General features: G+C 36.6%; 6 protein-coding genes across 47 annotated transcripts in view; 5 read left to right on the plus strand and 1 right to left on the minus strand.

The window, feature by feature from the left end:
- The window catches only part of LOC125665493 (polypeptide N-acetylgalactosaminyltransferase 5-like), an 82,522-nt gene extending 81,387 nt beyond the window's left edge, over positions 1-1,135 (plus strand). For all 42 annotated transcript variants that reach the window (XM_056152220.1, XM_056152236.1, XM_056152227.1 and 39 more), the window contains one exon: positions 1-1,135. This exon is cut by the window's left edge and continues 1,870 nt beyond it. The gene's annotated coding sequence lies outside the window, so the exon portion shown is untranslated.
- Positions 1,136-9,306: 8,171 nt separating this feature from the next.
- On the minus strand, positions 9,307-12,640 carry LOC130050668 (uncharacterized). Its single transcript, XM_056150877.1, has 6 exons — positions 12,584-12,640; positions 11,667-11,774; positions 11,010-11,084; positions 10,649-10,918; positions 9,478-9,702; positions 9,307-9,387 (listed from the first exon to the last, which is right to left on the minus strand). Exons 1-6 carry the CDS (start codon positions 12,638-12,640, stop codon positions 9,307-9,309), a joined length of 816 nt encoding a protein of 271 aa, XP_056006852.1.
- Positions 12,641-27,590: 14,950 nt separating this feature from the next.
- LOC125665490 (probable transcriptional regulatory protein TC_0742) lies at positions 27,591-40,057 on the plus strand. Its single transcript, XM_048898141.2, has 6 exons — positions 27,591-27,629; positions 30,407-30,758; positions 32,432-32,541; positions 34,382-34,518; positions 37,390-37,561; positions 39,469-40,057. Exons 2-6 carry the CDS (start codon positions 30,422-30,424, stop codon positions 39,670-39,672), a joined length of 960 nt encoding a protein of 319 aa, XP_048754098.2. The 5' UTR covers positions 27,591-27,629; positions 30,407-30,421; the 3' UTR covers positions 39,673-40,057.
- A 5,831-nt stretch (positions 40,058-45,888) lies between these two features.
- LOC125665489 (uncharacterized) lies at positions 45,889-52,790 on the plus strand. Its single transcript, XM_048898139.2, has 3 exons — positions 45,889-46,416; positions 51,722-51,816; positions 52,204-52,790. The coding sequence occupies exons 1-3, from the start codon at positions 46,003-46,005 to the stop codon at positions 52,415-52,417; spliced, it is 723 nt and encodes a 240-aa protein (XP_048754096.2). The 5' UTR covers positions 45,889-46,002; the 3' UTR covers positions 52,418-52,790.
- A 16,191-nt stretch (positions 52,791-68,981) lies between these two features.
- On the plus strand, positions 68,982-70,291 carry LOC130050669 (uncharacterized). Its single transcript, XM_056150878.1, has 2 exons — positions 68,982-68,989; positions 69,265-70,291. Exons 1-2 carry the CDS (start codon positions 68,982-68,984, stop codon positions 70,289-70,291), a joined length of 1,035 nt encoding a protein of 344 aa, XP_056006853.1.
- A 403-nt stretch (positions 70,292-70,694) lies between these two features.
- On the plus strand, positions 70,695-71,276 carry LOC130050670 (germ cell nuclear acidic protein-like). Its single transcript, XM_056150879.1, has one exon. The coding sequence runs from the start codon at positions 70,695-70,697 to the stop codon at positions 71,274-71,276; it is 582 nt and encodes a 193-aa protein (XP_056006854.1).
- The last annotated feature ends 813 nt before the right edge of the window (positions 71,277-72,089 follow it).

Below are 72,089 nucleotides of genomic sequence, written 5' to 3' on the forward strand. Positions count from 1 at the left end.
ATCTTAACAGTGATATTACAATTCTATGTGGGTGTTTGTTTGGGGTTTTTTTTGTTGAGTGTTGATAGTTCAGTTTAACAGCACGCGATGACACAGTGATTTCAGCAGTTCAGTTTAACAGCATGCGATGACACATTCACTGATTTCAACCAATAAATCTTTCTCTGTAAGGTTAATATTCTCTGTTTCTAAGTTTTATATTTTCTTAAAAAGATTTCTAAATGCATTTATTCAAAAAACTTGAAAGAGATTGGGTACTACACGTGTATTTATAAATAGATTTGGGTTGATTAATTAACATCTTTCAGAAAATTTGGTTTTCCAAACGAATTGGTAGACTAAGTGCTTCTCTTGCCTTTTGAAGTCGCCGTTCAGTTTTAAAGTTTGTTCTTCATGTTCTTTCTGGATTTAAATTGGGGGAAGGAGATATGTGCCCTTGAATGCACAGTTGTTCAGTAATGACAATCAGTGGGAAGGGGGAGGGGGGGGGGTTCTATCTTAAATTGACTTCAAATATAACCCCAAAAAAATCGCATTTCTCTTTCAATCAACTTCTAAAGTACATTACTTTGATGTGCATTTCATGTATATTAATTATGTATATTAATTAGTTGTTGCTGTTGGTAAAGTAACTGTGATTCTCCGATTGGGCGAGTCGGTATTTTGAATCTATGTCTCTGGAATCTACAACTATGAGTTTGATTTCATCACAATATATATAGATTTAAGGTGAATTATGTATTTTTCAAGTTCTTCATTTACATTTTGCTCTATGGTTGACCAGCATAAATGGTAATTCAATGGTGTTCTCTCTAGCTTTAAGGTACTGCAACAAAATGATCGATTGTGTATCTTTCCAATGTTGTAATGTGACTATGTACAGATTTAATTATAATTGCAAAATAATAATTAATTTTGTGTGCAGTACAAAAGGTATAAAGCTATTGTTTGGTCTAGCATTCAATGCTTTGTAATTATAGTAAGCAATGTTTCCTATTTAAGTCTTAATTAATGTTTTCATAATATGGTACAGTGTACTTATATAATTATATTATATATACTGGTGGTGTATGACTGGGAAGTGAGGGCTGGTAACCAGCTTAGTGTGCCTTAATTAAAAAAAAATTCTAAACTTTGAAGTGTTTAGTGTTGTTGATTATTTTTGTGAGTGTCCTCAGCAGAATTTGACAAACAAAACTGACAGAGGCTTTTTAATATCTTATACACTCATGTAGATGTACATTCAAAACTGGAAGTAGATTTAGGATACATTTTAGATTCTATTAAATGGGGCAGTTGAAACACCAACGTGCACCTATCAAGCTATGCAGTCTGTATCTGAATGGAAACGGAAGAACTGTCGTAGACTAGAATGTTTCCATCTCGTTTCCTAGACTAGAATGTTTCCCATCTCGTTTCCTAGACTAGAATGTTTCTCATCTCGTTTCCTAGACTAGAATGTTTCCCATCTCGTTTCCTAGACTAGAATGTTTCCCATCTCGTTTCCTAGACTAGAATGTTTCTCATCTCGTTTCCTAGACTAGAATGTTTCGATCTCGTTTCCTAGACTAGAATGTTCCAATCTCGTTTCCTAGACTAGAATGTTTCTCATCTCGTTTCCAGAGTTTCATGATGCTTGTGTTACTGAACCAATTTTGGCTTGTCATGGAGTCGTTTCTGAATACATGTACTATCATGATTAAATAAACCACTGGATAGATCTCGGACACACTACATGTAGCATAGACTGACCGAAGGCGAAAACATCAAGAGTTTTCAATATCATAAAATCTTCTGAGGATGATTATAGGTTAAACCTTGGTTAACTCTGGATCATACAATTTAACAAAGTTCATTAATTTTCTCTATCAGAAGAAAAACATTTAGAAATGCATTGAACTGTTCTTGGCTCCCCTTCCAATACAATAAATGTTGGACACATTTTCTCAAACCATGAAATTGTTTAGTTTTCTTTTAAGCCTGGTCAGGTCCGTTGCATTTTCTCCCTTGCTGGTACACCACAATCAAATGGATGATTATTCTGCCATACAAAGTGCATGTAGAAAGTAAAAAATAAAAACTTCAAAATCTGTAAGTCCTCAGAATTTGTGTTGGGGCACCTGCTCCCTGAAGGTGTTTTTAGTGACACAATTCATAGTGGCAACACATTCCATTTCATGATGGTGCGAGGGAAGAATGAAGACAATAAATGCCATCTCACTCAGCCAAAATTCTTTTTATTGTGCGTGGAAAGAATGAAGTTTGCCTAATTTGAGTTCTACAAGATGGAATTTGGAATAAGAGTGTATGCATGTTGTATGAGAGTTTGAGAGAGGAGTGAGCCTGTCTGTTTTATGGAGGGTCACCTTTTCATGGACTATTTTATATAACATGGTAAGCTGTGTGTCTGTCTGTCTGCTAATTGTTTCAGTTGTAGGCGGTGTATCATGTCACTAACTCTAGAATTATTGCTGTGTTTTCATGTGACATATTGCCTAGCAGCCCGTCTTTGAACCATTTAATTTTGTTCATGTCCTCTGTAAAGTACGAGTTCTACACTGAGCAGAAATACTCTAAGGATGGCTTTACTTGAGCAGAAGTACTCTAAGGATGGCTTTACTTGAGCAGACATACTCTAAGGATGGCTTTACTTGAGCAGAAATACTCTAAGGATGGCTTTACTTGAGCAGACATGCTCTAAGCACGGCCTTACTAGAGTTTTGTAAACCTGCAGGGTACTACACTGAGCAGATATATTCTAAGGACGGCCTTACTAGACATAAGGGATTTGTAAGCCCGGGTCCCACACTGAATAGGCATACTTTAAGGACAGTCTTACTTAGGATTTGTAAGCCCGGACCCCACATAGAGTAGGCATACTCTACAATCTGATTTTTAATTGGCTTGGCATATTCTAAGGACAGTCTTGCTAGAGATTTGTAAGCCTGTTCCTTTTCTGATATATATACAATGTATTCACTGAGCAGCAGGCATACTCTATATTAAAGGACTGTCTTACTAGGGATATGCAAATATTATTTACATGAGCTTGTGTTCAAGATCTGATTGAATGGTAACTCCTAAGTATTTTGCATTGTCAACTTTTTTGAGTGTTTGGCCATGTGATTTATAATCATATTTTATTGCATTTTTATACGCCCGTCAAAGATGGGAGGTATTATGGTATGGCTGTCCGGACCTTGTGGGCAGGATTCAGACCGAACCATTAAAGCTCCAGGATTTTACAACTTGGTACATTTGGTCACCATGATGAGAGGAATATGCCTATTGTTTTTCAACATCACAGGTCAAGGTCGTAGTATCACTTAGTAGGAAAACCTAATAAATAGGAAACCCTTGTGGGCAAGATACAAACCGAACCGTAAGCTGCAGGATATTACAATTAAGTATATTTGATCACCAGTGTGGTTGGCTTTATGTAAAAGTAGGCTGGGACTTACTTTATCAAATGCTTTTGAAAAATCCATGATCAATATGCCTGTTTGAGTACAGTTTATATTATTTTGTTTTGTGTAACAATGTCCAAAAATTCAAGAAGTTGTCTCAGCTTTGCAAGACCTAGATTTACTGAAGCCATATTGTAAAAGATAAGATTGTGTGAATCTGCATGTGTTATGATTGTACATCTATATGTTCCAGGATTTTGCAACATGTGCAAGTTATGGGAAATAATATGGACTTGTTGTTTTCAGGGTTTGTGCTATTACCCCTTTATGTATATTGGGAAAACACGCGCAATGCTTGTCCACGTCTGACTGGAGTGCACCAGTGTCTGCGTCTAAAGTATAACTGTACAATAGACAATAGTGTCATCCGCAAATAGTCTTAACAGTTAGGGCGAGTCCTCCTGGCAATTCATTTATATATAAAGAAGGAAGAGGCAGGGCCCAAGAACTGTCCCCTGGGGCACTCCAGACTCGACACTGACATGACTAGATGTTTTCCCCGTTCACTACTACTGCTTGTGTTCTGTCCACGAAGAAGCTATAATGGATCCAGTCGTTAACTTTACCTTGATGTAGTGTTCTAATACATCCTCGTCTGCTGTCGTGCAATTTCTGGATCCACCACTGAGCATGCATGACATGAATTTAGTGTATCTCTGACACTTTCTTCATTAAAAACTTGGTGTTCAAAAATAACTAAATTTCAAAATATAAGTTGGTTTTTTTTTTATTAATGAAATAAGTTGACTACAAATATATACATGAGTGTACACATTCAGACACTTAACGAGCATAGTTGACAGTTACAATGAATTCTAATAATAAAGAAAGGAAACTTTGATTTGCACAAAAAAAACTGAAGTATATTCTTCCAGTTTTACATCAAATAATATGAGGCCCATGGGCCACAACACCCATATGAGTCACATTAGCCCTGCTTTTAAAAAATGTTATTTGTCTATATTCATGCATTATGTAAAAGAACACCTACAGTGTACCTTCTGGTCAATTTTTCAAAGTTATCATTTTTAAATGATTTTTATGTCAATTAATATAGATATTTACATGTATATGCATTCTCATAAACGTTGATTTATTTGACAGAACAGAGAGATAACTCTATAATTTGGGTTAAAATCACATATTTCACAATAGGAATCAATAGAAAACAGAAAATATTTTTAAAACATCTCCCCCTCAATGTGACTAATCAGTGTTCTGCTATTCTTGAGAAAATTTTAGATAAAACTATATTTCCTATATACATATACTGCCATGTAGATATTTGAATTTTATCATGCCTCCACCCTACCTTCCAGGATCATGGTTTGTACACAATGGAATCTGCATTACCTGAGGATGATTGCCTATCAAAATGACTAATTATAGCCTAGCTGATCATGAGAACAAGATTTTTGTCTGTTTGATGTCAAGCAGTAAAGAAGAAATTCTATTGTATTTTTAATACACAATGTATAATGATCAATCTAGCCTATTGGGTCATGAATTTCATAAACTTGGTAGATTTGGCTCATATTGCTCATTGTAAGGCCAAGTAAAATTAATTAGTAGATTATCATTCCCGTCCGCCCCTCGAAAATCGTCCCGCCCCGATTTTTTTTATTTTTCAAAATTACGATTTCCGGATATTTTTATGTCCAGTCCGGTATTGTAAACGTACTTTGTTTCACTTTGCCTTTTAGAAACCCAAATACACATGTAATTATGATTTATCAAGCCTTTTCTCAATGAGAGAAGGCATTTTCGAGGTCAAGAATACCATGGCGAAAAATAAAAAATAAAATCCTCCCACCCGCCCCATTTTTTTGTGAAGTTTGAATGATAATCTACTAATTAATTTTACTTGGCCTAATCAAGCCAATAGTATGTCTAGCTTGTATATCCCTATCCTGGGTCATGAATTTCACAGTTTTGGTATAGCTTGATTAAGGGCTCAATGCTCAATCATAAGAATGACAACAGTTTGACTTCTTGATGTTGAAGAAGATTTTTTGAGGATCACGACAATTTTGATGGTTTTAACTTCACCCCCAGGCCCCAGGATTAATGAAATTCACTATTTTTGTTTCTTGATTCATAGATGGTGTATTTGCCAAAATTGGCTCAGCCATTCCAGAGAAGAAGTTGAAAATGTTTAAAAGTTTACAACCGATGCACAAAGGATGACTAATAATTACCAGACAAAAAGCAGATAGCAATTATTTACCAGAGTGATGCAGGTGACCTAAAAACTTGAATCTGTACTTCTTGACAATGCTTGCATATTAACATGACTAATCATTATCCCCATGAAGTTTTTATCCCTATATATTCTCATAGAGAATTTTGTTCCCTTTTGTAACTACCCTTTACACATGACTGATTTGAACAAAATTGAATCTACATTATCCCCTATTATGGTCCCAACTTACTCCTGGGGTGGGGTGGGGTGGGGTGGGGGCATGATTTGGACAGACTTTAATCTTCATTATGTCAGAAATCATGATATTTATTTCTTCTTTTCTGGCCAAGTTGTTCTTAAGAAGAGGATTTTCAAATGACCCTTCCCCATTATTGACCTTTTCTTGATTTTCTCTCCTTTGAATTAAGGGGAGATAGCTATCCAATTGGTTGAAATTGGTTTTGGAAGAAGATAATGTGAAAAGCTAAATTTATGAGGATGCTGACGACGACAGCCAACAGATCAGAAATGCTCACTTGAGTCTTTGATGCGGATGAGCTAATCATGACAAACGAAAATGATTTGTAACACTCAAGTCTTTTTTTTTTTTTTAAAAACCCACTAAAGACTTGGATTTCGTGATGCAAAATATGATTCCTCATTACTGATTTAGCTTGTAAACGTCTGAATAATATGCTAGAGTTATTTCAGAAACAGTGTGAACTTCGGTTAACAAAGTGTACTAATAATTTATACTGTGATTGTATGGATTCTTTCAATGGCAGCGTACTGATGTATTGAACAGTATATTTTTTGTATACATAATTATATAAATCCACCTAATTACATTGAATTGCATAATACATAGAGATGAACACTTTGTTAACCAATGTGTCAGACAGAGGCCGATTCTGAAATAGCTAGCATTATACACTCTTATTCACTCGGCACATGGTGCCTACATATATAACATTGTCACAGACAATATACTGTAAAACTACATGATATAGAGTAAAAATGGGATCGTCACTGACGATAACAAAAATTGTATTTAAAAAAAACCAAATAAAATTGATTGTCAAAAGATAATGATTGAAAGACTGAGTATCAAAGTTTCCCCACCAGTGTCACAAGTTTACGAAACTAATTGGTCCGAAATGTAACAGTGGTGATCTGATTTAATGCTACGAACACCTTTGGTCCTCCGTCACGGACCGACGCCAGCAGCTATAGGGTGACACACCACCAAATAGGTCGTCTTTGTATGACACCTGAAAAACATACATGTATCAAAGCTGTATTTATCTCCAAATGTGTACATAAATCTATATACATGTTCATTTCAGAACTATGGGGTACATCACCCAGTGGATAAACTATAGATATATTAAACACCTGTTGGATAAAGGTATACTTCTGTATATATGGTGTGATAAAATTAAAATGTGGCGTAACTTTTTTGAGAACTCATAGACAAATGGAAAAATTCAAAACCTATGATGAACTACAATGGTACTTCATTCTCCAATCACCTTGCAATTAGGGGTGACTGCCAGATATGACCTTAAAAACATGGGCTCCATGTCACGATGAGTGTTGGCACGTTAAACACCATTCATAGCTCAAACTTTGTTACACTAAAGCTAAAGCAGGTAACCTTGATTTCAGTAGGTGGTATTTGAGGTACATGATTCTAAATATAGCCCTATGTGTGAACAATTGCACCCCAGATCATAAAACATTGGGAAGTTCTTTAGGCACATTTAACTTCCAAAATCTGTTTTGGATGCTAAAGAATCTTTTTTGTAGAGAAATGACTTAGAGGCTTAATTGTCATTATTGGAAGTCCATATTATATTATTATTAGTGGTAGTAGTAGGATATCACAGCTAGTCAGCTACCCTTTGCTCAAGAGTTCCTCCATAAAATCAAAATGTCTGTAAGATAATTAAATGACTTTGTGTCCTCAAGGTTGCATCATAGCCTTTTTGACATTAGTATCTCTCCCCCTTCCCAAATCCTTTAATGATTAAGGCAACTCAGTCCTAATTCAATGCAGACTGAATACTACATCAATTTGTGATGGCAGTTTTTTTGCATTAACAATTGCATATAGGAATAATGGGTGAAAAACTCATGACATAAAATCATTTAATTTTGAATAAAATTACTAGCAAGAGGATTTTCAAAAAATATGAAATAACAAAGGTTTTAATGAATATAAAACCTGAATTGAAATAAATACCCCAGTAACTTAAAATTTTATCACACAGTCTATACATATGCTCCATTTCTTTGGGGTTTTCAGTATATCTGAAATACTCCTGTAAAGTTCCATGTAAGTTATAGAAATTTAGTACTAATAACTTGTAGCAGGTTTAGTGTTTGCATAGTCTGTAGCAGGTCTAGTGTTTGTAGAGTCAGTGTAGCAGGTCTAGTGTTTGTATAGTCTGTGTAGCAGGTCTAGTGTTTGTATAGTCAGTGTAGCAGGTCTAATGTTTGTATAGTCTGTGTAACAGGTCTAGTGTTTGTGTAATCTGTGTAGCAGACCTAGTGTTTGTATAGTCAGTGTAACAGGTTTATTGTTTGCATAGTCTGCTTAGCAGGTCTAGTGTTTGTGTAGTCTGTGTAGCAGGTCTAGTGTTTGTATAGTCTGTGTAACAGGTCTAGTGTTTGTATAGTCAGTGTAACAGATCTAGTGTTGTGTAGTCTGTGTGACAGGTCTAGTGTTTGTATAGTCTGTGTGACAGCTCTAGTGTTTGTATAGTCTGTGTAACAGCTCTAGTGTTTGTATAGTCTGTGTGACAGCTCTAGTGTTTGTATAGTCTGTGTAACAGCTCTAGTGTTTGTATAGTCTGTGTGACAGCTCTAGTGTTTGTATAGTCAGTGTAACAGCTCTAGTGTTTGTATAGTCGGTGTAACAGGTGTAGTGTTTTTATAGTCTGTGTAGCAGATCTAGTGTTTGTATAGTCTATGTAGCAGATCTAGTGTTCTTACCCAATCACATGTCCCTTTTCTTGGTCTTTGGGCCAATGAAGAGCAAGGTTGTGTAGAGGTTTGACAAGATCGTGACGTCAGTGCTGAGGTACATGTAGTATTACCACCATCCATTGAGGCAACTGGACGTATTTCTCGATATGAGGGTATATCCACCTCTATTAGCGGGGCCCAGCCTTTTGGAGCAGTTCTTGGGACATAGACCTGTGTTTACAAATTTTTTGATAAATGCAGAGTCTACAAAACAAGATTTGCAATACTTATACAATGAAAGCGAAATGTCGTCGGACCGACGGACCTGTCCAGTAATTTGACTTTCAGTCCGGTAAACTTTGTTACATTTCCGTTCCGAATGTCCGGTGACTTTCCGGCAACGGTTTCGGAAACTACGTTTCGACTTCCAGTTCCGTTTATTAAAAAAAACATACGAAAACAGCAACATAATCCAATTAAAATGAAACAGTAATGCAGTCCCCAGTAAACCTTTAAAATGAAAATCCAATGACCAGGAGGCTCAAGGTCTTTCATGTTTTAATATAAAAATAATACTACTTTTTTTCGGTCTGGTAAAATGTGATTCGGTCCAGTAATGTTCCTGTGTTTACCAGACCAAATGTCCTGTAAAACATTTCAACATTTCGCGATCACTGCTTATAAGATTTAAACTTCTGTTGGTTTAATTTGTACCTTAAATCCCCATTCACTAAATGCCATGAGAGGTATACACCTAATATTGTAGATCTGGGGAATTTTGCATTGTAAAATTATTTTAAATCATTGTTACTTAGATTCTGTATCAGGTACAAATTTCCCACATATCTATATACTTACTGTTTCACAGACAGAGATGGCTTGAGGTCTCTCTGCCCTTCTTGTGATGATTGAAGCTGATGTAGACACATGACCTAGGTCTTGATCAGATGAGGTAGCTCTAGGAGAGGATGGAGGGCTGTCCAGATAGCTGGTCAAGCCCAGGTCCTCCAGAGTTGGTGTTGGGTGATACTGTAGTGTGATGTACTCTGGAGGAGCATACCTGTTAATGGGCTTGACCTGGGGCTGAAATAAATCATGGCGATATTGAAGTACAAGACTCAATATACAAATGCACAGCTATCAAAAGTAAATGCATCAAAAATAAAAATAAGTTCCTAACTAACAAGAAAATGTTTCAGAAACATGTGCTGGATAAAACCCTGCCTTATGATGTACCAGTGTACTATGTTTGATGTCAGTCAGAAAGGGTTCTAAAGATATACTAAACGAACAATATCTTCCTATTTCCAGAGTGGATTGACCCTTAACCTTTGACCCCCCAAATCTATAGAGGTCTTCTACTCCATAATGTACAACTATACCGAGTTTGATGTCTGTCAAGCAAACGGTTCTTAAGATACTGAATGGACAAGACTTGGTCTACAGACCGACTGACATGTACAAAACAATACCACCTCTCTTTTTCAAAGGTGGGAGGGGGGAATAAAAATAAAAAGAGGCCCATGAGCCTTAATGGTTACCCGGGTATGCACATTTACTCTTTAGAAATCATTATGTTACCTTGTGTTTTTAATACTTTTCAAATTTATTGATAATTTAGAATTCTTTTTTAGGCAAGGTTTTACATGTATCACGTCAAGGCAAAATGCAATTTTTTAAGTTTTGAAAGGGCAAATAAATTTTCATAGTTTTCAAAGAGGGCTCATTGTTCTGACTAATGACAAACAAAATCAGGCAGCAATAATTCACATGAGTGACTCAGGTGACCTAAATAGGGCTGGATGTCCTTTTACTTTCAAAGACCCAATATTTGTCTTCTTCATTTTTTTTTCTTGAATGTAAATTTATAAAAGACAATAATACCAGATTGTTTAGAAATTGTTTGAATTGATCATTTTTCTCTAATGAGTTTTAAGGAAGTAAAGAAGCAGTACATGTTGATATGTAACAAACATCATTTCACAGGGCTTGTTGTCACGTAATGTTCCATATTTCCTTCTGTCTTTACCTCTTTTTTCACCACTCTCTGCTGTGTGGGAGCTGGTTGAGCCCGCTGTCTGGTGTCCTCAGATCTTCCATACGTATGGTGCATGTACCCATGTGGATGATGTTGAGGCTGGTACTTGGGGCCACCATTTGCGACCTCTTTCTTTTGATCATGGTAATGTTGACGGTGATCAAAAGGATGGTCATGTTGTTTTTCATAGACAGCAGCTGTTGCCACTGACTCAGATATTCCACTGTTTCTAAATTGCCTGACTGTCTGCTGGGGCTGAGACTATAAAGAAGACAAAAGCATGTCATAAGAACAAATAACTACATTGATTAGCTTTCAAGAGAGTGAGGTAAACTACATTCTGTTTACATACCCACTTAGACACCACTCTGTCATGTCTGTAAGTGGGCCTAATATTCGGTACTGCACGTTTTCTTGGTTGCTCAGCCTGTAAAACAAGCAACATCTCAACAAATTGTTTCATAATATTTTCATTGATGAAAATACAGCATTTGATTTTGATATTTCATTGGTTGAGGAGGAATAACACACAAGGGAAAACTGATATACATGTAGATGGAAAGTAGGAGACATCCTCGGAAGTTGAACATATTAACATATAACTCACTGTGATATTTCAAAAGGCTGCTTGACTTTAAAAGGGCAAGTATTTCGAATACCGATATCTTGAATACCATAGATATGTTCAAGTGATTTAGAAGTCCCAACTACTTATTCTTTAAGTATTTTACCCTCAACATCTCGAACCCTGGGATATATCAAAGTTTTTTCTTGGTCCAATCGAGTCCAAGATACTGAGGTTTGACTGTACATATAATGTATAAATTTTCATTTCAAAAGGAAGTCTGCCATTACAACAATGTGTTGTTCCTTTTTAACTTATAACATATAGCAATAAAACAAAAAACTAAGGAAAAATTTATAGAGACAAAAGTGATGAAGGGGAAGTATGGACAATTTGACTTACTTTTCAGATATACACAGTTTAAAGTAAAACAAAAACTGAGACCTCCTCGGACTGTCTGGAAGTGGAGGACGTGGCCAGAATGTCCAGTCCCAGCCTCTTGTAAAAATCCGAGGCATCTTCCGAGGCAGGGCAGGCAACATCAATTCTCTTCTGCAAAATAAATAAATTTACGTTTATAGGTGTCTACAGTGTATTCAGATTAAGATGTACATGTATGTGCATGCTTTCAGGTTATGAATCCGATTCAGTACTTTTATGAGTATACATGTTCAATAATATTGAATTCTGCCAAGAATATTATATTCATCAATGAAATTAGTGGGATATACAATGTAGGTGGAACCCACAAGAAATTGAGTCCCCATAAAATCTGCATAGGTAATCAATTATTCATAATATTTAAAAAAAAAAAAAAATGCCAGTGGCAATAACTCCTAATGCCCCTATGCTGGTATCTCCTCTATGTATAAATCTATTATGTGTAATGATATCGCTACTATCCACAATTAATTCATACATGTATATCTATAAATTAGTAGTGTTTTTTTTTTAACTGTTGGCATATAAAATTTGTCATTTTAACAAGTTTTTATTTTTATCATTCTGTTTAACGAAAATGTGTGATTTTCTGATGTTGACAAATACTTCTGTATTTGTAGATGTCTGGTATCTTAAAAAAGGTTAAATGATTCATTTTTCAGAAAGATTATCTTACAGCGACCTTACAGTACAGTCGCAATTTAAATTTCGGCTGTCTGAAGAGGGCTTTGTTTTATATAGGGACCTTACTATGAGTTGACCACCCTTAAAAAACTCAATATCAATCTAGGCTTAATTCATTACCCTCTTATTCATGTGTTGCATCATTTTCTACATGTAACTGTGTCCGTCGCTTTCTTTTTCTATGATTGATAAGAAAGTGTTAGCCTAGTTCAGGCACGTCTTGTCTCTTCGGTTACCGTCGTAGATTTGAGCCGTAACCAAAACAGAACCATCCAAGCAACGGATGTCGTCATTGACAACAACGTTGGGGGGGGGGGGGGGGGGACAACAACAAAAACAATACCATAGTCATTGGGGCGTTACCAATACTTACTACATTTTAGGACAAGTAATTCAAATACCAAAATTGATATTAATAAGATTAAGAATATATATACTAATTCGGAAAAACGTTTAGGCATCGGATAAGTCGAACCCAGGCTTAACGAATATTAGGCCTAACATTATAGCCACAGCCTACCTAAGTAACTTTGTATGATAAACCGTCTCCGTACGTATAGGCCGCACCATATAATAATCCTCCGTTTATAAAATAAATGTCCATGCAGACTTTACAAGCTGCCAACGCCGCGTCTCCAACTCAAAATTTTTAGGACATCGTGACGTGGCGTTGCTAACATAAACAAATGACATTTCGCGGAATTTCACGAAGAAGGAATATAATCTAGGCCTAAGCCTTATCAGAACAATTGAATGTCAATGTTTGACTATCCCAATATTGTGCCGTTTTAATATGCTTTGATATACATCGGAGACACCCCCCCCCCCCTTCAATAAAAATCCCGAGCTAGGCCGGGCCTTGGGTGTTGGCCTACATTCTTCTCTAAGAGATCGGGCTTATAAGTTAATTCTGTACATAATGTATTAGTAAACTATCAAGATTAATTACCCTCTTATAGGCGACGCCGCTCATCTCTGTGATTTAGATCGCAGATACTTCGTAAAAAAATTTCAAGAGACTCTTGCCTCAAAACACGTCTTGTCTCTTCGACCTCACGGTAACCAAAACACAAAACATGCAACTACAATGCAACGTCATCATGTATGACGACATAATACTTCCTACGTCAGACAAGAAAGCATAGGGGCGGATCCAGGGGTACACAAGCTGACTATTTCTCATAATTTACTGTTTTGGTAAATTCATGTAATGTACACAGATAAAATACTCATGATTAAATGTACATATGTGGCGGTCAGACCGAATCCAACTCCAGAACTCGAATTTAATATAGGGGCCCCGTATTCGAGTCCCGGTCTCATCTGCCAAGGGGATTAGCAGCTCTCTGGAAAAATATTGAGACAGACCATGAAATATCGCTTGAGTCAAAATCTGAATATTACGATTGAGAAGTCAATCATTCCAAAATAAAATTGTTATTCAATATTGCTTTTTGAAAAAATGCAAAGTGACTGCAAATTTTAAAGTATTTAGTTCAAAAGTACTTCACATGTGAATGGAATGTGACAGAGTAGTTACAAGTATTTTGTTCGGTCTTAGACGTTGTAGTTTCTGGTGTAAGTCACGTGATTGAATGAGAGAGAGAGGGGGGGGGGGGAGTGGGAAAGAGTGGGGGAGAGAGTAAGTGAGTGAATGAGAGAGAGAGAATGAGAGAGGGAATGAGTGAATGAGAGAGATTGAATGAAAGAAAAAAAGAAAGAGAGTGAATGAGAGGAAGTGAGTGAAAGAGAGTGAATGGTTGAGGGAGAGAGTGAATAAATAGAGTGAGTGAATGAGAGAGAGAACAAATGAGAGAGGGAGGGGAGTGAGTGAGTGAGAGAGTGAATGAGAAATTGAGTGAGTGAATGAGAAAAAGTGAGTGAATGAGAGAGAGAAAAAGTAAATGAGAAAGAGTGAAACTGGGTGAATGAGAGAGAGCAAGTGAAAGAGAGTGAGTGAATGAGAGAGAGTGTGTGTATGAATGAGAGAGAGAGAGAGAGAATGGGAGAGAGTGAGTGAGTAACTGAGCAAGAGAGAGTGAATGACTGGGTGAGTGAATAAGAGAGAATATATGAATGGTAGAAAGAGTGAGTAACTGAGAGAGGGAGTGAGTGAATGAGAGAGAGATGAGTGTATGAATGAGAGAGGGGGTGAATGAATGAGAATGTGACTGACTGAATGAGGGAAAGAGAGTGAGTGAACAATAGAGAGAGTGAATGAGAGTGAGTGAGTGAATTAGAGTGGGGGTGAGTGACTGAGCGAGAAAGTGAGTGAATGAAAGAGAGAAATTGAGTGAATGAGAGAGAGAGACCGAGTGAGTGACTGAGAGATCTAGAGAGAGAGAGAGTGACTGACTGAGAGTGAGTGAGTGAGTGAGTGAATGAGAGTGAGCGAATGATATAGAGTGATTGAGAGAGAGAGAGAGAGAGAGAGGGAGAGAGAGAGAGAGAGTGAATGAGAGAGTCATTGAGAGAGTGAGTGAGTGAATGAGAGAGAAAGTGAATGAATGAGATAGTGAATGAGTGAGTGAATGATATAGAGTGAGTGAAAGAGAGAAAGTGAATGAATGAGATAGTGAATGAGTGAGTGAATGATATAGAGTAAGTGAATAAGAGAGAAAGTGAATGAGAGAGAGTGAGTGAATGAGATATACATATCATTAATGAATTTAATGGGATATACAATGTAGGGGTGATCCACAAAAATTGAACCCCAATGAAATCTGCCTAAATAATCAATTACAATAATAAAAAAAATACCAGAGGCAATAACTCCTATGCAGGTATTTCCTGTACAATGTATTTATTATGTGTAATGATATCCTTAATATCCATAATTAATTTATACACAATTATAAATTAGCAGGGTTTTTTTAAACTGTTGGCTTATGAAATTTGTCATTTTAACAAGTTTTTATTTTTATCATTCTGTTTGACAAAAATATGTGATTTTCTGATGTTGACAAATACTTCTTTTTTCTTTTTGGTATGTTTGGCATCTTAAAAAAAAGGTGACAATATGTACATTTTTTTTTTGTATTTATTTAATTAAATTCAACTATATTGAGTGGAAATTAATAGGGTTTTTTTAACTATTAACCATTATTATATTGATAAATCACACGAGGATAGAGTAACCTTAAATGATTCATTTTTGAGAAAGATTAAACAGTAGGCAAAATATTAGAGCGACCTTACAGTACAGTCGCAATTTCAGAATTTCGACTGTCTGAAACTGGCTTTGTTTCACATAGGTTCCCTATATGAAACAAAACCAGTGAATTGACCAACCTTTAAAAACCCAACATCAATCTAGGCTTAATTCATTACCCTCTTATTCATGTTTTGCATCATTTTCTACATGTAACTGTGTCGGTCGCTTTCTTTTTCTATGATTGATAAGAAAGTGTTAGCCTAGCTCAGGCATGTCTTGTCTCTTCGGTTACCGCCGTAGATTTAAACCGTAACCAAAACAGAACCATCCAAGCAACGGTTGTCGTCATTGACAACAACGTTGGGGAAAGAACAACAACAAAATCAATACCAGTCATTGGGGCATTACCAATACTTATTAGATTTTAGGACAAGTAATTAAAATACCAAAATTGATATTAATAAGATTTAGATTATAGGCCCCTATGTACTAATTTGGGAAAACGTTTAGGCATCGGATTAAGTCGAACCCAGGCTTAACGAGTACTAGGCCTAATATTTTAGCCACATCCTACCTAAGTAACTTTGTATGATAAATCGTCTCCGTACGTATGGACCGCACCATATAAGAATCTTCCATTTATAAAACAAATGTCCAGGCAAACTTTACACATTCAATCAAGCTGCCAACGCCGCGTCTCCAACTCAAATTTTTAGGACATCGTGACGTGGCGTTGCGAACAAATGACATTTCGCGGAATTTCACGAAGAAAAAATATAATCTAGGCCTAAGCCTTATCCGACTATCCTGCTTTGATATATATATATATATTGAAGACCCCCCCCCCCCCCTCCCCTCCTTCAATAAAAGCCCCGAGCTAGGCCTTGGGTGTTGCCGGCCTACATTCTTCTCTAAGAGATCGGGCTTATAAGTTAATTCTGTACATAATGTATCAGTAAACTATCAAGATTAATTACCCCCTTATAAGCGCCGCCGTTCATCTCTGTGATTTAAATCGCAGATACTTCGTAAAATTTTCTCAAGAAACTCTTGCCTCAAAACACGTTTTGTCTCTTCGACCTCACGGTAACCAAAACACAAGACATGCAACCACAATGCAACGTCATCATGTATGACGACATAATGCTTCTTACGTCAGACAAGAAAGGATAGGGGCGGATCCAGGGGTTCACAAGCTGACTATTTCTCATAATTTACTGTTTTGATAAATTCATGTAATGTACACAGATAAAATACTCATGATTAAATGTACATATGTGACGGTCAGACCGAATCTAATTCCAGAACTCGAATTTAATATAGGGGCCCTGTATTCGAGTCCCGGTCTCATCTGCCAAGGGGATTAGCAGCTCTCTGGAAAAATATTGGGACAGACCAGGCCCCTGGACCATGAAACATCGCTTGAGTCAAAATCTGAATATTACGATTGAGAAGTCAATCATTCCAAATTTTTAAAAATGCAAAGTGTCTGCAAATTTTAAAGTATTTAGTTCAAAAGTACTTCACATGTGAATGGAATGTGACAGAGTAGTTACAAGTATTTTGTTCAGTATTGGACATTGTAGTTTCTGGTGTAAGTCACGTGATTGAGAGAGAGGAAGTGAGAGAGAGGGGGGAGAGAGAGAGTGATTGAATGAAAGAAAAAAAGAAAGAGAGAGTGAGTGAGAGAGTGAATGAGAGGAAGTGAGTGAAAGAGAGAGAGTGAATGGTTGAGGGAGAGAGTGAGTAAAATAGAGTGAGTGAATGAGAGATAACAAATGAGAGAGGGAGTGTGTATGAATGAGATAGAGAGAGAGAGAGAGAAAATGAGAGAGAGAGTAGGAGAGAGAGAATGTGATTGAATGAAAGAAAAAAAGAAGAGAGAGCAAGTGAGTGGGAGAGAGAGTAAGTGAGTGAATGAGAGAGAATGAGAGAGAGAGTGAATGAGAGAGAGTGATTGAATGAAAGAAAAGAGAGAGAGAGAGAGTGAATTAGAGGAAGTGAGTGAAAGAGAGAGTGAATGGTTGAGGGAGAGAGTGAGCAAATAGAGAGAGAGAGAGAGAGTGAGAGAGAGAACAAATGAGAGAAGGAGTGAGTGAGTGAGTGAGTGAGTGAAAGAGAGAGTGAGTGAATGAGAAAGCGAGTGAATGAAAAAGTGAGTGAATGAGAGAGAGAAAAGTAAATGAGAAAGAGTGAGTGAATGGGAGAGAGCAAGGGAAAGAGAGGTAGTGAGTAAATGAGAGAGAGAATGTGTGTATGAATGAGAGAGGGAGAGGGAGTGAATCAGAGAGAAAGTGAGTGAAGAGAGAGAGAGAGAGAGAGAGAGAGAGAGAGAGAGAGAATGAGGGAGAGAGAATGAGTGAATGATAGAGAGAGTGAATGGGAGAGTGAGTAACTGAGCGAGAGAGAGAGAGAGAGTGAATGACTAAGTGAGTGAATAAGAGAGAATATATATGAATGGTAGAAAGAGTGTATAAATGAGAGAGGGAGTGAGTGAATGAGAAAGTGACTGACTGAATGAGGGAAAGAGAGTGAGTGAACAATAGAGAGAGAGAATGAGAGAGAGTGGGTGAATTAGAGTGGGGGTGAGTGTGTGAGAGAGAAAGTGAGTGAATGAGAGAGAGATTGAATGAGAGAGAGAGAGACCGAGTGAATGAGTGACTGAGAGAGTGACTGACTGAGAGAGAGAGAGAGAGAGAGAGAGAGAGAGAGAGAGAGAGAGAGAGAGAGACTCAGAGAGAGTAAGTGAGTGAATGAGAGTAAGCGAATGATATAGTGAGTGAAAGAGAGAGTGCATGTGTGTGTGAATGAGAGAGAGTCATTGAGAGAGGGAGTGAGTGAATGAGAGAGAAAGTGAATGAATGAGATAGTGAGTGAGTGAATGGGATAGAGAGTGAATGAATGAGAGAGAAAGTGAATGAATGAGATAGTGAGTGAGTGAATGAGATAGTGAGTGAGTGAATGAGAGAGAGATATTATTAATGAATTTAGTTTCACTTCCGAACTGGGTTTTCACTTGCCTCGGGCAATCGGACAACCGTTAATGTCGATCCCTGATGCTTTCTACGTCAGACAAGAAAGCATAGGGGTGGATCCAGGGGTACACAACCTAACTATTTCTCATATTTACTGTTTTGGTGTAATGTACACAGATAAAATACTCATGATTAAATGTATATATGTGACGGTCAGACCGAATCTAACTCAAGAACTCGAATTTAATATAGGGACCCCGTATTCGAGTCCCAGTCTCATTTGTCAAGGGGATTAGCAGCTCTCTGGAAAAATATTGAAACAGACCTGGCCCCTGGACCATGATTCATCGCTTGAGTCAAAATCTGAATATTACGATTGAGAAGTCAATCATTCCAAAATAAAATTGTTATTCAATATTGCTTTTTGAAAAAATGCAAAGTGTCTGCAAATTTTAAAGTATTTAGTTCAAAAGTACTTCACATGTGAATGGAAGGTGACAGAGTAGTTACAAGTATTTTGTTCGGTATTAGACATTGTAGTTTCTGGTGTAAGTCACGTCATTGAGAGAGAGAGAGAATGAGAGAGGGAGTGAGTGAGTGAATGAGAGAGTGAGTGAGAGAGAGTGGGTGAATGAGAGAGAGTGAATGAATGAGAGAAAGAGTGAGTGAATGAGAGAGTGAGTGAATGAGTGAAAGAGTGAGTGAATGAGAGAGAGTGAATGAGAGAGACTGAGTGAATGATATAGAGTGACTGAATGAGAGAGAGAGAGAGAGAATGAATGAATGGATGAATGAAAGTGAAAGAGAAAGAGTGAGTGAGAGAGTGAATGAGTGGAAGTGAGTGAAAGAGAGTGAATGGTTGAGGGAGAGAGTGAGTAAATAGAGTGAGGGAATGAGACAATACACCAGAGGTGGTATGCAGATTATTGAAAGAAGAAGAGAGAAAACAAATGAGTGAGTGAGGGAGTGAGTGAGTGAAAGAGAGAATGAGTGAGAGAAAGAGAGAGTGAGTGAATGAAAAAGTGAGTGAGTGAATGAGAGAGAAAAAGTGAGTGAATGAGAGAGAAAAAAAGTAAATGAGAAAGAGTGAGTGCGTGAGAGCAAGTGAAAGAGATGTAGTGAGTAAATGAGAGAGAGTATGTGTGTGTCTGTGTATGAATGAGAGAGAGAGGAAGAGAGAGTGAGTGAATGAGAGAGTGAGTGAATGAGAGAGAGTATGTGTGTGTTTGTGTATGAATGAGAGAGAGAGAGGAAGAGAGAGTGAGTGAATGAGAGAGAGTGTGTGTGAATGAGAGAGAGTGTGTGTGAATGAGAGAGAGTGAATCAGAGAGAAAGTGAGTAAAAAGAGAGAGAGAGAATGAGGGAGAGAGAGAGTGATTGGTTGATTGTATCTTGCTTAACATTTCACTCGAGAATTTTTCACCATATGGAGACGTCACCAAGACCGGTGAAGGGTTTCAAATTTAGACCTTTGTTCGGCGCTTATTTTGCGTGCCACACCTACTGTGACACGGGTCATCTGTTTTTAAGGTCATCTTCGAGGACCCGTGACATTCACACCTGATGCCGAGCGTTTGGCATGGAACTGTCACTACCTGTTTTAACGACTTAGGTCTGTCGCGGCCGGGATTCGAACCCCAGCCTACCGCATGCGGGGCGAATGCTCTAACCTCTCCACCGATAGAGAGAGTGAGTAACTGAGCGAGCGAGAGAGAGAGAGAGAGGGAGAGAGAGAGAGAGAGAGAATGAATGACTGAGAGAGAAAGTGAGTGAATAAGAGAATATATGAATGATAGAAAGAGTGAGAACTGAGATAGGGATTGAGTGAATGAGAGAGTGAGTGAGTGAATGAATGAGAGAGTGAATGACAAAGTTAGTGAGTGAATGAGAGAGTGAATGAGAATGTGACTGACTGAATGATGTGAACAATAGAGAGAGTGAATGAGAGAGAGTGAGTGAGTAAATTAGAGTGGGGGTGAGTGACTGAGTGAGAAAGTGAGTGAATGAGAGAGATTGACTGAATGAGAGAGAGAGAGAGCAAGTGATTGACGAGAGAGAGAGTGACTGACTGAGAGAGAGAGAGAGAATATAAGAGTGAGTGAACGAGAGTGAGCGAATGATATAGAGTGGGTGAATGAGAGAGAGAGAGAGATTGAGAGAGAGAGTGAATGAGGAGAAAGTGAATGAGAGAGAGTGTGAATGAGAGAGAGAGAGAGAGTGAGTGAGTGAATGATATAGAGTGATTGAATGAGAGAAAGAGAGAGAGAGAATGAATGAAAGAGAAAGAGAGAGAGTGAATGAGAGGAAGTGAGTGAAAGAGAGTGAATGGTTGAGGGAGAGAGTGAGTAAATAGAGTGAGGGAATGAGACAATACATTACACCACAGGTGGTATGCAGATTATTGGAAGAAGAAGAAGAACAACAACAACAACAAGAAGAGAGAAAACAAATGAATGAGAGAGGGAGTGAGTGAGTGAAAGAGATAGTGAGTGAGTGAGAGAGAGTGGGTGAATGAGAAAGTGAGTGAGTAAATGAGAGAGAGAGAAAAAGTAAATGAGAAAGAGTGAGTGAGTGATAGCAAGTGAAAGAGAGGTAGTGAGTAAATGAGAGAGAGAGAGAGTGCGTGAGTGAATGAGAGAGTGAATCAGAGAGAAAGTGAGTGAAAAGAGAGAGAGAGAGAGAATGAGGGAGAGAGAGTGAGTGAATGATAGAGAGAGTGAATGGGAGAGAGTGAGTAACTGAGCAAGAGAGAGAAAGAGTGAATGACTGAGAGAGAGAGTGAGTGAATAAGAGAGAATATGTGAATGATAGAAAGAGTGAGTAACTGAGAGAAGGAGTGAGTGAATGAGAGAGGGAGTGACTGAATGAGAAAGTGACTGACTGAATGAGGGAAAGAGAGTGAGTGAACAATAGAGAGAGAGAATGAGAGAGAGTGAGTGAATTAGAGTGGGGTTGAGTGACTGAGCAAGAAAGTGATGGAGTGAATGAGAGAAATTTACAGAATGAGAGAGAGAGAACAAGTGATTGACTGAGAGGGAGTGAGTGAGTGAATGAGAGAGAGTGAACAAGAGTGAGCAAATGATATAGAGTGAGTGAATGAGAGAGAGAGAGAGAGAGAGAGTGAGTGAATGAGAGAGAGTGAATGAGAGAGAGAGTGAGTGAATGAGAGAGAGAGTGAGAGAGAGAGAGAGAGAGAGTGAGTGAATGAGAGAGAGAGTGAATGAGAGAGAGTGAGTGAATGAGAGAGAGTGAGTGAATGAGAGAGAGAGAGAGAGTGAGTGAATGAGAGAGAGTGAATGAGAGAGAGAGTGAGTGAATGAGAGAGAGAGTGAGAGAGAGAGAGAGAGAGAGAGAGTGAGTGAATGAGAGAGAGAGTGAATGAGAGAGAGTGAGTGAATGAGAGAGAGAGTGAGTGAATGAGAGAGAGAGTGAGAGAGAGAGAGAGTGAATGAGAGAGAGAGTGAATGAGAGAGAGTGAGCAAATGATATAGAGTGAGTGAATGAGAGAGAGAGAGAGAGTGAGAGAGAGAGAGAGTGAGTGAATGAGAGAGAGTGAATGAGAGAGAGTGAGTGAATGAGAGAGAGAGTGAGAGAGAGAGAGAGAGAGAGAGAGAGAGAGAGTGAGTGAATGAGAGAGAGAGTGAATGAGAGAGAGTGAGTGAATGAGAGAGAGAGGATGAAAGGGAGAGAGAGTGTGTGTGTATGAATGAAAGAGAGTGAGCGAGTGAATGAGAGAGTGAATGAGAATGTGACTGACTGAATGAGCGAAAGAGAGTGAGTGAACAAAAGAGAGAGAGTGAATGAGAGTGAGTGAGCAAAAGAGAGAGTGAATGAGAGAGTGAATAAGAGAGTGAATGAGAGAATGATATAGAGTGAGTGAAAGAGAGTAAGTGAATGAATGAGAGAGAGTGAGTGAATGAGATATACATATCATTAATGAATTTAATGGGTATACAATGTTAGGGTGATCCACAAAAAATTGAGCCCCCATAAAATCTGCCTAAATAATCAATTACAACTTTTAAAAAAAATACCAGAGGCAATAACTCCTATGCAGGTATTTCCTGTACAATGTATTTATTATGTGTAATGATATCCTTAATATCCATAATTAATTTATACACAATTATAAATTAGCAGGGTTTTTTTAAACTGTTGGCTTATGAAATTTGTCATTTTAACAAGTTTTTATTTTTATCATTCTGTTTGACAAAAATTTGTGATTTTCTGATGTTGACAAGTACTTCTTTTTGGGTATGGTTGGCATCTTTAAAAAAGGTGGCAAAATGTACATTGTTTTTTAGTATTCATTAAATTCAACTACACTGAGTGGAAATTAATACTTTTTTAACTATTAACCATTATTATATTGATATAAGTCATAAGAGGATAGAGTAATCTTAAATGATTCATTTTTGAGAAAAATTAAACAGTAGGCAAAAGTATAGCAACCTTACAGTACAGTCGCAATTTCAGAATTTCGACTGTCTGAAACTGGCTTTGTTTCACATAGGGTCCCTATATATATGAAACAAAACCAGTGAATTGACCGTGCAAACTAGGCCTAATTCATTACCCTCTTATTCATGTTTTGCATCACTTTCTAACTGTGTCGGTCGCTTTCTTTTTCTATGACTGATAAGAAAGTGTTAGCCTAGCTCAGGCATGTCTTGTCTCTTCGGTTACCGCCGTAGATTTGAACCGTAACCACAACAGAACCATCCAAGCAACGGATGTCGTCATTGACAACAACGTTGGGGGGGGGGGGGGGGGGGGGGGGGGGGGGGGACAACAACAAAAACAATACCATAGTCATTGGGGCGTTTCCAATACTTACTACATTTTAGGACAAATAATTCAAATACCAAAATTGATATTATTAATAAGATTTGGATTATATAAATATACTAATTCGGGAAAACGTTTAGGCATCGGATAAGTCGAACCGAGGCTTGACGAGTACTAGGCCTAATATTTTAGCCACAGCCTACCTAAGTAACTTTATATGATAAACCGTGTCCGTACGTATGGGCCGCACCATATGATAATCCTCCATTTATAAAATAAATGTCCAGGCAAACTTTACACATTCAATCAAGCTGCCAACTTTTTTAGGAGGACATCGTGATCGTGAAGTGGCGTTGCTAACATAAACAAATGACATTTCGCGGAATTTCACGAAAAAAGAATATAATCAAAGCCTAAACCTTATCAGAACAATTGAATGTCAATGTTTGACTAGCTTAATATCATGCCGTTTTAATATGCTTTGATATATATTGGAGACCCCCCCCCCCCCCCCCTTCAATAAAAATCCCCAGCTAGGCCCGAGCCTTGGGTGTTGGCCTACATTCTTCTCTAAGAGATCGGGCTTATAAGTAAATTCTGTACATAATGTATCAGTAAACTATCAAGATTAATTACCCTCTTATAAGCGCCGCCGCTCATCTCTGTGATTTAGATCGCAGATACTTCGTAAAAATTTTCTCAAAACACGTCTTGTCTCTTCGACCTCACGGTAACCAAAACACAAGACATGCAGCCACAATGCAACGTCATCATGTATGACGACATAATGCTTCTTACGTCAGACAAGAAAGCATAGGGGCGGATCCAGGGGTACACCAGCTGACTATTTCTCATAGTTTACTGTTTTGGTAAATTCATGTAATGTACACAGATTAAATACTCATGATTACATGTACATCTGTGGCGATCAAACGGAATCGAACTCCATAACTCGAAGTTTATAGTTTCTCTTTCACACCTGTTCCTATTTTCGAAAGGAGCAAAGATGAGGCTTGGTAGAACATGGATACTGGATCCAGCACCTTATCTAGGTTTATAATCTCACATGTTAGTTGTGTTTTCCAAATTCAGGACATTAGCTATAAGTTTACTAGTGTTATTATGATTTTTAACAATATCTCTACTTTCCACACGTCAACGCTCTTCATCACAGGGTTTTGACACAATATGAGCAAATTGGTATGAATATATAGTATAATAGTGATTGTGTCAAAACCCTGTGCTCGATCTTCATCATGCCGACAAAAAGCGTTACAGTTCATACTCTCATGTAAAATCAAAAATGAAATTCATTTTTGAAATCATAAAATGAATGCTTTTATTTTACATGATAATTCTTCTATAAGAAAAATATTTATATATTGACCAGGTTTTCCAACAGTCTGCTGGAATTCCCATGAGCACTGTTAGCTGACCAGTTTTATATTCTTATTAATTTAGACAGAGTTTCTTCAAAAGCTTCTACATGAGAAGAAAAAAATATCTTGCTGTACATACAGAATGTAGCCTTTAACTCGACATTTAGATAAATCAACGACAATTTAACTATCAACAACAATAATATTTATTCATATGTCGAAGTTCCATATATCCCTGTGAACTCGAAATAAAAGACACCCCAGAGTCCTCCACATCTGCTTCGTACTTATAGATATTTTATTGAAAATAAATATCAATGGCAAAGTAACAACTAAACTTGATGACAAACAGGATGATTTCAGCTTCCCCATCGTCAACTTTCCCTGTTCATGTAGCAATATTCCATTATCACCTGCATATGGTGTTTATATATCTCAACTGATTCGATACACAAGAGATTGTTCTGCGCATGATAAATTTTTGAAATCGAGGCAGCATACTGACAAACAAGTTGATGTCACAGGGGTTTCAACAGTCTCGTTTAAAGTAAGCATTTTGCAAATTCTATGGTTGTTATGATAATGACCTGGTTTGCCAATGCAACCTATCTTTGGGTCAAATGCTGTCTGATGTGTTTCATACCGATTGTTAGACTGTTCTTGGCACATTGATTTTGATTGCGGATTACTTTCTTTCAACACACATATTACCAATATTTGTAAAAAGGCAGCAAGGCAATTAAATGTTCTTAAACGAATAGGCAAACATCTTAGCAAATTAGGTAAATTAACCATATATCATTCATTTATTATGTCAAATTTTAGTTATTGCCCGTTGACATGGCACTTCTGCACTGAACAAAACACCCGCAAAATTGAAAAGATTCAGGAAAGAGCTCTGAGGTTTATCTATGGTGACTATAAAAGTACTTACGAAAACCTATTAAAACAATCTAAATTGCCTTCACTAAAAACCAGAAGAATGCGAACAATAGCTTTAGAAACTTTTAAAATTATCAACAAACTGTCCCCACTTTTTTCACAAGATCTAGTTGTTATATAAAACCATTCATACAATTTTAGATATACAAATACAGCGGAAGTACCAAGACCTAGAACAACCAGGTACGGGATTAAATCTTTCAGATATGAGGCAGCAAAGCTCTGGAACTCTTTGCCAAACGAAGCAAGAAATATTACATCATATAATCTATTCTCAAATTATATTCAAAATTGGTGTGGGGAATTAAATTGTAAATGCAGCTCATGCAAATTCCAGCCTCTCTTGCCTAAATCTTAAAGTTTTGATCTAACTTCTAACTATGCTTCTAAGCTTACATGTACAAATTTAACTGTTTTATTTTTACTCCGCTCTGTCTCTTAGGTATGCATATTTATTTATTCTATGTATATATCAATATTTCTATGTTTGTGTTGCAAACTGTTTTCAGTGATGCATGCTCATCTTAATATAGCTAGTCCCTGTGTATATATATGCATGACTTGTGATGTCTGTATACATGTATGCGTCCTGTTTTATTTCAAATTTCTGTTTTTATGTCTATGCATGCAATTATATATCATTAGTGCTTTGTGGGTTTTTTTAATGCTATATAGTCGGTTAAATAGCTCTTAGCTCATGTTTATTGTTTACCTGTATATACTAGTTTCCGACTTTAAATAAAAATTACTTACTTACTTTTTTTTACTCCGTTTACCTGATCAAGACACAGGACTCACGGTGGGTGTGATCGATCGACAGCGGATGCTTACTCCTCCTAGGCACCTGATCCCACCTCTGATATATCCAGGTGTCCGTGTTGCCCAACTCGATCTATTTATATTTCTGATAGGAGTTATGAGATTAATCACTGTTCGTTATTTTCACCTTTCATCCAAGTATCTGATTTTGATATACCATTTGGAATTAAACTATCAAACTTTACAGTTTTATTTACCTGTGGAGATAATTAATTTGTCTAAGATTAGCAGTGTGGTCCATGGAACTCCTGTAGCTCAGCAGTAAATGCCCAACACCCTCAATATTTAATTGATCGTAGTGTAGCCGACAGTATAGTTGGAACTTATACTGTATCGCTAGTGAGCTAATTTTTTTTAGTGGTGTAGTAGAGCCTCTCTCTTGATCACGCAAGTTAAGCAACAGCGAGCATGATCAGCACTTGGTTGGGTGACCGCTACACGTTACATTAAATTGGTGGCAGCGTAGTTACTCTGGTATTTGGTGGAAGACCTGCTTTAGGTAGAGTATAGACGTGGATTCGTCCGGAGACGACGGTAGTTGTCATCGGGAACGATGGATGCCGTTGCTAAAGAGGTGCCAAGCATTCTCTGAGCAAAGGGAAGTGTAGCGCAGTGGCGGATTTAGAGGGGCGCATGCCCCTTAAAATTTTCAAATTTAAGGTAAATCGCTGTATCTTGTTTCGGAAAATGTACTAAATGATAAAAGAAGCAATAATTTCTTCCACTCAAGGAGAAATAAATGACAAAATCCTTTGATTTCTTGAATTACTTTATTGGGAGAACTTAATTTTTTCCAAAAAACCCTTAAAATTTGGATCATTTTTATTAATTTCACCGTATTAAAATGATAGAAAATAGTACAAAAGACTTAATAGGAGAAATATTTCAAGCCCCATAAAATCTGTAAAATCCAGGAGCTTCCGGGGGCCTCGTAAAGTGGCACCCCCGTAACAACAATTCCTGGATCCGCCCCTGGTGTAGCGTACAGTATAGAGGGAACTCATACTGACTCGATAGTGAGCTAGCTTTTCTAGTTATGTGGTAGAGTCTCTCTCTTGATCATACAAGTTAAGCAAAGGCGAGAATGATCAACATTTGGATGGGTGACCACTACACGTTACAGTAAGATGCGGGGCCCAAATTGCAATGGGTCGAAACCAATGGCTACCTTCTTGAAATCACTAGACTATTATCGACTCTTTTAAAGAAGAGTTTGGCTGATTGTGTAAGTAAGTAAAGTTTGGTTTTCTTATATATTTAAAAGAAAGTATTTAATTATATGAAAATCAATCATATTTTTAGTTGATCTTTCTCTATTTTTTTTTTTTTTTTTTTTTTTGTATACGAAATTGGTCAAAAAGTTATGTTTAGGCCTATCAGTGAATGCTAATTTATCTTTTGACCAGCAAATGTCACACATGTTTGTTCGAATTTCCTCTAATATGACAATTGACTTTCGTTTTGTTGTATAGAACCTCATGCGTGTGAATGATGTAAAAAACAAACAAACAAAAAACAACACACAAACTGATTTTTCATAATGGTTTTTTTTTTTTTTTACCTTTTGCTACTTGAATTAATAATATGTTGACAAATATTGCAATAATCAATTATCAAAACTTGTCTCTCATGCCTTTTTAGGAAAAAAGTAGGGTTGTATATATTTGACAATACATAATGCATGTTTTTATCGCAATACATACAAGGGCTGTTCAAAAGTTTTCTGAACATGTGCTGTTTTTCTCTATATTATTAACGATAGTCATGATAGTGGACTGGCAAAATTTGTGTAATAAAAGTACGTAATAGCAATTTAATATAGCTAGGTTATGATAATGTAAATAATTATACAAATATCAGAGCATTCACAATACTTTATGTTGTCAGCTTACTAAATACTTTGTATACAAGCTGCATTGCCTAGTTGAACATATAAAGCTTGATTGACATTTCTGTAACATTGCAGTTGTGAGTATCCTTAAAATTTCTTATCCTTCGTCACAATATTCTCATATCTCCTTAGCCATGAATCAAATACAGTTAGAATACCATTTACTGTCCTCGGTGAAGCGATTTGCTAACATCACAGACAGTCACATGACTTCTCTTACTGCAAGACATCTGTCTCTTATAACAACAATGACATTGAAATGATTTATATGATGGGATTTCATATTTTATTACAAAATAGTAGTTTCCTAATTTTCAATCTTACTTCCCCAATCAAGTGTCTGTAAAATTCCATTGTACTTGCATAGAGAGTCAGAAATAATTGATATTATAATTTCTTTTCCTGTAAATTACTGGAAGTGTAGAATTGTAAAAAGCAATCCGCATTCCACGGAAAACCATGCTACGTTATATGAAGTACCTCAATTTTTTTTATGTGGCGCTTGTGAACTGCCTAATGTTTCGATATAATGTGTGACAATATGAAGCTTTACTTAAAATAGAAATGCTATATTTATGTTTAGTTCTATTAATCCATACTATTTGATATAAAATGCTTGTATTCTAAATTCGTTTTTCATTTATCAACGTGGATAATTCGCTAAGTAGTTTAGAGCATGTAACATAGATTGTTTAATTGTAATTATGTGACACAAGTTCAAATATTCTACAGAAGCATATTGAAAAAAGACAGTTCAAAATACCGCAAATGTAAGGAATTTCGTTTTAAGAAGCAGTTCTTATGCAAGGACGAAACTGTTCAAATTTTCTCAACGAGTGGTAAAGTGATATCAGTAAAGTGGAATGTGCGGATCAAGAAAAATCATCCCCAGAAATTTCAGTCTCTCAGTCTATTATTAAAACACAAGCAAGTACATCTGAATATATATTAGATAAATTTTATTTAAAATGGACTTGTTTTAACTATTGCAATTAAAATAACCAAAAAGTGATATTTAAAAAAGTAAAATGTCAATATGAATGAAATTACATAATAGAAATAATCTTATAAAATGGTTTCTGTGTTCAACATGTGTAGAATTTGAATGTAATGCATTTAAATATTAGTTAAGATTTTTATAGACAGAAAGGAATGAGATCTTTATACCATGTTTTGCTGAGTGATCATTAAAATGCATCACAAAATTTTTTCTTCACTTTTATTGATAAATATAAGCACAAGGTAATACTTTTGATATTTTCCCAATTTGAACATTTTACGCGTCAATTTTCCCAATTCTACGAACCCCCTGGACCCAGTTTGATAATGGTAGGAAAACCCCCTGCTTGTAAGATCTGCTCATTCCATGTTACTTTCACTTTTTCAACTCTATCAGAGTTTCCCAGGTCATCACTGGGATTTCATCATTGCATGTTGTTCCTTCTGGATGGTTAATGTCACTTTTTTAGGGAGGGGGGGGGGATTTTCAGAGATATATTTCTTGCGATGTTTTCATGATATCTCCTTAATTCACCAAATAAGTATCAATGGTCCTCTTGTTTGAACTTTCCCAGAGAGTATCGTCACTAGTCACGATTACTGAGTCCAATAGATGGTTTTCATATGACATATTTTGACCCCGAGTTATTCCCCTTGGTCGCCATCATATAGGTCAAACTGGTGGATTTTCCTCTTTGGGCAACCAATTTCAAACATGTAAGGCAGAAATATATGGGGGGAAATCTTTGCAATATTGCAATTATGAAGTAAAAGATGCATTAACAAATGTATATTAATAAGAAAAACAGTTTATCTCCACCTCAGTGACCAGAATAACAAGGCTGATCTTGGTTGAATAATGATGGAATCCGGGCATGTTAACCTACAATATGGCGGCCAATGGGAAATAACTCTTGCTTAATCGCTTCGATGGAAAACCATCTATAGGTGTGACTTGCGTTGATGCCCAGAGAGGTACAGCAAATAATAGTGCCAGAGCCTCCGAGAAAATTAATTTCAAGAAAATATTTTTAAATGTCGGAGGTTTAATTGTTTTCGAGTATCAGTCAGTCAGGGGAAGTTAGCAACTAATATTTTTTCCTACTTTTCAGGACATTGAATTTGAAATGGAGACAATGCAAAGAACATTTCTTCGAGTTTTACAAAGAACTCGCAGTTGTAGAAAAATGAGCCCCAACATGTCCCAAACTCTGGGATGTTCTTTGTATGGAGATGTAGTGAGTCCAAAGTTCTGTCCATCAGCAGAATTAAACACTTGGTCAGCCACACTAGTATGGAGGAAAACGTTGCTCCAATCATTGCCTGCTGTTCAGATTCAGATGAAAAGAGAAATGGCAGGTCACAATAAATTCTCCAACATAAAACATCGGAAAGAGGCGCAAGACAACAAGAAAGCAGCATTAATGAATCAGTTTGTCAGGCTGGCCAAAACAGCTGTGAAAGGTCAGTCCTCTCTGATTATTAATTTAGAGGTGAGGATTAACCGATTTTATGTAGTGGTACGGTTTCTAAGCTTGACAGTGGGAAATGAAACCACAGGTGGACGTAAGATTTAGGTGTTGCTAACCGTTTGTAATTTTGTTACTATTTTATATGTAGGAAATTTAGGTAGCTCGCGACAGGTGCAGTCTGCACACTTCAACATGTAAAATGCAGTTTACAGTGAATCAGACTCATCTTTGAATATTTTAGCAATGAAAAAAAAAAACTATTAAGGGTAGCTGTCGTAAATTATGTGTCTCTGTGTTGAACATTTGGTGAGGAAATACCATATGTTAAGCAGAGTATTTAGCGAGGATTTAATTTTGGCATTATTAGCAAGAGTGATGAGGTTGCTAAAATTGATTATCGTTAACAATTTATTCCATATCGGAGGTGATAGTTATCTTTCTTGGAATTATAAAGTTGCTAAAATTAGCTCTTACTAATTATATTTGCCAATTTTTATGGAAAAATCGCAAAATTTGTGTCTCGCTATAAATTCCACTTATACAGTAGTAAGCCACTGTCAGATCGAATTTCTATGTGGACATTTGATGTAAAGTACAGTCACAGCAAACACACTTATATTGAATTCATGCTTATAGCGAAGTAATTTTCATTCTCTGTTGTTTAAAAGCATGTTAGGAACTCACTGGATGTAACAAATTTTGTTCATACATGATGAATAAGATCTGTTCATAATTGTGTATCATGTTATTCTTCTGTACAAATAAATAAAATAAATGTTTATTCGGTATATACATACATACAAACATACATACATACATACATAAATACCAAGGATAACCCATGAAAGCTCAAAAGCTTATTTCCAATGGGGTCCTTTGATGCACGGATGATTGCGCTAGGGGGTCATTTATGTGGGAGGAAACCGGAGTACCCGGAGGAAACCCACGTGTCCGAGCGGGCGACTGCCATACCCTCTCACATACAACCACTGCCGATCACGGGGATCAAACTCGGGTCGCAGCAGTGAGAAGCGAGAGTGCTGCCTCTGCGCTACCCGGACACCCATTGTTGAAATATTCAGAGATGAGTCTGATTCGCTGGAAACTGCATTTTACATGTTGAAGTGCGCAGATTGCACCTGTCAGGAGCTACCTAAATTTCCTGTACATGTAAAAAAAAAAAAAAAAAAAAAAAAAAAGTAAGAAAATTACAAAGCACTGAATCTGCCTGATCTCCAGCTTTGCAGCTGTAAATGGGTGCTAGCTGTGTGTGAGTAATCCTGTTATCCAAGGAGAGTGTGACTCGCTCACATGTCACTATGGAAACCGAGAATAAGGTCGACCCTATGAACTTCACAGCTCATGAAGGATTTAACTATGAACTGGAATTTGTAGGCTAAACAAGATTTAATAATTCATTTATCCAAGGATGCTTTAATACAAAACTTACATTTATGTATCAGTGGAGCAGGAGTTATGTCCCTTATTAGAGAAGTCTTACATAAGTTATAGTGTAATTAACGTCCAAGAAATTACTGTTCCTTATCAGGGAAAGACTTCCTATAACAGTTTGATTCATTAGAGCTACACCGAACCTTACTAAATGCATACTGCCTTCAGTTGGTAAACTTTTCCTTATTCTCGATTTCTTTCTTTTTTCTGTAGAGGGAGGTTCAACTGATCCAAAGCTAAACCTGAAGTTAGCACAAGTTCTAGATGCTGTAAAGAAACAAAGTTTGAGTATCGATACATTCAACAAGATTTTGGATAAGTTGGTATGTGGTGTTTGAGCCTTATTTTTACTTTTCTCTATGATATTTAAAGGATCTTTCATGGTTTGTGGTTTGATAGGATTTATATTCAGCATGTTGTGTGTTTACTCCCGGAGTCTTGGTGAGGGGATAGAAAACACACAATGAGTTGGATATAAATCATATCAAACCACAAACCATGGGAGATTCTTTTTATCATGTTACCCCCCCCCCCCCTCCCCTACCCCATTTCATATAGGGGTCATCCATAATTGTCAACCATTTTCCAAAGTGTGCAAAAAGCACGCTCGGGGGGAGGGGGGTAAAAAAATCGACTATTTTACCGTATGCTCTTTTTTCTCTTGGTAGTTTTAGACAGGTCAGACTTATAAACTAAATAAAGCATCAATGTTCTGGACAATGATTTATTACTATTTATTCCAGTACCTTACACAACAGGGAAAAAAGTTGCTATGTAACACCGTAATAGTCCAGGTCCCAGGATCATGAAACATCTTAAGCTTAAGTCAAAATCTGAATATTGTGATGAAATGATTGAGAAGTCAATCATTCCAAAAGAAAATTGCTATTCAATATTGTTTCATTGAATTTCTAGTGTCTGCAAATTAAGAGTTTCAGTTCAAAAGTAATGAATATTTTACAGGTGATTGAAATTTGGACTTAAGTCTGAGTTTGTTACATGATCCTGGGGCCTGGTCCCTTATAAATTTTCAATTATGAACAAAATACTAGAACCAATACCTGAGAGCATTTAAAGCAAACTCATTGTTTGAAAACTGAATCTGAAACCTCAGTTTGAAAAAAATACAAATATGAAACTATTTAAAAAAAATTATCAGTCACCCGAGTCAACATAACCAGGTAGTTTATACTCGTTAAAAATAAATTACAGCATGTACAGGAGATGGATAAATATACATATTTGCTGTTTCCGTATCCTTATGTTGTATTTTTATATAATTTATGGATGTAATATATATATTGGTTATGAATAAAATATTGAGTATTAAAGGTAAACTAATAAAATTGCAGAAAGTGACTGAATTTTGGTGCAGTAAATGATTTTACCTAATGAATTTGCATATCAAACACATGTATGAAAACCAAATTGAAAAAAAAAATATAAATTCAAGTTTCTACTATCTAGAATCCTTTTATACATGTTTTTTTTTTTTAAATTTCATTCCCTGTTTAACAAGAAAAAAAGCATTTTTAATACTCCACTGTTAATGCTGATAGTTTGTCTTAATAAGTTTATAAATGCACATTTAAAATACAAAAGTGTAATGCATATAAAAAAAAGACGACAAGATAAGACAGAGACATCTTTATTTTTTTCTATAAAAACAAAAATCTATTATATGCATAAGATTTGCACATTTATAAAACATTATATCATTCATATATCACAAGAAATAGGGGTACCAATATTAAAGAACTCATTGTTTGAACTAAATTGCTCATAAACTTGATTGTCAATCTTCTTGTTGGGAATTTGAAAATGGTTGATGTACACTTTTTGAGGGGGGGGGGGGGGGGGGGGGGGGGGGGGAGGGTCTTAAAAAGTGTACTTTTAGCACACTTTGGAAAATGGTTGACGATTATGGATGACCCCTTACATTACTTTATTGTTGGGAATTTTGCTTCCTGATATTTTGTAAACAAACCTCATAAAATTGACGATTGTTTGTGACGTCACAAATGGCGTAGGAAAACATACATTGTAGTGTAATAATTAAAATTTATTTAAATGTTGATATCCACTGGGTGAAGGAGTAAGCATGTGATAAAAATTAATATTCGCTATAATTATGGTGAAACAAATTATCATCTTTTTAAACAGAGCAAAAAAGGTTTGAACTCCAAGGAGCACATGCTTGAGGTGGCAGGACCAGGGAGCTCCATTTTCTTGGTACTTTTAGACTCGGACAACGTTACGCTTGCCAGATCAGACCTGAAATCGGCTCTTAAAAAACTTCCGTAAGTTTTAACTTTTAACTTATGAGCATACAGTCCCAACCAGACCCAATGTGACACAAACAGATTTTGCATGTTGTTTTCCTGTCTGTATTTTGTCTGTTAGTTAAAGGACCCTCACTGCTCAACGGCCTTGAATGCTGAGTAAAAAATTTAAAGCTCTGCACTGACATCGGTGCTGTCTCCATATGAGTGAAATATTCTATAGTGAGACATACATTAAACTCCAAATAAACAAATATGCTCCGTGTGACATTTATATTTTAACAGATCACCGCTGTCCGGCTATGGAAAGTTCATACTATAGGCAGGCGTTGTTCTTGCCAGATAGTATGCAACAGCTCGTCAAGGTCATTTGACCAAATTTAAGGTTTTATGATTAAAGGGGATATCTTATACTGGACAGTGGTATTTGCTTCAAAATTTGAGGGTATGATTGTAATTCATATATGAGGTCCCATGATTAATTGTATGTTGTTTAATGTTACTCTCAAGAAAATGTCAATCATGGAAATAGTGCCAGTGGAAAAGCTTCAAATTTTGACCTTTACTTGGTACTCAAGGTCATTGAACAGTGACACCAATAATTTTTGGTAGCTGCCTATCTGACAGATAATTTGTTCACTGTTTCACCACTGCACATGAATTTCCAGTGAGAAATTGATGTCGCTTTGCATCTGTGACCCACACACGTTATTTTGATACTTATATGTTAGATTCATTTGGGCTTATTTTGTCTCCATTTTGTGACAAAACTTTACTTACTACTTCAAACTGGGCTTCAAAATAACATAACTCTGACATTTAAAGTTGTGCATGCATGGGCGGATCTACATGTAGAGGGGTTGTGGTGGGGGGTCTGGACACCCCAGGAATTTGCAAAATATATACCATCATGATGTAGATGTATGAAAAAATGGATTATTATATTTGCGTGCTAAGCAAAAGTCGTCGTCGCCCCATCATCCACCCCCCACCCCCGGGGAAAAAAATCCTGGATCTGGGCAGTTGTTTGTAAAAAAAAAAAGAATTGTGTTTCATAGTGCACAGGGCATTTTCAAAGTTAAAAGGAATATTCACTCCAATGTGAGGAGAAGGATGTACGTGTGTGATTTCTATCAAGGATTTTCTTTCTTTTTATCTTTTGAATTAAAACTTATGAATATATATTTACATGTAGGTATAAAAGTATAAAACATGTATTGCATTCATGTGGATATATTTATCAGATTGTTAAAAGGACCCATTGTCTGTCAACAATGAAATAAAATTTTCAGCAAGTCTGTTACTATGGATCAAGTTTTCTACACAGTGGATATTATTTTCAGAAATGCGACACATAAACCGCATTGGTGTTTAAAGTAAGGCAATATACTTCCTGATCCTCTTGAATATTAATGAACTTCAATATGCATCATTGTAGTGCTTAATTTACATGAAGCAAAGATATAAATTCACACAGACATTTGAATTGTGTAGATGACTCGAATTTTGACAAGTCATTGCTAAATCTCAATTTCGCAGCAGGGGTTGACACTAACAGTAGAATGGTGGCTCGGGTACATAGAACACTGGGATGGTCCACCTGATAATACTTTAGTGTACCGCCAGTCCACTTTATCATTCGGGTCAAAATGTATATACTTGGACATTTTTGACAATTTATTTTGATATTTTCCCCTTATATTTCTTTTGAAATTGACATTGCTTTCATAATAGATAATGAATATATGCTTGTTACAAACCAGTTCGATCTGGTTTTTTAGTATCGCCTGTCCTCATAATCATTACCAAATATGGATCGTCGTCAAGGTGAAAGGTTGCATTGGCTGTTCCGTTTAAAGTAACAAAGTGGTCAATGATATGATATTTCTGTACTTACATTGTGTTTATATTTTAAAAGATACATACAAAGGTAAATATAAACAATAAAATGTCTTTCTTTGTTGTTTTATTGGGTGACAAAGGTAGCAATCATTGCAGAAAAAAATTATGGGGGTTATGAATTTTTTCTGGAATGCTTCATTTTGTAGCTATCTTCATCACCTGATAAAACAACAAAGAAAGCATTTTATTGTTTAAGTATGTACACCAGTCTGCGAAATTAGCGGTAGTCTGAATGAACGCGGCCAGTGATTTTCCTGTTGGACTTGTAAAATCCGCTTGGCAACAAGTCCGACTGGCTTGTTAAAAAAAACTCCCGTCGGAGTTTTAATTTGACAATCGGAAATAAATAAATATTACACGCATGCTCAAGTCATAGAATTAAAATAACTCGCCCCAAACAAAGTCATTCGTCCCATTAATTACGCATTTTCACTCGGTCTGTTCCGGATTTGTCTTGAAAATTCTTCAGATTTCGAATGGGTATAATTTACTTTCATTTTTCGGGCAAGTGAAATTGAGTTCAGGCATGTGGATTTCCTGAAAATGGTTGCCCGAATGGCTTGTGGTTTGCAAATCTTAATATCATTGACTGGTACACTGGATAATTGGTGACTGTTTCTTTTGTTTTATCGTTTAAGTGTGTACACTTCTAACGGGGAATGTATCTTTTATTTATCCTGTGGGGATCCAAGTTAAAGTAGGTCCTCAGTACCTTGTCATAAGAGGGGACTAAATGGGGTGGTCCTTTGGATGAGACTGCAAAAACCGAGGCCTCGTGCCACGATAAAGATCCCTCCCTGCTCAAAGGTCGTAAGCGCTGAGCATAGGCCTAAATTTTGCAGCTCTTCACCGGCAATGGTGACGTCTCCATATGAGTGAAAAATTCTCGAGAGAGACATCAAACATACAATCGATCAATATCTTTTGTTTTATTTTTTAAGTGTTTTCACTTCTATTAGATAATTGATGAATGTTCCTTTTTTTTAGCATAAAAATCCAGAACACTGTTACTTCTCTACACTTCTTCAAACAACAGGGAATTGTCTATGTGACCCCTGACCCCAACCGTCCGAACCTTGACCTTGAGGAAGTTGCCATTGAATGTGAAGCTGAGGATGTTGTCGTGGAAACTAATGAGGAGGGTCACAAAGTGATCAAAGTAATTATGCCTAGTTGTGCTGAGAATGTCTTTTATTGGCTCATCTGAGTGAAAGGTTGCTCAATGTCTCTCATTGCAAATGTGAAATAGTTTGAACTCTTCTGAAATACCATGTCCATTGGGACAAGATATCCTTTAAAAATAAAAGGACAAGATATCCTTTAAAAATAATGGGGGTGTGGGGGGGGTTGGGTTGAAATGAAGAACCACAACTCTTTCCAACGCCAGATAATTTAAAAACAGTGTTTAAAACCCCCAGAAAAGCCAAGACTTGAATGCAAGGTTCATTATACATGCATTAGTCAATCTAATTGAAACCAAATGTTTGATCCGCTCCAATACTCTGATGTCGCTAATACAAAGATCTGAAGACATCCTGTATAGTGTCACATCAGAATGAACTTTAGATGAACCAATCAAATTGTCTCTAGCAAAATTGTTGGCAGTATGAATAAGTGTCAGTGAATCCCAAAGTGTTCCAGATGTTGACTTCCGATGGAACTTTAAATGCTGAATTCAACATGTTAGAATAGATTTGATTGGTTCTATTTTAAGCATTTCATTGATGACTGTAGGTCACCAAAGTTCATGCTGATGTCTTCAGATCGTTGTTTTAAGCAACATCATAATATCGGAGCAGATCTAAGATCTGGCTTCAATCAGATTGAAGTTGTGTACATTCGAATTCGTTCCTACCATAACCTCAAGGGTCAGGTTGAAGTTTAAAGTGTTACATAGCAATGTTATGAATTTTTAGCTCAGATGAGCTATAGTCATTCAGATGAGCTATAGTCACTCAGGTGAGCTATTTTGATTGATGGTTTTCCATCATCCGTTGTGATTAGATATTTTGATGTAATTAACTTCTTTTCTGAATGGAATGTACAAAGTAATTTTTTTATCAAATTTGGCATGGAGATACAGAGTTTTTCCCCTTATTTAACTGGTACTAATAAATACTATCAATTTTCTCCCAGTTTTGAGGTTATGAAATGCCCAATAACAAACTTCTAAATTTTTGAAGGTCAAAATTCACTTTGTATGAAATGAAGGTCAATAAAATGGGGCTTGTTTGTAAGGTTTTAAACAATGAATACTTGTTTACTCTTCAATATATTCAGTATTAATTTCAACACATGCTCGCTGCTCGCCTGGAACCAGAGGGATAGGGTAAAAACCGGGGGACATTTAGCAGACAAAGTGTGTTTCGTCATGATGAGCAAAGACTCCGTTATCAAATTTGTGAAATTTATGGCCCCTAGCTGAATCAGGGTTTATATAGTTACAATGCATTTATTATTTTAAAAAATATCCTTCATAACTTCTGGACATCAAACAACCTACCTGAAGTTGTGAGAGTCATGAGCCGTAGTAGGGTGGAATCTCGCAATCTGTCGAAGTAAATATCTCGCTCCAAATGCTTTCCCTATTAGGAGATTTATTTTTGTTCTCTCCAAGTCCATAGAACCTCATACTGTAATATCTATAATTAGAGATTGCAATATTGTAGTTCTATAATAACTTGGTTCAATCTATAATTACTGTAGAGTTCTTTTAATTACTTGATATTTATTAAGTACCTAATATAGCAAAATGATTTGTATATGTCAAATCGCGTAAACATGAATTCACGTGTGGTCAGTTAATCAAGAGTTCTATGTATTCTAACAACAGAAAAAGAAAAGGAAGTAATTTATTTTGCGAGTGATGCCTCTTGCAAAAATATGGGGTAATATATTCCTCATGTATATTTAGGATTATATAGTATAAGTTTCTAGAAATTATGACGTGGAAAGAACAAGAATAATTTTTTCTAGTCTAGAAATTGAATTTTGGTGAACTATACATCAATTTGAAGTGTTAGGATTGTACGGTGTTTGACTTCTATAATTTTGTTGTGTTGTCAGTTTCTCTGTGACCCCACTCAGCTGATGGAGGTGAAATCATTATTAGAAAAACAGAATTTAACAGTGGAGTCACTCTACGAGGATTTCAGTCCGCTCATGCCAGTCACACCCACGGAGGCGGAGCAAGAGGAGATCGATGTTATCATAGAGAGGCTTGAGGGCGTGGAAAACTTTGTACAGATGTACTCCAATGTCCAGTCTTGAAAATAGGAACTTGGATTATAAATACACGTTTTTATTTTAGAGATTTAATCGTCTCTATAGACATGGATTGGGTGATGTTGTCAGGAACCGATACAATACTTTTGAGCGATCTTGTGCTTGTATTTACAATTGTTTAGGATTGTTGTGTTAAGCATTGTAAACATCAACATTACTAAGGAATCTGTGTGATGCATGAATTTAAAACAGTATGAGGAAACATTGTCAATATTTATTGATATAAGTTATAATACAAATTGACTAAAGAAATAGGGAAATGAATTGTCCATTTGTAAAGTTACACTTGTAAGTAAGTGTTGAATGAACTTCCTCAAAATGTTTGTGATACAAAAAGAAAACAAAGAAATAAAAAACTTATTTAAGATTATATATCATATTTTGTCTAATTAGGTCACCTTTCTCATTCAGGTGTCTTAGTGACCAATTGCTATCCATATCTGTGTGTCATTAGCATTTGAACTATTCAACTTCACAGAAACTACTGTATCATTTCTTACCACCATTGATGTGTGTCATCTTTACAGTGGTAGAGCTACAGAGACATAAGAATCTAAATCGATGGTACAGGGAACTGGTCAGAAAGCTCAAAGATCCCCAAAGTCTGAGCTGAAAACAGGAGTAAAGTTCAGCCAGCAGGGCAGTGGAAATGTAGAAAGTACAGTGTAGAATGTAACTCAGGGGCAGTGGTGAAGGGAAGACAGGATCTAGGAATGAACACGTTCAGGGAAGACAGGGGCTAGGAATGAACATGTTCAGGGAAGACAGGGGCTAGGAATGATCAAGTTCAGGGAAGACAGGGGCTAGGAATGAGTAGGCTAAGGCTATTGATTGATTGTTTTGCATCCTGTCAAGAATTTTTCACTCATATTGAGACGTCACCAGCTGTAGGTGAAGTACAACAAATTTAGACCTATGCTTAGTGCTCAGGGCTGTAGCAGTGAGGGTTCTTTAACCTGCCAACACCTGTCGCGACACAGGACCTCTGTGTTTAAGGTCATATCTGAAAGACCCATGATTCTCACTTCTGATGCCAAGTGTTTGGCGAAGAAGCAATCACTATCTATTTTAACATCTTGTGCTTGATGCGGTCATGGCATAAGCAGGGCTCGAACTCACGACCTCCCGGTTACAAAGCGAATGCTCTACCACTGAGCTACTGCGACCAGTGATAAGGTAAGGCAGGGGCTAGGACTGAACAAGTCAAGGAAAAACAGGGGCCAGGAATGAACAGTCCCAAGTGAAGACAGGGGCCAGGAATGAACAATCCAAGGGAAAACAGGGGCCAGGAATGAACAAGTCAAGGGAAGACAGGGGCCAGGAATGAACAGTCCAAGGGAAGACAGGGGCCAGGAATGAACAGTCCAAGGGAAGACAGGGGCTAGGAATGAACAAGTCAAGGTAAGACAGGGGCTGTGTATGGTGTATTGACAAGGCTGTAAATCAAGGCTGTTTACGGTGTATTGACAAGGCTGTAAATCAGGGCTGTGTACGGTGTATTGACAAGGTCAGGCAGTAAATCAGGACTATGTATGATGTATTGACAAGGCTGTAAATCAGAGATGTTTACAGTGTATTGACAAGGCTGTAAATCAGTACTGTGTACGGTGTATTGAGAAGGCTGTAAATCAGGACTGTGTATGTTGTACTGACAAGGCTGTAAATCAGGGCTGTGTACGGTGTATTGACAAGACTGTAAATGAGGGCTGTGTACGGAGAATTGACAAGGCTGTAACATCATCAGGGTTGTGTATAGTGTATTGACAAGGCTGTAAATGAGGGCTGTGTATGGTGTATCGACAAGACTGTAAATGAGGGCTGTGTACGGTGTATTTAGAAGGCTGTAACATCATCAGGACTGTGTATGGTGTATTGACAAGGCTGTAAATCAAGGCTGTGTAAGATGTACTGACAAAGCTGTAAATCAGGGTTGTGTACAGTGTATTAACAAGGCTGTAAATCAGGGCTGTGTACGGTGTATTGACTAGGCTGTAAATCAGGGATGTGTATGATGTATTGACAAGGCTGTAAATCAGAGCTGTGTACAGTGTATGGACAAGGCTGTAAATGAGGGCTGTGTAAGATGTATTGACAAGACTGAAAAACGGGGATGTGTACGGTGTATTGACAAAACTAACATAATCAGGGCTGTGTATGGTGTTTTGACAAGACTGTAAATTAGGGATGTGTACGGTGTATTGACGGCTGTAAATCAGGGCTGTGTATGATGTATTGACAAGGCTGTAAATCAGAGCTGTGTACAGTGTATTGAGAAGGCTGTAAATCAGGGCTGTGTATGTTGTACTGACAAGGCTGTAAATCAGGGCTGTGTACGGTGTATTGACAAGACTGTAAATGAGGGCTGTGTACGGAGAATTGACAAGGCTGTAACATCATCAGGGTTGTGTATAGTGTATTGACAAGGCTGTAAATGAGGGCTGTGTATCGACAAGACTGTAAATGAGGACTGTGTACGGTGTATTAACAAGGCTGTAAATCAGGGTTGTGTACAGTGTATTAACAAGGCTGTAAATCAGGGCTGTGTACGGTGTATTGACTAGGCTGTAAATCAGGGCTGTGTATGATGTATTGACAAGGCTGTAAATCAGAGCTGTGTACAGTGTATGGACAAGGCTGTAAATTAGGGCTGTGTAAGATGTATTGACAAGACTGAAAATCGGGGATGTGTACGGTGTATTGACAAGGCTGTAAATGAGGGCTGTGTATGGAGTATTGACAAGGTTGTAAATCAGGGTTGTGTACGGAGTATTGACAAGGCTGTAAATCAGGACTGTGTAAAGTGTATTGACAAGGCTGTAAATCAGGGCTGTGTACGATGTATGGACAAGGCTGTAAATCAAGGCTGTGTACGGTGTATTGACAAAACTAACATAATCAGGGCTGTGTGTGGTGTTTTGACACGACTGTAAATTAGGGATGTGTATGGTGTATTGATAAGGCTTTGGTGCCTCGGTGTAGTTTGAACCATGGGGATAGGGTAAGTAGAGTCACGCTTCTCAGCGAGCTACATTGTCTTCTGACAGCTCTTGCTAGGTGAATTGTGATTTTAGTTATTTTGCATTGATAAACAAAACAATCTCGCTAGTTTGGCTCAACTCCAAATCGAGTGGTTGATGATGAATAACGATGTAGGCGGAATAAGTGCTGCCGTCCGTAATTCTATAGAGGGAAGTGTATAATGATGTAGAAACCACCTCCTGAACAGTAGATTCCAATTGATCAGTTTTAAGAAAATCATCCAGAGTGCATTATCGTCCGTGATTTTTTAATTTTTTTTTTTTTTTTTTATAGATAATTAATTACAAATTTACAAAGCTTTTAGAATTTTTTAAAACGAATTAAAACTACATATTGATCACTATCAAATTGTCATTACTGATAGGGTAATGAAGATTAGAATTTCACTTACCATGCAGAAAACGGCTAGCTTAGATACTAATTTATTTAAAGGGTAGACAAAAGATCATCGATTTATCATCATAATCTTTTTTAAAATTATCACAAAACGTCGATGCAGTGAAATTTACGCCGAACGTCGGCTTTTTCAGGAAACGATTAATTTTCCCGAACTGCCGATGTAAATGGATGCTTTAATGGTTATAAACAGAACTGGGCTTGGTAGCGCCAGAGACCTGGTCATATTTGATCGACAAAGTGAATAACAACTAGATTTAATAGATTCAGAATTTTGCTTTATACATGTAAATTTGTATATCCCATATATAAGTACGATAATCGTTTATCGGAGTAATCAGTTAATCAGTTTATTGGAGACACAATACTAACTTGAAGGTTTGTAAGATGTCAAACGTTAACCACTAATTTCAAAGAAGCTGTTAAAAACCTTAAAAACAAATAAAGCAGAAGTCAATCTCATAACTCCTATAAGCAATACAAAATAGAGAGTTGGATAAATACGGACCCCTGGATATACCAGAGGTGGGATCAGGTGCCTAGGAGGAGTAAGCATTCCCTGTCGACTGGCCACACCTGCCGTGAGTCCTGTGTCTTGATCAGGTAAAAGGAGTAATCTGTAGTCAAAATCAGTGTGCGAAGAATAGTCTAACAATCGGTATGAAACACGCCAGCATTTGACCCAATGGTAGGTTGTATCGGCAAACTAGATCGTTTTAACGACCATAAAATTTGCGAAATGCTTACTTTAAACGAGACTGAATTCTGCTTTAGTGAGTCCCAGAGGGTAATCATTCAGTACAAATTGTGTCTGGTGCATCGTCCTTTTCAAATATTTAGATAGAAATGTTATGTCGAATAAAAAAAAAATTAGGTCTTCTCATTATTGATTACACAACCTGCCAATAGTTGTGTCTTCTAAAAATGTTTATCTGATTGTGTTGTTTCCACAAATAAGACTGCACAATTCCAGTTCAGTGTGTATCTTTACGACAAATATCTCATTATTGAAAATACACGAGGGTAGCTTCATACCTTGATGAAGCACGTTCGCGGTAAATTCATCTGCATTCATACGCGCATTCATGAAGAAATGCCATCATTGCTCTCAAGCACCTTTTGAAACCGAAAAGTCGTATTGATCAGCGTAATGTCGAAACACTCGGAGGAATTGCTGCCATTTATGTGTCAATACCAAATTATCGACATGATTTAATGTCTACTAGATCTGCAGTTCTTGGTTTGAAGTATACCTGGTACATGTTTTAGAATTGATATCATCGACATCGCTATGTCGACTCTATAGTGTATTGATATTGAATTACTAGTGTTGCTACTGTAGAATTATTGACTTTTAATGAGGTCGACATCTCGCTTTATTAACCCAAATAGAAGTGGTTGTCAACAAGGCCAGTCAACAGATATTTTAAAAGAGTTTTAAACGACAATGCACGTGTACTGTTTTTATTAGGGGGGGGGGGGGAGGTATCATGAACAAGTCATCTTCAGAAACAGAAAAAAGGAATTTATAAGATATCGCAAATGGATGATTAGAACAAGGTCACAACATTATGGAAGAAGATATTAAAAAGGTGAATAACATCGCCGGAAACCCACAGTCGGTTGCACTTCTTTATCAAATCTCTTGGTACTCGAGAAAAGTACAATATACATATTATGTGTACGTTAGAGAATTCTAAATAAATAATCAATATCTTCAATTCTGAATTATTGAGGACATTAATTTAATAATTGATAACATTAATTGTTTTACTGAATTGATGCACGCGTCGCAATACTTGAATTTGTTACTCTCTTCTAATACATTGATATCAACAATTGAATTGATGCGTGCTACCGTAAATCTGGATATTTTTGCGTCGATTTATTTTTGTGAATTTGAGAAAAAAGCTTATATATTTAATTTTGTGTTTCTTATTTTTACGAATTTATGTAAATACATATTAAAAAACGTGTGAAACATTATTTTTGAGAAAAATATTTTTGCGAATCCAACTGACTCGGCAAAAAACGCTAAAAACTAATCGACAACAAAAATTACCAGATTTACGGGTGTACACTTCAACTGAAGACAGCAATAATTCAATTAATGCGCACATTGTTTATTCCCTTCAATTAAATTGAAGATATAATTCTTTTAGAGAGAACAACTATCTACGAGTAATTCAAAATATCTTCAATTCAACATATACAAAATTCAATTTAGAATGATCTATTTAAAAGGATTATTGTTATATTTAAAAGATTGATTGCTATAATTTTCTAAAATTGTGCTGTGAGTGATTAATTCTATTTCAAATTTTTCATAAAGGGAGAGTATATGTAACGTACTTTATATCAAGAGATTTGTATGACAATTTAATTTCTTTTAAAAACGTTTTAACAAAACATGCTCTTCCTATATACTTCAATGTAAAATTCTTGGTGAAATAAATCAAGCAGGAAACAAAATTTTGAAAGTTCCTGTGGTGGATTATTTCTATTTCATGAACCCTTAAAAATGATACCATGATTACAAAAATCCCACCATCCATTTATTAGATATGAAATATGGTCGTTATACATTGAATACCTTATACTGGAACAGTTTGAATGATTGAAACGACAACAATTAATTAATTAACACTTTGATATACATAGTTATGATTGTAAGATATTTAAATAAGTGCATAAGTTCGGATGTACCTTTTATTGGAGTTTTAAATTTCCCTGTGTTCGACTTCAATGATCAGATGCAGGGTATTTAAAACAAGATAATGTGACTGTACATGTCACTGATCACGTGATCGAATCAACACTCTCCCAAAAGCAAACATCGTAAATATATGTGACCCGGCCGGAATTGCATAGGATATAAAAATGCAGAGATACACATTTCAGCTATCAGTCGGCAATAGGATTTCAGATATGATGGAGTCTCCTAAAGACAACAAACAGGTGAACGGAGAAAAAGATACTCCTGTGAAAGAGACCCAGGTCAACGGCGACTTAGCAGAAATCAAACGAGACCATGTCAGAAGTATCGCAGAAAAAATTGAGCAGAATATTAAGGAACTGGACAAACAAAGCCTCGCAGATAGGGATCCGTTGTATACCGCGGAGGAGGAAAAGAAATTGCTGGATAGATATACAAATTTTTCTAAAGACAAAAAAGAGACGTATTACAGGTTCTTTAAAACTGCAGACACTTACAATTTAGGATTTTTGACAATTTATCAGTTTGCAGAAGCTGTTCGGAAACGAGGATTCAGCGGACAAGATTCTGAAATAGCGGTAAATATTTATCTGTTTTTAGTTTGACGTGATACAATTGTATAGAAATACAACTTCAGTGTTGACAAACTGTCAAGCTGATTTTGTCTTGACACAAGGTCGGGGGATTTAAATCTCACCTTTTCAATTGCTATATAGACAGTACGTACTTTATGACGAGTTCATTATGAATTCTTTCATTCAATGAAAAAAAAGAATTTCAAATTCCCATCTGGCATGAATTGTTGCCACATAATTATTGCAGTCCCTATAATCCAATTAAAGAACTACAAGACAAAACCGTTAATTTCCTTAAAGGTCGGTAAGCCGGACTACTGGAAGTCAGATTATAACTTTTGAAATTTTTTAAAACTAACTTTTGATTCTTCCATATTTCATGCAGCCGGCAGCTAGGATTAGATTGTGAGCGATTGATTTTTTCTCATATTGACAATTTTAAATGTCATTGTTGAAAAGACAATCGATACACAGCATTCCAAAAGCGCCAAGCCGGGATATAACAATCATCTCCATGGCACGAAATCCGAAAATATGATCATCATGACATACCTTTTATCAAATATCTTAAAATAATATGATCAGGTTGACATACATTTTATCAGATATTGATGTTAAATGAAAAGTTTTCAATTTACCTGTGTAAAATTATTACCAGAACGGCTCTATCGCATCCACATACACTGTACATGTACACTGTACCGAATGAAGTAGCGAAACAAAACGACACTAAAATACATATAAGGATGCACCCCCCCCCCCTCCACTTTACGATCACCATTAAATTCAAATCAGAAAAGAAAACGACCCATTGACGGATTTAACCTCTGGGGTATGTTTGATAGCCGTGAAAGAATTAATTTATTTTTTATTTACACGCGGGGTCCGCAAGTTCAGCGATAAAAAGAATGAACAATTTATATAACCTATACAGGTATTTTTTCAACATTAGGCATATTTTCCGATTTTCCGTGTATCTTTCGCGGTCATCCACAAGTCATGACCCCGTACAATGTTCAAAACAATGACAAGCATAAGGCCCATAGGGCAGTAATTCTACATCGGCCAATGTGTGTGTTGGGGGGGGGGGGGGGGTGGTGTCAGTAAATTTTGTACCATAAAATATTCATGTTATGAGAAGATCATTACTTTAAATCTGATTTTTTCAATGATGTAACTGCAAATACAAAGATCACATTATATAGCTGCAGGCCCATAACCTGGGATTGTGGTGGGAGGGTTGGGTCCACGACTGGCATGTTCGCACCTCGGAGTGCAGCACTTAATGATCTTCCCCCTCTATCCAGGTACTCCTTCTTGGATCCGATTCGAGGTCTTGCCCCCCCCCTTCCAAAATCCTCGTGTTCTTGATAAACATCGTTTTTGAAACATCCTGGTAGACTAAGCTATCATAAAATAGCAAATTCTCCCCGTAAAACTTTCGGGAATATCCGCAATAACTTGGATGAAATTAAGATTACTTGCAATGTATTTAGCCCTTAAGCTTAAGTACAAAAGACGATAACGTTGATGAAACGCGGTCATTTTGGAATTTCGATCATTCGGGGAAAGTTGTATCCTATTGACCACTACTGGAACTTGTTCGAAATCCGATCGATTCGATGATAAATGATTATTACATTTCTTCATAACCAAGAGACGTCTGTGTGCTGAGGGTTTTTTTGTTGTTGTTGGCCTGCAGCCATTCTGGTAAAGCAGTCGATTTGTCCCAATCAATAGCTCCCTAAAGTAACAATAGCTGATCAAGGAAGCGATTGTGCCTAGATCAATATAATGTAAGGGAGAGGGTGAGAAGTTTATGTCGATACAGTTAGACAGACAGACAACTGACATGCATTCAAAGATCACGTGACCAACTATTACGGGAACATACAACAGAACAAAAAGGACTTCATGTTGGGGGACCAATTATAAACATTAATCAACCATATGCGTACAGGCGTGGTATTCTTTGACTGTTGCGTCAGCTTGCATGCTCACTAAGAGATTGACGGTACCAGGGAGGCTACACAGTGATTTTTGTCTTTGATGCTGCGGACGATTTGCGGAGGATCAATCACTGCTGTTTTTGTAAAATGTCTTCGGTTTAACGCGGGTCGAATCCGGGACCTCCCAATTGCGAGACGTACAGGTACGAGCGTCCCGAAGTTCGTCATACAACAACCAACACAGCATATGCATTGTTTTTATTATTATCACTATTACTATGAAAGTTGAAGATAACGAACACTGATCTATCTCATAACTCCTATAAGTAATACAAAATAGACAGTTGGGCAAAACACGGACCCCTGGACACACCAGAGGTGGGATCAGGTGCCTAGGAGAGTGAGCATCCCCTGTCGACCGGTCACACCCGCCGTGAGCCCTATCTTGATCAGGTAAACGGAGTAATCTGTAGTCATATACTGCATGTACTACGTGTACTAATGCCAATTCTACTACAACGGTAGCTCAATAGTAGAGCGTTCGCTTCGTTACCGGGAGGTTGTGAGTTCGAGCCCCGTTCGTGCCATGTCCGCATCAAAACGTTAACATATGGAGCGATTGCTCCTTTGCCAGATGCATGTTATTTTTATGTGAGAATCACGGATCTTTCGGATATGACGTAGTTCTGTGTCGCGACAGGAGTTGGCACGTTAATTAAGGAACCCTCACTGCTACGGATCTGAGCGTTATTTTAGGTACTTCACCTGCAGCCAGTGACATCTCAATATGAGGGAAATATTCTTGAAGTGACGTACAACAAACAAACTACTACTATTGTTACATGTACATGTAGTAATATCACTACCATTATTGAATACATGTAGTACTACGGTTCGAAGAAAATAGTTAAAATTCCTTATTGTTTGAAAAATTTTACTGAAGAGAATTGTTATCTCTGAATTACAATGTAGAATTTATTGCTCGTTTAAAATGGGCGTGGGTGTACTTGTTAATAAAAACCTTGGCTGTATCTGATAATCACCTAATAAACAAAAGCGTATACAGGACCCACACTTGACCCAAAACTGTGTCCGTTCTCTCTCAGTTCAAATACACACCTTGAGGGAGTGCTTTAATTTTATCGCTTAAAAACTCGTGATCTTTTGTTCACTTGAAAATTTAAAAGAAAAGCCTGAAGACTTTGATGCTAGACAAAATGTTTACTTGAAACATTGCAGTTTTAGCCGTGATCTTTTTATACGGTCATCAAACACGCGATAAAATAAATGATGGGGTAATGATACCAGGGTACGCCATTGATGTTTTAACGTCAAATTCTTAGTTTTAATTTTAGGCATTCTGACTGAGAATATTGTATTAAAATCTTATGTACAGGCCCCAGGACCATAAACTGAGACTAAATCTAAAATCCAGCTAACTTTTGAATTAATTTTCATGAACAAATAAAAATTTCAGTATATGTTTGCATTTGATGGTTGTTTTTTTTTATTTTTATAAACCTACAGGTTTTTTTAAACATATGTGCTAAATAAATCTTTTAAGTAATCAAAATTTTGACATAAGCCCATTCTCAGTTTATGGCCCCGAGCCCAGGGTCATTTTGTATGTATTACATGTAGTTGTGTGGAAAACTTGGAACCCAATATGTATGCAGCAATACCAGGAAACAAAGAGTGAAAAATGCTTCCTTTCTTAGAAAAATGTGCTAAATTAAATTTCAGAGCTTTCTTGTTACGGATTGAAAATTGAGATTGCCACGCCTAATGACGTAAATGTGATGTTTGCGAGGTGCGATTGAATTATTCAATGAAATTCAGGCTGTCTGTTCAGGCATACTATCATAAGCAGTCCCCTAAGATCTGATAGTGGATTGACAGTATTGGTCCAAAATTCTCCCATCTCTTGGGTATGGTAACATTTCACTTTAGATGTATAAATGTTCGAGACTATAAGCGGATAAGTCACTGTCAATATTGTTTGTCTTGTAATAAATCAACCTCAGTGCGACCCAGCACGCTACATGTCATTTATCTGACGAAGGGTCGCTTTCAAGAAGGAGGGGTGTTGGCCACGAACTATTTAAAAAACGCATTAAAGGTTGTTGTTTTTTTAATCTAACAACACCCACGTAAATTCACATACACTGTAAATGGAGACCTTTCATTGTGAAAAGTCAATATTGTTACATTGTAACAAGTCCATAATTGTTATGTTGTAAGAGAAATTTGTATCTTGATCAGGTAATTCCCATATTCACGGAATGTTTAAAACGTTATTGTTCATACGACACAATACACACGAACATTTGATATGTAACAAAACCTCAGGGGTTCTCTAAGTGTTAGGAATAATCTAGTAAACTGAAGTAACAGGAATAATCTAGTAAACTGAAGTAACAGGAATAATCTAGTAAACTGAAGTAAAAGGAATAATCTAGTAAACTGAAGTAACAGGAATAATCTAGTAAACTGAAGTAACAGGAATAATCTAGTAAACTGAAGTAACAGGAATAATCTAGTAAACTGAAGTAACAGGAATAATCTAGTAAACTGAAGTAACAGGAATAATCTAGTAAACTGAAGTAACAGGAATAATCTAGTAAACTGAAGTAACAGGAATAATCTAGTAAACTGAAGTTACTGGAGACTTTATGACATGCAGGCGATTTATAGTGTGTTGCACCGTCACATAAATTTCTTCTCTTTAAACAACCCCCGAGAAAATGGCTGAAATCTCATGAAATCCTAATATCAACTGATATTTAGTTTTTCAAAGACCTGGACATCGCTCAATATTGTTTTATGATGATTTTTAAAAAAAAAAAAATATCTTACAACAAAATTTTTATCATTCTTAAAAAGTTTGTTTATGTTTTAAGATAAAACGTGCTTTTAATTTTGTATAGATAAATCAATATCAACGTCAACCGGCTACAAAACTCCGCACATGGTCAAATAATTGATTTTAAAAATAATCTGATATGAACAGGAATGCCTATGTTAGCTGATATCAAACTTTTTATCTTCTTGGTTTCACGTATAGCCATAACCACTGTTCCAGTATTTTTCTGATTGTTAGGGAACATGCTAAATGCTATTTAAGATTTCTTGGGCACCAAGGCATCGGTTCCAAGTTTGGCTACAAATATTTTTCTTTACATAGAGTCATTTTCATATTCTTGAAAAATATGGTTTACATAGGACATATGATAGAGTACACATTTATCTGACTTTATGAACCTTCCAGAGTTGACCATGTTTCTGCTTACACGAATGTGTTTAGCAGTAATTGTCTAGGTGTGTTATTCTCCGTAACATTTGTTTCGTCTCATTCACAGACCATGTTCGTTGACCTTGATGCCAACATGGATTGTGAAGTGACGTTGGAGGAATACATGAATGAAATGTCAAAGAAGGACGCCAAGGCCAGAACGTAAGTCCACACAAACTCGCGGGAAATATAAATAAAGATTGTACAGTATGCCGTCACCGTAGGACTAATCAAGTAGGTATTAAGATGGTATTGTTATCTGATGGTGGTACGCATGCGCAGTAACTACAACGTGCTACGAGGCTTGGTTTTATATAGTCCGACTTCTGAAATGAACATCGAAACTGACAACAATTCATACAATCAAGAAATCATTTCAGGTTTATTTTTACAAATTTTGTTACAATTTTAAAATATAGATCGTCTCTTACGACAGGACTTTTGTATTAATTGTAAAACTGCATTGTAAGGTTTGATGGGGAGTCGTTGTGCATTAGAAATATGACGGCTTGCAATCAAAAGCTTGATTACTATCACGTTCTGTTATAGGGAAGCGGAAATGCTAGAGATATTCCGAAGGTTTGACAGAAACAAAGATGGCTTCATCACGCGGGAAGAATTACAAACGTCACTGGAAGAATGCAGAATGAGGCAACTCGAGATTGATATGGACGAAATTATGAAAAAAGCTGATCGTGATGGCGACGGGAAGTTGTCGTATGACGATTTCATCAAAGGTTGTCGGTTCAAATCGAAAGATTAGGAAAGATCCCCAATGCAGGGTGAACTGTACAATCTTTTTGTCGTAATCCGGAGCTTGGAAAGGAATAAAACTGCCAATCTATGCATTATATACGTAGGCAATACACGTGGTGCATTCTACGCAATGCGGAAACAATACAAAATATATCCGGGTACTTTCTGTGGACAATCACTCTGTCAAATTTTGTTCATGATATCGGTATACATGCATATATATGAGTCCCCTACTTAGTCATGAAATCTACATGCTATACTCATCATAATTGTTGTATTATTATACTTGCCAAATATCAAAAACTTGTTAATACTGTGACGAGTGTACATGCATTATCTAATGACTAATTACAACTGCAATTAAAATATTACATCAACAATTTATCGTGTTGTGTCACTGGGACTTCTGCAGAAAAAAAAAATTATCCTGCAAATATGTGATGTGTCTTACAAAATAGGCCTATAACATAGGGTACCTGTAAAGTGCGAAACGAAATCGAAACGAAACGAAACGAAATCTACTGAAACGAAACGAAATCTACCGAAACGAAACGAAATCCACCGAAACGAAACCCACCGAAACGAAACGAAACCTACCGAAACGAAACGAAACAGATTGTATGATCGAACTCTTTAAATTATAATAATTGAAAATGGTATCTAAGGCCCCTGTTAAAGTTTACACATATAAATAAAATTCGCCTCCCCTTTGATGTAGGCTTTCGGCTTGACTGATACAAAGTTTTAAGAGTTGGAAAGGGGGGGGGGGGTAAGCACAAAGTACATAAATACCATGTGCAATTAGCTTCGGATCCAGAAATTTCAGAACGGAAGGTTACAGTCTCACAGGTCAGAGGTCTGGGGAAACACACTAAACGAGGGATGGGGTCGTCGGCGTTGAATCCGATTTTGGGCATAAATACATGTTTCAGTATTTTTTGCTCTAAAGACAAATATATGTATACATGTGGATATTGTGTATTTGTACGTAGTATATCAAACGGTGGATTCTGAATATGTCCTCCCGTTATCTTTGTGATTTCTGCTTAAAATCCCCTTGTTCATAAGCCTTTTCAGTTACAAAATGCCGACCTCCTCCTAATATTATTGCATTAAAAAAAAAATCCGTTTTCCGTCCCGTTTTCAATTCCCCGTCTTAGCAACATCCCAAATGTATAGAGTTTTTCCATTATTGAAAGTACTCGCACCTCAGCAGTTAGAGATAGAATAAGAGGTTAAGAGCTCTTCCTGCTTTCAATGTTCTCAGACACCAGCTTCTTCAAACAATGTATCTATGCCCAAAGGCGGATCCAACGTCGGCGACCCCACCCCTCGGATAGTGTGTTTCTCCAGATCTCTGAGACTGTAACCCTCCGTTCTGAAATTTATGGATCCGAAACTAATTGTACATGGCATTTAATCAACTACGGATATGTACTTTGTGTTTACTCCCCCCCCCCCCCCCCCCTTTCCAACTTTTAAAACTTTGTAACAGTCAAGCCGAAAGCCTACATCAAAGGGGAGGCGAATTTTATTTATATGTGGTAACTTTCACAGAGGGCTAAGATACCATTTTTAATTATTATAATTAAAAGAGTTCGGTTATACAATCTGTTTCCTTTCGTTTCGGTAGGTTTCGTTTCGTTTCGGTGGGTTTCGTTTCGTTTCGGTAGATTTCGTTTCGTTTCGTTTCGCACTTTACAGGTACCCCTATAACATACAATCAATGAAAACTAATTCACTCAGATTACATGATGCAATATTCCTTTATGTTGTTCTCTCTTATTCGACATATCACAACTATGGCAAGCCGTTTTACTTTTTATTCGAAAAGAGATATCTCTTTATCTTTAAGTAATATCTCGCAATGTTTAGGAGATCTCTCTCAAAGTTAAAGAGACATCTCTCAAAGTTAAAGAGATATCGCTTTTTTAATAAGTAGTAAAACGGCTTGCCATACAAAACGAAGATTTGCCGAAAGGATGAAGAAATGCAACAATCTGATTACACCCCTCATTCCTTTGATTTTAATACGAATATGTAAAAGAGTTAGAGTGCGAGAGGTACGAAGCGAAAGTGTAAAGTTATGAGGGCGAAAGAGCGAAACTAATATACTCATTTGCCTTCGCAACTCTAGTTGTTAGCACACATGCGTGGCACCAGAAAAACAAGATGTGTTTGTGAAACACTGATGCCCCCGTATGACAGCAAAGTAATTCTGGTACCTAAAGAAAGGTCTTGTCACAAGGAATGCGTATGTGAAATATGAAAGCCCGATCACTAATCATTCAAAAGCTATGGCCAAGTTTTAAAAAAAATTCAAATGTAGGTCCAACTCTATAAGGTCAAGGTCATGAGGTCGACAAGTTTGGTACCAAAAGAAAGGTCTTGTCACAAGGAATACACTTGTGAAATATAAAAGCACTTATCGTTTAAAAGTTATGATCAAGGTAAACTTTTTTCAAAAGTAGGGTAAACTCCAAGGTCAAGGTAAAAAAATTTGGTTACCATAGAAAGGTCCTGTACATAACAAAAATACACATGTGAAATATGACTAAAGCCCTATCACACGCCCTTCAAAAGTTATGGCCAAGGTTAAAGTTTTTGCGGACAAACAGATTAACGGAACAGCCCACATAATGTCATGTCGTAAAAGACAATGCTGATTAAATCCAATTCTTGAATTGATTTCGTAAAACATCATAAGCATCAGATTATTAATAAAGTTGTACAATCTGAACTTTAAACCGTTCATATCTTTTCAAATTCATCTAATTGTAAACATCGTAGGTCTAATCATTATAAGACTGTTTTCACTTCGAGAAATTGAAAGTACAATTACTAAATGAAGAATTGTTGAAAAATCCAGCATTTGGATTAATTTCTTGTGTTTGGTTAGATTAGAGTTACATTGTAAAATCAACTTCTCTAGGCATCGAACGAGTTGCATAAAAGTTACGTTGTCCGAGGCATCCATGGACATCATTGAAGCTTTGTATTCATTCTGCACACGTGGGACCGAGATGCAGACACAATGCTCGAGGGTGTTCATACGCCAAACAGACTTTGGTGATTCGATCTTTACAGTTATAAGCAGATATCATTAAAACTCTCTAATGCTTTTTATCAAGGGATTAAAATGTAAATATATATAGATATAATATATATTTTCAGTGTAAATTTTTACATGACCTTGATATTGCAAACATGAATAAATATAAACTTCCCCACACGGTGAAATGAAGGCGTAGGAGTGATACGGCGAGGAACGAAGAGTGCGAAGTGGCGAACACGAGAATGGAAGTGGCAAAGGATCTTCACAAGGGTTTTACCATAGAGGCCCACCATGGTTAAATTAGTGTGCGCTATGTTTAAATGAACTGCGTCACATAGTCAAAACGAAGCATTCGTTTGCGGAGCATTATGGGAAGGCCAGGGCACCAGGCTAACCTCTCCGTGGTAATCAATTCGCAAATATTTTTCTTATTTTTGACATTACAAATATTGATCTAAGCCAACACGAACGTTCTTTTCTTTTTACTTGTGATATCATGGAATTTTCCTTTAATAACCATCTTGATACTTATATATTCATGCTTTTTACGACACATTCTTTGTTTTATTTATATTTTATTGTTATCGGCATATTTCACAATACGAATAGGCATAACAAAATCTTGTGAGGATACAGAAGTGAGAGAGAGAGAGAGAGAGAGAGAGAGAGAGAGAGAGAGAGAGTTATGGGAGGACTAGGTTCCAACTGTTCCACTGGGTATCAGATTTTCAGATTTCTCGATATCACCATTTTTGTAAAATATGAATTACACCAATTCATATTTTACAAAAATGGTGATATTCGTAAGAGAGTTTTTTAAAAGTAGGATATTGCAAAACGAGTGCTCAATGATTTCTCAGTACATCTTGCCCTATAAATATAGTACTGTAACCAAAAGGGGTATTTTGTATACTCTTATTTATATTAAGAATACCTAAAATAATAATCAAAAAAATAATGTGGCAAAAAGTAATTGAAATATGCACCGGTAAACTATTTCAAATTTCTACGTAAAGTTCGAACCTTTCTAGGAATTATTAAACATAATGAATCATTCCTGCGATGACATATCATGATTTAATGTTGCTAATTTTGAAAAGAATTTGTTTTAATTTCCTGTATATTCCCTTATCAGACTTTGATCTCTACCCCCGAGGATCATGATTTTAAAAACTTCAATCTAAACTAACTGGGAATACTTGCATATGAATATACCGTAACTAAATCATGACCATGCAGTTATTGAGAGGATTTTAAAAGATTTTCCAATATATCCCCATGTAAAACTTTGATCCCATATTGTGGCCTCACCCTACCCACATTTGAACGAATCTGCACTACTTGGGTATGTGAGTAATCATGGTCCTGTTTTTCTTGAGAAGATTTTTAGATGAAATTTTTTTAATAAAGATTTTCCCTATATAGTATTACGTGAGTGTAAAACTTTTATCCCCTATTGTGGCACCACTCTACCCCCCCCCCCCCTCCAACCCCAGCATGATTTTAACAAACTTGAATCTACTCTATGTCATGATACTTTCATGTAAATTTCAACTTTACTGGCCCAGTGGTTCGTGAGAAAAGAATATTTTTCCTATATACATGTGTCAACATGTAAAACTTTGATCCCCTATTGTGGCCCCACTCTACCCCCCGCCCATGCATGCACCTCAGCATGATTTTAACAAACTTGAGTCTACTCTATGTCATGATACTTTACTGGCCCAGTGGTTCGTGAGAAAGGAATATTTTTCCTATATACATGTATCAGCATGTAAAACTTTGATCCCCTATTGTGGCCCCATCCTACCCCCGGGAACCATGGTATGAACGAACTTGAATCTCCACTATCTCAGGAAGCTTTTATGCAAATGTCAACTTCTCCGACCCAGTGGTCTTGAGAAGATTTTTAAATGACCTCACGCTATTTTCGCCCTTTCGTGATGAAATCTTCCCTTTGAAGTGGGAGTGGCTCAACTCGAATCCCCTTCACCCAATTTAAGAATGCTTTATGGCAAGATTGAAATTGGCTCAGCGGTTTTGGAGAAGTTGAAAATGTTAAAAGTTTACAGACGGGCATTTTAGACAAAAGGTCAGACGGACGACAAACAAAATGTGATCAGAGACGCTTATTCGAACTTTCAGCTGTCAGACGTGAGCCAAAAAACTGCGCAGTACGACTGACTAGCCGAAAAATGTTTCACATCCGGGGTTTTTTCCCCAGTGAAACGAACAGAGACTAGCTTAGTTACTACAGTAGTATATGATTTCAGTTTTTATAAACAAGTTTAAATTTAAGGTAGCTCACTACACTAAAGCTTATACTCTTTATGACACGTCATAAGATGGCGATTTAAATGTTTTGTGAAATTATTTGTATCGATCGATTAGTTTGTCTATCATTGTAGCTCAGGGGTTAAAGTAGTGGGCTGCTGAAAATAAAAGAGAGAGAGAGAAAAAAAAGGTGGGCTGCTGAACCGTAGATCTCGAGTTCAAATCCGCTAGAGTCTTTTGTTCATATGTAAAACTTATACGGTACCAATTTTGATGCACCAGATGCGCATTTCGACAAATAATGTCTCTTCAGTGATGCTCAAGCTGAAATTTTGGAAATTCGAAATAACAATAAACTTGTAAGAGCTAAAAGTGCCAAAAACTGGAGCCAAATTCGTCCAAGGATAAGAGCTATGCATGAGGGAGATAATCCTTAATTTTGAAATTAATTTCTAAATTTTATCCCAGCAATTAAATATACATATGTGTTGAAATCATTTTTTTTTTTTTTTTTTTGAAAATCGTGTTTTTATCCAAATTTGCATATTTTCTGCCTTTTATTGCCACATATACTTATTATATATAATTATATCTTTTATAATTAAATCACTTCGTACTGATTTGAGAAACTATTTCAGGGTGAAGTGAGCCACCTTATATGTGAATCATTGTCTCCTCTTCATTTAAACAATAAAATGCTTTCTTTGTTGTTTCATCGGGTGATCAAGATTGCTAGCATTGCAGAAAAAAAAAAATCATAACCCGCGTAAACTGCTTTAACGTACCAAAAAAGGCATTAGTTTCATTGATATATTTCGAATCTAAATATAACCTGGCTTTATATTAGCCTCCACCGGTTAATCAATTTGTTAATTATATTGCGTATATTGCATATCTCTGCAAACCAAGCTTCATATTCAACTGCAAGATTTTATCTTGGCGGCGCTAGTTGCAAAATCAGTAAACGGTTGGCATTGACTACAGTATATATACCAAAACGTTCATAGTTTTAAAAAATGTTAGCAGGTTTCAATAAGTTAAAGCCAGCCAAAGATGCACTCTCGCCAGTTTCGTTACCTGTACTGAATCAATATAAAATATGTTCTACCCACTCTTTGGTCAAGTTTATACGAAACTATGGACAATGTTTTTCAATTCCAATGTTTGCCTTCCAATTGACATTTGTAGCACTGCTGCGCGTTGGTGAGTATACATTTATGAATCCCCCAAAAACCTTGTAATCTTTCCAAGACGTAATTTGTTCATAAAAAACTGATCATTATAACGACATCATGCTATTTTTCAAACACAATCATTATTCACACATATGGGCAATTTGTTGTCAATTAGGCTATAAATTTAAGGCCCCCTTTTCTGCCACTTCAATATCAAATCTCTCTCCAAATATCAATTCACTTCACTGCTACACAAGTCAGCCATCGGTCTAGACTCACTTACCATTCAGAATAGATGGTGTCACGCACTTACACGCGCAAGAGCTCTCTGAGGATGAAATGAAATTTCTCCCGTTTACCTTATGAAGATGAAGGGTTCACGGCGGGTGTGACCGATCAACAGGGGAAGCTACTCCTCCTAGGCACCTGATCTCACCTCTGGTGTGTCCTGGTCTTAGTCTTTTATTCTTTATGGAATTATGAGATTGATCACTGTTCATTATCTTCACTAGTATTATTATAAACAACCCTCCACTTTCAAACTTATCCAACTATTATCGACTGGAAATATTACCGAATTATGTAAACTTGGTAAATACCTATATAAATGTTCATCTTATAGATCTCAGTTATTATAAGACTATCCTCAGTATCTACCCTGTCCATGTACATCAGTATGATATATTATGTTTTGTTACTATTTCATTGTATAAGTTGTTGTATATACTTTATACCCATGAACTGTATGATTCTTGGTCAATAAACAAAACAAAAACAAAACTATTTCATACAAAGGCAGATGGAAATCTAGTATATTTTAAAATTCTAATATCAGATTATAAGTATCACGCTCATGCCTGCAACATGGATTTCCTATTTTAATTAACCCTTTCTCTACCGGCACATTTTAGAGGTTTTTAAAGACTAAATGACAATATTTTTACATCGAATAAAATCTGCATGTATCACGATATAGGATAGGCATATGCCATATAATTTTATTAGGAATTGGACAGGAAATAATTTCTGATAAAGTTTGTCAAGGTATCCCATGACCTCAAAGAGAGCTACGGGGTCAAAGGTCATATATGTGCACATTTTTGCATTTTTTTCTCTCTGAAATATATATATTACGACCCCTCTCACTAGATTAGAGTCAAAAATAGGAAATTCTAAATGTGTGAGCTGATGAAATAGAGGAAATTTCCAAAAATATGATATATAGATCATATATCTTATGACCGTAGTTTCAAAGATTTAGAGGCACTCCTTTTGCGTTGCCCTGTTTTTACGCGCCACCGGTCAAATTGACCGATACGGTAGAGAAGGAGTTAATAGGTTTTGCAGTTCGCCATACTATACTGTTTGTCTCATTGGATCTTCTATAATTTAGTATGCTGCCCTAAGTCAAACATTTTTTATAAACCCTCATCTATACCTCCAAAAGCACACTCTAATAGAACTGTAAAGGGCTTTAATATCGCGGGGCTAAAATTTCGCGATTTTTTTATCGTTCTGTATTTCACGATGGTTTAATTTTTGCGGATAAATCCCCTTCTTATGTATGGACTCATACACTCAAAATACTTTAAACAGCATTTAGCGATGGTTTTATGTTAGTGGTCGTTATTGTAATCGCGAATAAAGCGAAAATAAAACCCACGCGAATACTTTCCCCCTTTACAGTGTCTTGGCTTGGTAAGAGTGATATGCTTTGGGGGGATGTAGAACCCACAGTTCCACATTTTGTGGGTCAATAGGTATACCGGATTCTGGACTGTTACACCGTGGGAGTACATGTGACAGCGTTGACACTGTGTCGCTGCGTAAGCTACAAAAAATACGAAATTCGATATAACCAACCTACACATTCTCCTACCGAACACTCGTTTTATATGGTCGCAGATACGCCCACGAAATTATTACATAATGTACATACTTAAGAGAAATTATTACATAATGTACATACTAATGAGAAATTATTACACAATGTACATACTTATGAGCTCAAATATTGCACCTGAGAATGTATACATGGGTTAGAATCAATAAATCATTTGCTCCCTTTATTAAAGCACGTAACGGTGCATACCTAAAGGACCCTGACCTGCAGCAATGTTCTTCTGTATTAAACACTGACTTACTCGGCATTGTCTTTAATAATGTTAAAGTTAGTAGCGGATATAAAGGGGGGGGGGGGGGCAGCCGGCGCCCTCTAAACTTTTCAAATTTATGGTAAATCGTGGTCTCTTGTTTTGAAAAATGTAAACGATAAAAGAAGCAATAATTTCTTCCACCCTCGGAGAAATAAATGACAAAATATTTTGATTTATTGATTTACTTTTATTGGGAGAACTTACATTTTTTTCCCCAATCCCCTTAAAATTTGCGTCATTTTTTTTTTATTTCACCTGATCAAAAATGACAGAAAATAGTCAAATTGACTACATAGAAGACATATTTCAAGCCCTATAAAATCTGTAAAATCCAGGAGCTTCAGGGGGCTTCGCCCCTGGCCCTACCAGGGCTTCGCCCTAGACCCAATGGGGGCTTCAAGAGGGACCCCAGACCCCCTGTCTCATAAAGTTGCACCTCCCCTAACAGCAATTTCTGGATCCGCCCCTGAATGTTTATACCCTCACCCTTTCTCCGTGGGGATCCGGGTTAGAATATATAGGTCTTCAGTACTATATACCCCCGTGTTTGTTATAAGAGGCGACTAAATGGGACGGTCCTTCAGATGATACCGCAAAAACCGAGGCCCCTGTGTCACAGCAGGTGTGGCGCGATAAAGATCCCTCCCTGCTCAGTGGCCGTAAGCGCCGAGCATAGGCCTAAATTTTGCAGCCCTTCACCAGCAGTGGTGACGTCTCCATATGAGTGAAAGATTCTCGAGAGGGACGTTAAACAATATCTTTTCAATCAATCACCATTCCTCTGCTACAAGTTGCAGTCTTGTCAAACATTGGGACAAAATTTTTACCCGCTTATGGCGAATTTCTTTGAATCATAACAATCGTTATTAATACATATTTTGCTTGTTCTGCCCCCGATTCTGTTTCCTTCCTGGTCCGTTGCCAATAACTGGTTTATATCCATTGACACATTGGTTTAATTGAATTAAAAATATTAAAATTAAAATTAAAAATACTGATTGATTGTCGGATTAATTGATATAGATATTCATTGATTGAAAACAGTGATTGTCATACTGTTTGAAGGAAACATTATTCGAATGATTGATAAAACTGCCCAAATTAAGTCATATTTATAAAAAAAAAAAAACTGGGAAAAAAAACTGTGAAGTTTATTGGTCAAGGGTTTGTTACGTTTAAGAAGGATAACTCTTGCATCCTTATCGTCAATATTACGCATACATCGATATAATTATTCCCATCCTAAATTCACTTCTACCAAAAGTTAACCTACCCTCCCACACATTTTCCAATCATAATGCTACCGTCTTTACAAGGCCGCTGTTAATTTTTCGAGGTTTCTGCAGTTCTTTATCGGTGGAGAAGGTGACCTGGTATTTCCATATTTAAGCTTTAATATGACTGTACAGCGACCTGGTTTGTGCCGAATTGTAATGAATTTGCCGCATTTTGCTTTTTCTGTTTCCTTCCCCCCTTTATTTTCATCGATTTATTGATTGGTCGAATACATTGCTTGATTGAAAAAAACATTGATATACTGATTGATTATCAGATTGATTGATTGAGACATTAATTAATTGAAAACATTTATTTATTTATACTGTTTGAGTGAAACATAGTTTGAATGACTGATTGATAAATTGATTGGTTATTAACCTTGCATCATTACTTCCCAAAAATCGACGTTGATCACGTGATTAGTTCATAGATATAAAATGTTTGTCATTTGTATACTATTCAAATAAAGCCATGACAAAGGCTGCCAAAACTGTGTACATATACCATAGAAATAATTATTTTAAAGAATACCTTGCTACATGTATATAATATAAGTTGTTAGATAGTTCCAAAAGTCTTCTCAAATTCTTGTACCTTCATGAATCATCACCGTCGGATACCCGCGGCTGATCACGTGATGAGTAGAGGACGATGGTGAAACATGTACAGTGATGAGAATATCATATATTTTATACTTTTAAAACAGCTAGAACAAGAATACCTCTATAGCAATCAAGTTTGTAATATGAAAATGAAACAACACACATAGGAGCTTCTTAAAAAGAGACTGATTCACGATTTCCCCCAAAATTTTGTTTTTCACTTTTAATGATCCAAACCTACTGTCTAATGTGTTTAAAAGAGTTCACATAAAAATTAAGGTTATACATTATCACATTATCTCATTTTAGAGAGTTTGTAATTTGTTTTGTAAACAAAGATTGCGGTATGTTATTGTTTACGAGATTTTCAAAAGAAATGGATATCGATCCATTTTTATTATATCTTTCACATTTCAAGCATTCTTTGGGTAGAATGTGTTATCTAAAAGTTAAAATTTGTGACTATGCAAAATTAAGATGCTTTATATGACAAAATTAATATTTCACTAGTTTGTTTGTATACATTAAAAGACTCGAATCTTTGTTTACATAACACAGATCTAAAGCTAAAATATTGCTTTTAATCTTGCATTCAGAGGGTCAAAAGTTTGGCTGTCAACATTAAATGTTAAATGAGTTATGTTTTTAATGTTTAACATAAAAAATGCGAAATATTTTTTTCAAAAATCGTGAACCAGTCCCTGCCTACTATCATTGCAATTGCTGATATTTGTTTAAAACGAGTGATTTAAAAAACAACAACAAAAAACCACTCACATACTTTTTGGTGTGTACCAAGGTAATGAACTTGTGGAGAGTTAGTTTTCCCCGCAATGAAGGATTTGAGTCTAACATTCAGTTGTCTTGCATTCTCTAATGATCTTCACCATGGTAGTATATAATGATTAGTTCGGATTTAATTACATGTTCTTTTGTTGAAAGATTCTTTATTTTAATCAGGGTCTTGTTTTACTTCTTATGTTGTAAATTCATAAATGTATCATTATAAAAATGTATATATAAATATAAAAACCCACCGCCCGTTTCTTCCTAACTACAGTGAATATGCTGCATCAAATTGAATACCATTATAGGAACAAAACGTGACAAGTTGTGTGCAATAAATGATTTTATTTGGTTTATACTTTCATTGCATGCTTGTACTCTGATCACTATGAGAAATTAACACACAGCTACACTACTGCATTCTACATGCTATGGAGACAAGTCGATTTCCAGCCAAACTGATTTAGTGTTAAGTCAATTTACAGCCATTCCATATACATTCAAGCCAATTTACAGCCATGTCGATTTACAGCTAAGGAAATTTACAGCCACTTCCGTATAAAATTGACAGTGGATCTGAATCGTGAAAAAATGGTTTGATATGCAACACCATACTTTTTTGTATCAGTACTATTTTAACACTCTTTCTTAATATTCTTATATTCACTTAATAACTGGACACAGTTACACAGCAAATCTAGGACAATAGGACTGGACTGTACAGAAGATGTATAATGCATAGGTTTGTTAAGGTGTCCCCTCTGATTTAAATCAGCCAGCAGTCAACAACCGGACGTCACCGTAAGTATCCACTATCAGAAGGGCATCTAATAAGAGTTCACCAGATCGAGGTTAACATCGAATGATGCTCGTTTTTCTTTAGCTAATGTCCTCTTTTATCCTTCCTGCCAAAAAAAAAAAATTTCTTAATACGTGCTCCTGCTGAAAACAGTCAGATACATGTAAAAATGAAGTTTGATCAAGAATATTATAATCATTAGAATTTATCAACAATTATCTATTTTTTTAAAAAAAAGTTTGTACAAGAAAAACCTTTACTTATTTAATTCTGATTTAGGAACAATGAGTTGCACTTATGATAGATTACAATGTACCACAAAGAAATCAGTGGTAGAAATTATCATACACCATGGTGTCAATTAGTAGACAACAATCTTCCATAATCAATAATGATCAGAGTATTGGGGAAAGTGAATTTCTTTTCACAGACGTATATCAAAGGTGTGGAGATCGTAGCTCTACTGGTTGTGAATAATAAACAAGGATTACGGTATTTCTGGAAAAAATACTATATAAGAGAGGAATGAATTTCAGAAATCGACGGTGTCAATTTGATCAGAATAACTTAGATTCAGATTGTTAAAGATGGCTATTTTCACGCAGTTTGTTCTCCCAAAATACACCTTGTAGGCTAGGATAACTGTATACCATAGAAAAAGAATATACCTGTCCAAAACTGCACGCTTTATTTTTCAAAACAATGATAAAACAATCACCAAGATAAAGGATATTGTATTATGATTATTGATATTTAGTGAAATTGAGAAATGTACATGTATCAGTTTTTTTGTTGTCTATTTCGTATGAATGTAAATATGTGAGACTGTATTGAATATGATTATTATCATGGAATAAGAAAACATGTTAGTATTTTGATAAAGCTTTAAATCTCTGAGTTTCACGGGGTCAAGAATAGCTCTGAAGGATGTAAGAAAAAACGAAAAATGTCAGAAAAGAAAACAAAAATTACACGAGCCTCTGGACCGCCATCTTCGCTAGCCAAAGCTTTACGATCCACCCCGATTCTCTAGCGCTCCGCTTCTCTAGGGAGCGGATCGTAAACCCTTGGCTAGCGAATAACCAAACTGCAATAGATATGATGTATTGAACGAGTTGTAACCGAACCGTAATAAATGTGATGTTTTGATCGAGTTTTTTTCTACATAAAAGAAAGATATATTTGGTCGGGAAAAGAATACATACACATTGTATTATAGAAATTGATTTAGGTCTTATTTTTTTGTACCATTTGTACAAGCTCTGTTAGATAACTGCATATTACATCTCAAAATATTTTTTAGTTATTTTACACTGTATATATAATTTCAACATTCAAAACAATGTAAGTAAATAAATCATGATATTTTAAATAAAAAAAAGAAGAAAAAAAGAAATCGTAATAATAATCTTATAAAAAAAAATCACAGCAACATGATCCAGATTATCCACATAAAATAAAAATATAAATGAATAAATAAAAAAAAAAAATAGATAAAAGTAAAAGAAAAAATGAATAAAAAATACGGTAAACACACAGAAAAATAAACCAATTTGTTCACAGCTTCATCTGTAAAAAAAAAAAAAAATTAATAAAAAAACCAATTGTAAAGAAAATATTAAAAAACTGTTTTAAAAAAATAAGTGACACCAGACAAGAAAAAGATATTGGATTTACTTTATGGAGATTTGATTGTAAAGAAAGTAAACAGGGTGTATATATACACGTAGAAGCAACGGACCTTTTCCCTACGGTTATAATCCGGCTAGTCATCAACCAGGAGAGCTACTTCTCAAGAAGAATATATTACATGTAGCATGCTAGACAAACAAGGAGGATTTATATAAAATTCCATTTAACAGAAACTCACCAGCGTCAATGATGTCTATTAACAAGTTCAATTCATCAGAATTTTGTTTCGCCGTCTCTTTTTATTCATACCGTCCTTCTCAATAAATTTCAACAACTTCGTCTGCTGTTCAAGCTTAGACCGGAAGTCATCCATTGCGTCCGTCCCATCTTTAGTTTGTTGCAGAATTTCGTCAAATATGTCACTTTGTTTCTTGGCTTGCTCGTGGACCTCGTGAAACAGGAGGCTCTGAGTCTGAGCGATCTCCATAAGCAACGACTTTTCCCTCCGGAAGTGATACATGCTATCAGAAAGCAGTTCCGGATTAGGATTACTATTAAGGCGATCCTCCAATTTCTTGACAACAGCGAGGAGGCTATCAATTTTTGCAGTGAGATTATTTTCTGAAACCGTATCATTAATTTCCCCACCAGTTATTCGACAGATTCCCAACTCCATTGCAAAGAATAAAAACATTTTAAAGTGAAATACACCCATTCTCTTAACTTGCAATTTGTTTGAAAATTTACTTAGATTTTTTTCTTAGAAATAAGTATCTATACACTCTTCATCCATCCAACAGAAATAAACAAGTGTTGGATGGTGATTTCGTTATCGAGCTTACCCACCAAAGGTTATCTGCAGTGAAGGACAATTGAACAGGTCAGACATTCCAACATACACAAACACCGAGTTCTTGACCGGGACAAGTTCCTCATTTAATTGGTGAAGATGGAGGAAAACAAAATCGCGATAAACTACTAGAATTCTGATGTCGATGTAAAACATCTGTAAGGGTGATATATTTTCATGATAAATATGAAAATGGACGTTAATTGATGGATTGCTTTCTTCCTTTCAGCACGAAATACAGGCTTTACGTCTTTTTCAAGTGCTTCTATCAAAGTCGGAGATAAGCTGTACAAAATATTGTTGTATTTTCCTAAAATATAACATAATTCTATCATATCTGTTATGTTGAACATTTGAGTCAATTCAAATTAAATGCATTTGAATCAAAAGAAATATTATTTCCCTGCACGTTGTAAAATAGTGCACTTGTAAACCATCGTGTGCAACATTTAAATCATATTTTCATTTTCTACTTTTCTTTTCCACGTTAAACCGCCCCTAGCTCCCTTGAGATGAATACATAAATAGAAACTAAGAGAACATTTCAATAAGACCTTCGAAACAAGGTCTTCCCAGTGACACCGATGGAACATGAATTGTAATATATCTATTTCACGATCTTTGTCATAATGAATTACTTAAACCAAAAACATAATTATGTCACACCATCTGTAAAGTGTCGCTAAAACATAATATTTATGGCAATCTTGCTTTTATTGCCCCTGAAGGCCAAATAGATGATAAAGCGAGGTGAAATGTAACTAGGTAATATAGTAAAAAATACAAATGCATAAAAAGAGAGCATGCGTTGGTCGCTTGCCTAGCATTTTTCGTATTCTATGTGAGTAAATAAATATTTTGACATCAAGGTGAGGGTAGTTTTTGTCATGAATAATCATAAGTCATATTTCTTTAGTTAAACTTACAGACCTACAGTGTTGGTTTTGAACAATGGTAAGGATTCAATGAAAAAAATCTCAAAATAATAATGAAAAATCCCTGAATTTGAAAAAAAGATTGATTGATTGATTATGGTTTTACATCGTTTTGAAAAAAGAAGAATCCGATTAGACAGTATACATATAGATTTACCACCCTGTGATTGGTCGACATTCGGATTAGACAATATACATATAGATTTACCACCCTGTGATTGGTCGACATTCGGATTAGACAATATACATATAGATTTACCACCCTGTGATTGGTCGACATTCCGATTAGACAATATACATATAGATTTACCACCCTGTGATTGGTCGACATTCCGATTAGACAATATACATATAGATTTACCACCCTGTGATTGGTCGACATTCCGATTAGACAATATACATATAGATTTACCACCCTGTGATTGGTCGACAGTCGGATTAGACAATATACAATTGATTTACTATCCCCTGATTGGTCGACAGTCGGATTAGACAATATACATATAGATTTACCACCCTGTGATTGGTCGACAGTCGGATTAGACAATATACATAGAGATTTACTATCCAGTGATTGGTCGGCAGTCTTTTGATTAAATTACTCATCACGATTTTTGCAAATTATATTCAATCGTTGAATCGGAGTGAAAGCTTTTTTTTTTTAATTTTTCAAACCATATCGACTTTTAATCCACAGTTATGACGAATTACAATGCAGTAGACCAGAATCATTTAGAATAACAATTCGCTATTACATCGAATCAAATAATCTATGACTATAGCGAAAAATAATTCATTATCACACTCAATCATCATCAGCTATTACAGTATACAACAATTGACAAATTGCTACGATTTATGATCTAGAATTACGTCGCTTTTTAATCCACAATTGCAAAGAATATCTACAATTACAATTAATAACAATCCAAAGTGAATAAAAATCCACAATTACAATGAATAAGAATCGACAGTTACAGTGATTGTAATATCCATATCAAACTCTAAGCACTTTTAAAGGAAACAGAAATGTTCAGGTAAATTATTATGCTTGTTTTATATCATTCTCTTTGACAAAAAATGGCAGAATAAAGGGCTGAATTAATTAATTTGTATTAGCATTTAGGGATTAATTAGAACTGAAGTTTCAATTAAAAGATTGTTGTAAAACCACCATGTATAATTGTCGTGGTTGGCCGAACCACGAAGTGAGAAGTGACAGTAGATAATCCATGTCTTGTGAGAGATGTCAGAACCACGATGTACAGGGAGCAGTGTCAGAATAATCGCCAAGTTTGATAACAATTGACAGCGGAACCACCAAGTGTCAGAGGAACCACCAAGTGTCAGAGGAACCACCAAGTGTCAGAGAAACCACCACGTGTCAGTGGAACCACCACGTGTCAGTGGAATCACCACGTGTCAGAGGAACCACAGGTGTCGGAAGAACCACAAGTGCCAGAGGAACCACAGGTGTCGGAAGAACCACAAGTGTCAGAGGAACCACAGGTGTCAGAAGAACCACAAGTGTCAGAGGAACCACAGGTGTCAGAAGAACTACAAGTGCCAGAGGAACCACAAGTGTCAGAGGAACCACAAGTGTCAGAGGAACCACAAGTGTCAGTGGAACCACCACGTGTCAGTGGAATCACCACGTGTCAGAGGAACCACAGGTGTCAGAAGAACCACAAGTGTCAGAGGAACCACAAGTGTCAGAGGAACCACAAGTGTCAGAGGAACCACCAAGTGTCAGTGGAACCACCACGTGTCAGTGGAATCACCACGTGTCAGAGGAACCACAGGTGTCAGAAGAACCACAAGTGTCAGAAGAACCACAAGTGTCAGAGGAACCACAAGTGTCAGAGGAACCACAAGTGTCAGAGGAACCACCAAGTGTCAGTGGAACCACCACGTGTCAGTGGAATCACCACGTGTCAGAGGAACCACAGGTGTCAGAAGAACCACAAGTGTCAGAGGAACCACAGGTGTCAGAAGAACCACAAGTGTCAGAGGAACCACAAGTGTCAGAGGAACCACAATTGTCAGAAGAACCACAAGTGTCAGAGGAACCACAAGTGTCAGAGGAACCACAAGTGTCAGAGGAACCACAAGTGTCAGAGGAACCACCAAGTGTCAGTGGAACCACCACGTGTCAGTGGAATCACCACGTGTCAGAGGAACCACATGTGTCAGAAGAACCACAAGTGTCAGAAGAGCCACAAGTGTCAGAAGAACCACAAGTGTCAGAGGAACCACAAGTGTCAGAGGAACCACCGTGTGTAGTAAGAAGTCTCGGTTTAACAAACAAAAATAGTGAGCAGTATGAATGGAATTATTGATCAGTGTCAGTAGAACCACCAAACATAATAAGCAGTGAATAAAAATAAATGTTTATTCGGTATATACATACATACATACAAACAAACATACATAAATGCAAAGGATAAACCATGAAAACTCGAAAGCTTATTTCCAATGGGGTCCTTTGATGCACAAATGTTAGCGCTCGGGGGTCATTTATGTGTGAGGAAACCGGAGTACCCGGAGGAAACCCACGTGTCCGAGGGGGTGACCGCTATACCCTCTCACATACAACTACTGCCGATCACGGGGATCAAACTCGGGTCGCAGCGGTGAGAAGTGAGAGTGCTACCTCTGCGCTACCCGGACACCCTCAGTGAACTATCAAGTAAAGTGAGCGATGAACCAGCAAATATAGTCAGCGGTGAACCAGCAAATATAATGAGCAGTGAACCACCAAATATAATGAGCAGTGAACTAGCAACTATAGTGAGCGATGAACCAGCAACTATAGTGAGCGATGAACCAGCAAATATAGTGAGCGATGAACCAGCAACTATAATGAGCGATGAATCAACAAATATAGTGCGCGGTGAATCAGCAAATATAGTGAGCGGTGAACCAGCAAACATAATGAGCAGTGAACCAGCAAATAAAGTGAGCAGTGAACCACCAACTATAATGAGCAGTGAACCACCAAATAAAGCGAGCGATGAACCACCAAATATAGTGAGCGATGAACCAGCAAAAATAGTGAGCGATGAATCAACAAATATAGTGCGCGGTGAATCAGCAAATATAGTGAGCGGTGAACCAACAAACATAATGAGCAGTGAACCACCAAATAAAGTGAGCGGTGAACCACCAAATATAATGAGCAGTGAACCATCAAATAGAGCGAGCGGTGAACCACCAACTATAATGAGCAGTGAACCATCATATAAAGCGAGCGGTGAACCACCAAACATAATGAGCAGTGAACCACCAAAAATAGTGAGCTGTGTCAGGAGAACCATCATATAAAGTTAGCGGTGAACCAGCAAATATAATTAGCGGTAAACCACCAAATATAGTGAGCGGTGAACCACCAAATATAGTGAGCGGTGAACCGACAAATATAGTGAGCTGTGTTGATAGAAACACAGAATATAGTAAGCGGTGAACCACCAAATATAGTGAGCTGTGTTGATAGAAACACAGAATATAGTAAGCGATGAACCACCAAATATAGTGAGCTGTGTTGATAGAAACACAGAATATAGTAAGCGGTGAACCACCAAATATAGTGAGCGGTGAACCACCAAATATAGTGAGCGGTGAACCAGCAAACATTATGAGCAGTGAACCACCAAATATAGTGAGCTGTGTTGATAGAAACACAGAATATAGTAAGCGATGAACCACCAAATATAGTGAGCGGTGAATCACCAAGTATAGTGAGCGAGGAACCACCAAATATAGTGAGCGAGGAACCACCAAATATAGTGAGCGAGGAATCACCAAATCTTAAAGCTTTGAAGAAAGACTAAATATTATGTTATATAGATTTCAATGTAAACCAGATTATGTCAAATACAGTTTTACATACATGTAGTTCGTCTCCGATATTTACAGCCATATCAAGCAAATAATACCAATTTTACTCTAATCTAGTTCAAATGTGCATGTCATATGTCTATTGCAAATTTATACTGAAAAAGATAAATTCATGGTGTTATATAAAGATTGCCCAAGCGTGAGCTCCATATTTTCTAGAAGAAAAATGGTCAATTTTTGTCAAAATGTCAAAACTTACAGCTAAACGTCATGTTTAACATGTCATCCTGTGTTCTGTGA

This window comes from Ostrea edulis, chromosome 10 (assembly GCF_947568905.1).
Source record: "Ostrea edulis chromosome 10, xbOstEdul1.1, whole genome shotgun sequence".
NCBI lineage: Eukaryota > Metazoa > Mollusca > Bivalvia > Ostreida > Ostreidae > Ostrea > Ostrea edulis.

Bases quoted from the DNA above. Each gene is read 5' to 3' on its own strand.
- LOC130050668 (XM_056150877.1), bottom strand. From the start codon at position 12,640: ATGACGACATCCGTTGCTTGGATGGTTCTGTTTTGGTTACGGCTCAAA. The intron at 11,775-12,583 runs GTAACCGAAGAG...TTTATTTTGCAG, and splicing joins TACGGCTCAAATCTACGACG to AAGAGAATTGATGTTGCCTG. The intron at 10,919-11,009 runs GTATGTAAACAG...TCTTCTTTATAG, and splicing joins ACAGAGTGGTGTCTAAGTGG to TCTCAGCCCCAGCAGACAGT.
- LOC125665490 (XM_048898141.2), top strand. From the start codon at position 30,422: ATGGAGACAATGCAAAGAACATTTCTTCGAGTTTTACAAAGAACTCGC. The intron at 30,759-32,431 runs GTCAGTCCTCTC...TTTTTTCTGTAG, and splicing joins GGCCAAAACAGCTGTGAAAG to AGGGAGGTTCAACTGATCCA. The intron at 34,519-37,389 runs GTAAGTTTTAAC...CCTTTTTTTTAG, and splicing joins TCGGCTCTTAAAAAACTTCC to CATAAAAATCCAGAACACTG.
- LOC125665489 (XM_048898139.2), top strand. From the start codon at position 46,003: ATGCAGAGATACACATTTCAGCTATCAGTCGGCAATAGGATTTCAGAT. The intron at 46,417-51,721 runs GTAAATATTTAT...TCTCATTCACAG, and splicing joins GACAAGATTCTGAAATAGCG to ACCATGTTCGTTGACCTTGA. The intron at 51,817-52,203 runs GTAAGTCCACAC...GTTCTGTTATAG, and splicing joins AAGGACGCCAAGGCCAGAAC to GGAAGCGGAAATGCTAGAGA.
- LOC130050670 (XM_056150879.1), top strand. From the start codon at position 70,695: ATGAGCAGTGAACCACCAAATATAATGAGCAGTGAACTAGCAACTATA.